General features: G+C 48.7%; 2 protein-coding genes and 1 long non-coding RNA gene across 8 annotated transcripts; 2 read left to right on the top strand and 1 right to left on the bottom strand.

Moving 5' to 3' along the window:
• Window positions 1-26,332: 26,332 nt before the first annotated feature.
• BLCAP (BLCAP apoptosis inducing factor) lies at window positions 26,333-37,091 on the top strand. Of its 4 annotated transcripts, none has more exons than XR_007129955.1 (3): window positions 26,333-26,347; window positions 26,588-26,754; window positions 35,122-35,298. XR_007129955.1 is itself a non-coding variant. In XM_047744608.1 (2 exons), the coding sequence occupies exon 2, from the start codon at window positions 35,298-35,300 to the stop codon at window positions 35,559-35,561; it is 264 nt and encodes an 87-aa protein (XP_047600564.1). In that variant the 5' UTR covers window positions 26,405-26,754; window positions 35,122-35,297; the 3' UTR covers window positions 35,562-37,091. The 4 variants fall into 4 exon arrangements, 2 of the variants coding, with proteins under 2 accessions (XP_047600564.1, XP_047600565.1); XR_007129954.1 differs by having other exon boundaries at window positions 26,335-26,473; XM_047744608.1 differs by lacking the exon at window positions 26,333-26,347 and having other exon boundaries at window positions 26,405-26,754; window positions 35,122-37,091.
• NNAT (neuronatin) lies at window positions 30,848-33,499 on the bottom strand. 3 transcript variants are annotated; one of them, XM_047744607.1, is made up of 3 exons: window positions 33,108-33,496; window positions 32,097-32,172; window positions 30,848-31,870 (listed from the first exon to the last, which is right to left on the bottom strand). In XM_047744607.1, the coding sequence occupies exons 1-3, from the start codon at window positions 33,318-33,320 to the stop codon at window positions 31,641-31,643; spliced, it is 519 nt and encodes a 172-aa protein (XP_047600563.1). In that variant the 5' UTR covers window positions 33,321-33,496; the 3' UTR covers window positions 30,848-31,640. The 3 variants fall into 3 exon arrangements, with proteins under 3 accessions (XP_047600563.1, XP_047600560.1, XP_047600562.1); XM_047744604.1 differs by having other exon boundaries at window positions 31,632-31,870; window positions 32,092-32,172; window positions 33,108-33,495; XM_047744606.1 differs by lacking the exon at window positions 32,097-32,172 and having other exon boundaries at window positions 31,632-31,870; window positions 33,108-33,499.
• Window positions 37,092-42,717: 5,626 nt separating the features above from the next.
• LOC125108586 (uncharacterized) lies at window positions 42,718-58,260 on the top strand. Its single transcript, XR_007129956.1, has 3 exons — window positions 42,718-49,359; window positions 50,117-50,189; window positions 55,533-58,260. It is a non-coding gene; the product is annotated as an uncharacterized LOC125108586 (long non-coding RNA).
• Window positions 58,261-70,097: the final 11,837 nt, after the last annotated feature.

Here is a 70,097-nt window from a genome sequence, read left to right as displayed (position 1 = left end):
TGGGCTGGGTCGTTTGGCCGCTGCTGCAGGGGTTGGGTGGGGGTTGGGTGGGAGCTGGCTGGTCAGGCCCCCCGGGCAGAGCCAGGGGCTGAGAGTCCTCCCTTCCCTCCATACCCTCAGGGAGCACCTCGTCCTGATTCTCCTCTGGCACTGAGTTCCTGCCGAAGAAGTGGCTGTCCGCGAAGGTGCTTGTTGCTAGGTTGTCTTTTTTTTTTTTTTTAAGATTTTTTATTTATTTATTGGGCAGACAGAGATCACAAGTAGGCAGAGAGAGAGGAGGAAGCAGGCTCCCCGCCGAGCAGAGAGCCCGATGCGGGGATCGATCCCAGGACCCCGGGATCATGACCTGAGCCAAAGGCAGAGGCCTTAACCCACTGAGCCACCCAGGAGCCCTTGTTGCTAGGTTGTCTTAACTGTTAATGAAAGAGTTGACTGTTAAGTAGGATGTGATCACCGTTGACTGGAGCGTTTACTGTCAACGAGGGTGGTTGTTAAGTAGCATGGTTGACATTTACTGGAGTGTTGGCTGTTAACTGGAGGGTTCATTTTTAACTAGGGTGTTCAACATCAACGCAGGGGTTTGTTAATGGGGTGTCTGCTCTGGCCCCAGCTTTGGTGCCTGCCTTTACACAGTCCTCTCTCCTCCTCACCAGGCTGGGACTTCTCAGTACTGGTGCAGGGACAGGCTGGCCCTCAAGGTGCCCTGCCCTCACCTTGAACTAGTTCCAGCCAATTCCCTGGTCCTAATCTTTTTTTTTTTGAAAGAGAAAGGGAGAGCACAAGTGGGGGGCAGGAGCAGAGGCAGAGGGAGAAGATGACTCTTCACGGAGCAGAGAGCCCGATGTGGGGCTCAATCCCAGGACCCCGAGACCATGACCTGAGCTGAAATCAGACATTTAACCAACTGGGCCACCCAGGCGCCTCTCCCTGGTCCTAGTCTTACTTGACAACCAAGATGGAAAAGAGAACATTCCCTGGAAAGACCCACATTTTTAAAAAGCAACAACTGAAATACACATACAGCCAAATGGCTGACTTAATAATAGTAGAAGGATGAGTGGGTGGAAAACTGTTTCTCAGCCCTGGATTTCTACAGAATGGACAGGCTGTGAGATGGAGTGGTGGGACTCCTATGTCATTTCGGGCTTTGGAGGCATACCTGTGGATCTCAGGATACCAGGAGGTATCATTTCTCTGTCCTGTCCCTTCAGTTTGGAATATTCTGTTGGGTAATGCCCAGAGAACAAGAGCCCCGTGCTAATATTCCAGGATTCCTAAGAGGCCCTGACCCAGGTGGCCAGAGGGAGTCTGAGTTCTGACCTCTGAATAGTCACTCAGTTGCTGGGCAACACTCCTCAGGTCATTGCCTTCACTGGGCCTCAGGTATATAGTGGGGTTTGACCCAGCAGATGTCTGGAGGGTCCAGCCGAATTCATCTTATGGACCCATTTCACAGACACAGAATCGGAGGCCCAGGAAGGTGGCTTTGTCCTCGGTGTGCATTCAGCCTCCTCTTGACCCACCCAGCTCTACTCACCATCCTTGTTCCCCTCAGTCAGACACCTCCCCAGAGTCCCCCGGCCCCCATGCCCCAGAACAATGGTGATGGTGGGATGGATTCTGCAGTCCCTAGCCCTCTCCCTCAGTCAGGAAGTCAGCTACCAAGACTGGGGGCTGGAGAGAATGCTAAGGCTACCCCATCAGGCTGCTGCCCAGGCCCGCAGCCCCTCTGCCACCCTAGCCTGCTGGGTTTATGCCAGATATACCCACACATTTGCAAACACACTCTGGAACTCTTGGAGCAAAGACCAAACCCTGCCAGTTTCCCCACTTCAGCTCACTGCCCCTTTCCTCAGCTCATCAACCGCACCAGCCTCCTCACAGAGCCTCTTGGGATCCACATTTCTCCAGCCCCAGGGCCTTGGCACCTGCTGCTCCTGGCTTGAACACACCCCCTTCTTTGCCCACCCTCTTCTTTGCCTCTTCACTGATGCTTACTCAGTTCAAATGCCAATTCTCTGGGAAGCCCTCCCTGAGCCCTGGTCCAGCTCAGCTCTGTTTTTATGCTCTCCTTGGAAGCACTGGGTAGGGTTGAGATGACTAGCTCTGTGAGCCTGTGCTGTTTTCCTCTGTCATCTCCATTAGACTGGGAGCGCCTTGAGACTGTGTCAGTCTGGGCCTCCTTCACACCCCCAGGCATGAGGTAGAGCATGGGGGACGCTTCATGGGCACTTAAGCAATGAATGACTGGGTAAAGGAAGGAAGGAATGATAGTCAAGTATTCCTTACACACACCCAGAAAGAGAAGGAAGGAAATGTGCAAACATACATGCCTGACTTGGAATTGGGAGACCTGAAATCAAATCCTGCTTGCTCCTTTCTGACTCGGTGACACAAAAGTGACTTCGCCGCTCTGAGCCTCAGTTTCCCCATTTGTAAGACTGGAATAAATAAATAACCCTCAAAGTGAGGAGGGGCATGAAACAGACCAGTGAATGGGAAGTGCCCCCGGGGTTGGTCTCATCACCGGGGGTGCTGCACATTCCACAAACATGGACACTTGGCCCCATCCCAGCCTCCTTCCCAGGCCAGAGGCAGAGCTCACATCTGGCACCCCAGCTGGTGCCTCTTGGCCAGGCAGAGGCAACAGCTATGGCTGTCAGTCCTCACAGTTGGCCACTCTGGACCAAAAGCTTGATGGTCACGTCCTTATTTAACTCTCTCAACAGCACCAGGAGCGAACAGGTACCTCTACTCAACCCATTTTATAGAGAAAAAGACTGAGACTCAGAGAACTGGCCTAGGGTGCCTGGGAGAAGGGAGAGGGTCCTGTGTGAGCCCCTTCTCTGCAAGCCCCCTCCCATACTTCCTTTATAGCTCCTCTCTCCTTCCTCTCTTTCTCCTTCTCTCCCCCTCCTTTCCTTCATTTACCTTCCTCCCTGTCCAAGCAGACCTCTTAGCGTTTTCTCTCTCCCCTTATCCTGTAGCCATGGCCCCTGCTGCTGCCAGCTCCCCGCACCTCCTGCCACCCTTCCTGTCCCCCCACCAGGCACCATCTTCCCTTCCTCCCAGAAGAGATCATGGGGAGCTGGGGCTGGGCCTCAGCTTGTCCTGGGCTCTGCCCACCTCTGCCATTCACAAGCTGTGTGATGCTGGGCAAATTGTGCCTCATTTTCCCCTTCTGCAAAGTGGGGGTGATCATACCACCTAAGGTTGTTGTAGGGAATAAGTGAGCCAATACCTGTGGAGATTTTCCCCCAATGATGCCCAGCCCAGATCCCTTTAATTTGGTCTGTGTGTCATGGGTTTGTTGCTAATAAGGAGACCATTTCAGAGGCTTGACTTCAGACAGCCCTCCCGAAGGGCCTGGGAGGATCTGTCTTCCTGGAGCAGCCCACAGCCAGTGACTGACAGGTGCAGGGGTGGGAATGCCCAGTTCAGTGGCTCCCAAGAAAGACAGACTCTGGACCACTTTTTACAATCCAGGGGTCCCCCAGGGGACCAGGATGTTCCCTTACCGGTCCCTTTACCTGGGTACACCCTCTGGCACAGGTGTCTTTATCCCCAGGCCAGCTTCTGGGGCCACTGGCCTCAGCACCAAGGCAAGCTCTTTCACGCAGGCCTGGCTCGGATTTAAGACACGATCCATATTACCTGCTATCATCTTAGTTGCTGGCAACTGGAAACAAATATCTTCGTCTCCCTAGGTCTTAATTTCCTCACCTATAAAAGAGGCACAACGATAAATCTACATAAATCTCTATATAAATCTTCAGTCTCTATCTGAGTGAAGAAATGGACATGTCTCACCTTAGCAGAGGCGTGGTCTGGGCTGCAAGTTCTGCCCACCTCCCAGCTGCCTTCCCATCCCCTCAGCTAGGAATCCCTGCCTCAGCTCCGCCATGCTTCCCCGGTCTGGAGGAGGTTTGAAAAGCAGCTCTGCTTCCTCCCATCAGACGCCAGACATTATGTCGAGATCAGCCATTGGCCACAGTGGGAATATTTACACCATGGAAACTGACAAATGCTACAAATCAGGCTTTTATTGGAGAGCTGGTTTATTGGCATGCAACGGACTCCGTCCCTTCAACAGCCCCCCAACTCAGCCCCAGTGCTATCTGGATACATAAAACATTTTGGTTTTTTCCAAGTTAAAAAAGGAAAATCACCTTGCTTCCTGCATGTCCTCACTTCCAACCATGCAGGACACAATTCTTTTCTGGGGGGTAGATGCTTCATTGGAAGACGAAATAGAAAGGTTTCATATCCATTTCTTAGCATCTCAAGTCCCAACAGACGTTTCCCATAGGAAGGCCCATCTTGACTTTCCTCTTAAAGATTTCTTATCTTGCGGAATCTTAGATAGGTTGACTCCTTGACACCTTAAGTTCTAGAAACTTTAGATTCTGGACTCTTAGGTCTTAGGTCTTAGTCTTGGAGGATCCCAATTAAGGGAGTCACAGCTTTTCGGGGAGATCTGATTCTAGAATTAGCAGGTTAGCAAATATTCTACCCTGATGCAGTCAACCCCCCCCCCAACCACACACACAACTATCCCCAGTGAATCCTTCAGAGACACTCCACACTGGAGACATCCGTTGCTCAATGAATCCAGGGATGGGACAATCTCTGCTTTTTCAGCTGAGCAGAATATCAAGTATTTCTTGTCACTTTAGGGGCTATGGTATAGTAAAATATGGAATTTCACTCAAGGTGGCAAGAGGCCCACGCCCACATCCCCACGAGAAATACCCGGAAGGCAAAACCATTTTACATTCTCACAGTATACGCAAAACCCCAAACCGTTGGCTCTCTCTCCCTCACTCCCCGCCCACCCCTGCTTCAGTCCAAGTTTTAAAGAGCCTTCAATCATAGAATATTAAAATCACAGGAATCCGGGGTTGGAAGGCCCCTCACAGACAGACCCTGTCAAAAATGCTAACGTCTTGGGGCGCCTGGGTGGCTCAGTGGGTTAAAGCCTCTGCCTTCGGCTCAGGTCATGATCCCAGGGTCCTGGCTCTCTGCTCAGCAGGGAGCCTGCTTCCTCCTCTCTCTCTCTGCCTGCCTCTCTGCCTACTTGTGATCTCTGTCCGTCAAATAAATAAATAAACAAAATCTTTAAAAAAAATGCTGACGTCTCCCTTACGGAAGCCCCCGAAAGAGCTCATCTGGCCTCTGTGTGAATTCCTTCAGGGGCGAGGAACTCACCATCTGACAAGACAACCCACGTCCCTTCTGATCACCTTTAATTCTACCCTTGGAACAAGTTTTACTTTCTCGTGTCTCTCTGATCATTAACAAACATCTCAGAAGGCCTCCCCTGCAGGAGCTGGGACACAGAGGAAATCAGGCCCCACCTGGTTGGGATGTCCTGAAGTGCCAACATTGAGACAGAAATAATGATCTGGACCCTCAGAGAAAGCCTAGTCACTCTAATGAGGCTGATGACCCCTTTGACCCCCCCCCAATTCTGCATGTAATTTCTAAGCCTTCATGGACCCCTAAAGACCCCATAATCCAGTCCAAGTCTCTTATAGTATAGAGGAGAAAATGGCAGCCCAGAGATGGAAGAGACTTCCCAAGGTCAAGGTCACACAGTGTCTAAGAGGCAGAGTCAGGATCTTCTGCCTTGGATCTAACAGAGCCCACCCTCCCTGCCACCGCCCCCCCACGCCCACACCAGGCCCTTCTTCCCAGCCAAGCTGAGACCAGCCCAAGTCTTCAATCTGAAGCAGAGCACCCCCCCAACTCCCCCCTCCCCCCATCCCTGGGGTCTGGAGGGTAAGGTATTTGATTGGCCTGGCAGCTCCAACCATTCTGAGCCACAGGAGGCCCGGGTGCGTACCCAGGCCACAGGAGGGGGCGGACAGCTGGGCAGGGTGATGGGTGGTTTTAATATTTAAACACAGTTTGCTGCCGCACAGCCAAAGGCAAAAGCGGCTGTCTCCTTTTTCTTCTCCTTCCTCTCCTTCCTTCCTTCCCCTTTTTTAAATCTTTAATGTCTCCCGCCAGCCGCCAGTGGGGGAGGTGTTGTTCAAGTGTCATATTTCAAAGGGTTGCCACAGCTGGAGGGATATTCAGAGCATTTCGAGCCAATCCATTGTGTATAAATATATAGATATATATATATATAGGTTTCATTATCCCCTTCAGGGCTGCCAGAGAATATATTCTTTTAATATGTATAATATATTTGAGCTGCTACATGACTCGCAGAGGGGGAGGGCGGGAGGGTGGCCCACAATTGACATTTCAGAGGCATTTCCAGAGACAGAGAAACAGCTGACTTTGGGAAAGGGGAGGGGTCTGTTCAGCTGAGATTGGCCTCTAGGGTCCCATCGCCAGGAGGGCAGGGGGTCTAAAACGTCATCCCTACCTCGTGCCTGGACCCAGCACTGATTTCTATTGGGTCCTTTGAGATGGTTCATTTGATCCTTTTGGGTACCCAGAGCTTTCCTTTGTTAGGTGGTGCTCTGCACTAACAAAGGATGTGGGGGCAGTGTTTCCAGGATCTGCTGCAGCCACACAAGTTCACGGCTACATGCCAGCTGTGTGACCTTGGACAAGCTGCTTAAACTCTCTGAACCTCAATGTCTCTCTCCATCTGTAAAAGGAAACGAGGGGTGGCCTGCCTTGCCGGGTGAAAGCAGATCATGTATGTGAATATAGATAAAGTGCCAAGTGGGTGCCATTTGAGAGCCACGAGTGGGAAAGGTCCAGAATGAACGGGGCTGCCCACAGCTGGCAGACTCGGCTAGGAGTGAGCCCAGGGCCTGAGTGGCCTCTGGGGACTCAGCTTTCGCTGTCTTCACCTCTGCAGGTGCATGGTCCAAAGACTCTAGCCTCTGCCTCCCGTTTGGCTTGCCAGTTCCCAGGAGGCAAAACCATGTCTTCCTTGGTAGGGGGGACTATTTAAAAAAAAAGGTCAAAATAAAAAGGTGGTTTTTTCTTCCCTGGCATTCCTGGGCATCTCTGACCCTCCACAGCCTCTGGTCATTTGTCTCTTAGAGGCTCCCTCCTGACTCTCCTGCCACTGCCTCCTCCCTCCCCTGGGTCTGGCCACCTGGGAAAGGAAGACAGAAGTCACCAGAGTCCCAGTTGGAACAGGAGCTCTGAGCCCTGAGGCAGAGACTCCCACAAATGGACCCAGACCAGCAAAACTAGCCCCACCTGGGAGATTTTGCGTAGATTTGGGGCCTAGGAATCCTACTTCCCAGTGCTCCAGGGTGATGCTGAGGCCAAGCAGTTTAGGAACCTCAAGTTCAGAACCACAAGTCACCCTCCAAAGGCCGGGGACTCTGTTCTGGGACCCTTGGTTCCTGCCAGCAGCGCTGAAACTCTGTGACCCTCTCAGCCTGCTTTCCACCCACCTTTCCCCTTCCATCCGCCTGATTTTTAAGGCATCCTCCTGGGTTCTTCCCCGTCCCCTACCCCTCATCTGACAGAAGACCCAGCAATCCTACTTTAAAATAATCTTGAATCCACCACCTTCTCAGCAGCCAACCCCATCTGAACCACCAGCGTTTCTCCCCTGGATTATTACAAGTTTCCTCTCTGGTCTCTGACTCCTACTCCTGCCCTGCCCCAGCCCACTCTCCACCCAGCAACCAGAAGGATCTTTTAAGAATATGAATCTGATCATTTTCCTTGCCCTATTTCACCCTTTCCACTTGCCTCGCCTTTGCATGGCTGGCTCTGTCTCATCTTTCAGCTCCTGGTTTAAATGCTGCCTCATTAGAGACCCTCCCCTGATGGCTCCAGCTAACAGCAGGCTCCCTCCTCAGTTCTGTCTGTGCCCTTTCTTGGTTTCCTGCACAGCGTTTATCACAATTTGTAACTGTTTGTTTGTTGTTTACTCGTTTGACAGTCTGTCTCCCCCCTCTGGATGGCGAGGTCCCAGGGAGCAGGGCCTCGTTTTTCTGCTTGTCGTTCTATCCCTGGGACCCAGCATCAAGCCTGGTGCACACTGGGGGTGCTCAGGATAAATTTCTGGAAGAACAGGAGGGCGATATTTGATTGACCCAATTCGTCATGGTGAGTCAGGCTGTGGAGGTAATGAAAATGCACCCTCTCGGGTCAGATGACCATCCCGTTATCCAGCGAGCGGTGTCCAGGAATGAGCGGCAGTCTCCTCCGGCCATGGCTGTGGCAGTGGCTGTGTCTGGACCGTGCATGGGACGGAGTCCCCAGGACGCAGGCCCAGCTACTTCTTAAGCCTCCAGCCTGAGCGATGATGAAGCAGAAAGAACGGGAGAGACCTGGAAGTGCTAGGTCCCTACATACCCATTTTGCTGATGAGTCAACAGGACTTTGGCCCCTCCCTCACACTGGTCAACTTCCAGAAGCCTCAAGTGCCCCCTGTCTTGCCCTCCAGACCTCACCCCTGGGGTCGCAGTCTTCCCAACACCTAATGAAAGTCCCTGCGGGGACTGAGAGGTCGAGGTCACCCCCTTGGCTTGGAGCAAGCTTGAGCAGCCCAGTTAGAGGACGGCTCTCACACCTTATTTCCCAAATAGCCCCTCTGTTCCTCACACTGAATCTGGAGGGGGCTGTGGTGTGCTGGGATTTGGGACTGGTGTTCAGGAGATCTGAGTAGCTTTCCTCCCTTTTTCGGTGCCTCAGTTTCCCTCTCTGAACAACCGTTAGGGTCTTGAGGATCCCGGAGTCACAGACCCGGCGGAGCGTGGGTCTCTGGGTCGCCGCATGCCTTCTGCCCACAGCAACTGAGCGGTCGCGTCTGCTCTTCTCGGCGGAGCGCTGGCGCCCCCTGCTGGAGCGAGGCGGGAGGGCAGCCGCCGGTGCCGTCTGTCCTGGGGGGGTTAGCCGCGCCAGGGGCCCGGGACTGCAGCTGGCCAGAGGGTCAGAGGCACACAGAAGGGGGCACAAATACCCGCCGGCCTCAGACGTTCCAGGCGCGCCCCAAAACATGGACACTACCACTTGGGACCTTCCGATGGTCTCAGGAACCCAGACTAGCGAGGCTGGTGGAGAGGTGTGGAAAGAGAGCGTGGACACGTAGGTGGGCGGTGTCCATCCACGTGTCCTGGAGGTCCCTCGCGATGAAAGGGAGTGGGGGAGAGCCCACATAAACACCCCACGAGCCAAAGACACCCAATGATCCAGCGGTGGGAAAAGTGCCACCTGCAAATGGCAGACCGAGTCCCAAGGGAGAGGAGGCAAGGTCAAGACTCCCTGTCTGCGTCTCAGCATTACAGGAAGCGCTTAGGGAGATTCTGGGCGCAGAGTTGGAAACCCCTGGCACGACCATGTCAGGATGTCCCCGCTCCTGTGGCCATTTCTCCTCTGCAGGGTTCAGAGAGTGTCAGGAGCCTCGGAGAAACACAGCAGCAGTTGCTGCTGGGAAGGAGGACCTAGAAAGCCAGCTGCTCTCTGGCTTGGAGCCCTTCCATTTGGCAATCAGGCTCACTGGCTTTTTATTCATTCATTCAGTGGAGACTTTCTGAGCACCTACCTGGTACCGTAAGCTCGCTGGACCCCTGCGGATCCATTGGGGAACCAAGCCCCTGCCCTCACCTAGCTTAGTGGGGAAGAAGGACCCCAAAGGAAAGGCCCATGGGAACGATGATACCAGTTGGTAATCCAGCAATCCCACTGCTAGGTATACTTCAGAGACAGGAAAGCAGATGTCCATATGTCCACACAAAGACTTGCACGTGAAAGTTCACAGCAGCCTTAGTCCTGAGAGGTGAAAACTGGAAGAACAGGGACATCCATGCCCGGCACACTGCTCAGTGTTAAAACCAAGTGAACGACTGACACCTGCAGCAATGTGCGTGAATCTCAGAAACACCATGCTGAGCAAAAGCAATCAAATGCGAAAGAGTCCATGGCAAATCAGTCCTCGTATGAGAAATTCTAGAAAAGGAACAGCTAGGTCACGGTAACCAAAAGCAGATGGGTGAGCGAAACTTTGGGGGTGATAGAAATGTTGATTTGGTGGTGGGTACCAGGATATAGGTATTTGTTGAAATTCACTTTCAATGAGTATGTTTTGTTGTATGTAATTTATACCTCAATGAATTTGATTTCCAAAAAGATACAATGCCAAGAGCTCCAAAGCCAGTAAGATGAAGAGGGAAAGGGGTAGGTTTAGGATAATGTGGTTAGAGATGCCTCTCTGTGGGGGTGATAGTGGAGCCGAGACAAATGAAACCACAGCTCCAGGTGAGGTTGAGGAGGTAGGATAACCTGGGCACTTGTTGTTTTTCTGTCTCCCTCTGGCTTCCCACAAAAGCAGACCCTGAGGCAAAGATTTGGGTGGGGGTGGCTTCTTTGGGAGGTGGCCTCAAGAAGCACACTTTGAGAGAAGGGGAGCAAGTCAGGCAAGGGAAGGAAGCCAACACAGGGTTGCAGATGGGGGTCCACGCCATGGGCAGCGGGGGCTCAGTCCAGCTGCGGGCCGTCTGGGACAATGATTGAGGGCATGAACTCCTTGGCCTGTCTGGCTGCCCTGTGTGGGTTGAGCGACCCTGGCCAGAGAATGTTCCAGGGAAGACATGCCCAGAAAGACAACATTGCTACAAGCTGGGGGCCACCTCCAAGGGGGGCTGAGCACGGAGGATGGGCAGGATCCCAATGGTACCAGCCCATAGGATCTGACTAGGAACTTGGAGAAGGAAACTTTCTGCCATAGAGAGTTCTGCAAATTTTGTTTCATTGCAGTAAGAATCTGGATCTTTTAGAAGGAGGTGCAGCCTGGTCCCTTTAAACTCCAAACCAGATCTTCTCCTAACTCCTGACCTCTTCTATCCCCTTATCCACTCAGACCCCCAGGCCTGTGGCTTCTTTGGGCCCCACTCTCCTGCGTTCCCACTTCCCACTCAACAAGAGATCCAGATGGCCCATCAGAGTGAGCCTTCATGGAGCTCGCCAGGTCCCTCCCTTGCTCTATCCTTGTTGGGGCCTCTGCCATTCTTGGTAGGATTCTGCCCCAGATCTACCTGTATTTCTTATTTATTTAATATTTTTCTTTGCGTTGACGTCCCATGATTTTGAGTTTGATTTACCTATTTTTATCTGCAAACTATGAAAATCATATACTATTTCAAAATCCTTGTGAAATCATGAGCTTGATGTCCCACTTCAAATCAGCCAGGCAGCCCCCCAACCCCTCCAGGGACACTGATGTCACACTAAAGGCAATGCCACCAGTCAGAACCTTAGCTGGGTATTAGAAATCTGCCATAGCTAGGACTCTGCCTTCATCTCCAGACTCACATCCTACCCCCCTAAACACACACACACACACACGCACGCACGCACATGCACACCAACACAGCAGTGCTTACCTGCTTCCAAATTTTATCTATGCTGTTCCCTCTGCCTGACATTTTCTTCCCATATCCTTATATCCCCGATACACTCCTATTCATCCTTCAAAAGCCAACTCAAATGGTACTTGCCATCTAGATTTTGTCCCCTCTCTGAGCTCCCAGAATTAAATTCTCCCTTCTCTGGCTTCGCACACCCCTCTGCTCACCTACCTGTAAAAATGAGGCCCATCTGGTGACGCAGATGCCTCCGGACACCTCTCTCCCTACTTGGCTGGGAGTGATTGCTCTGACAAGCAGAGCCGGGTGTGGGGCTTCTTTTTTTTTTTTTTTTAAAGATTTTTTATTTACTTATTTGTCAGAGAGAGAGAGCGAGCACAGGCAAACAGAGCGGCAGGCAGAGGCAGAGGGAGAAGTAGGCTCCCCACAGAACAAGGAGCCCGATGTGGGACTCGATCCCAGGACTCTGGGATCATGACCTGAGCCGAAGGCAGCGGCTTAACCAACTGAGCCACCCAGGCGTCCCAGGTGTGGGGCTTCTTCATCAAGCCTCTAACAAACCCTTACTGAGTCTCTTCTTTTTTTTTTTTTAAGATTTTTTTTTATTTATTTATTTGACAGAGAGAGATCATAAGTAGGCAGAGAGACAGGCAGAGAGAGAGAGGAGGAAGCAGGCTGCTTGCCAAGCAGAGAGCCCGATGTGGGGCTCGATCCCAGGATCCTGAGATCATGACCTGAGCCGAAGGCAGCGGCTCAACCCACTGAGCCACCCAGGTGCCCCTACTGAGTCTCTTCTAAATGCCATGCACAGCTAAATGTATGGCACATATAGCCATGAGTAAGGCAGACCCAACCCCTCTCTCCTCAATCCTATAGCCTGCTGGGGAAGACAGACCCTGCAGACATAAACAAACAAATGAGTATATAATATCCAAATTGTGGTAAGTGCTACTGAGAAAGCATCCTCGGTGCTTCAGAAGGGAACAACGGGGAAACCATTTGGATGGGGTAAGAAGAGAAGGCCTCGGTGAGGAAGTGACTTTTGAACTGAGTCCTGAAGGATGGGAAGGAGCCAGCCAGAAGAAAGCCTGGGACAGTGCTGGGAGCAAAGGAAACAGTCCAAGCCGTTGCCCTGAAGTGGGAAAGTAGGGTGTTCTTCAAAGAAAACGGAGGCCAGTGTGGCCGCAGAAGCGTGGCTAGGGGGAGGATGGGTTGGGGTGAGGGCGCAGGGGGAGAGTTCACAGGATTGGCCGTGGTCAATACAGTGCAGGGGTGTAGCAGAAGCTGATAGTGCTTGCCATCAGACCCTCACCTGCTCAGGACTTCCTGTGCCTCTGGGCCTGCGGGAGTCACCTGTCCTCTTCCCATGTCTCTGTGCCTGTGGGAGTCACCTGTCCGTGGCCCCGAGCTTGCCTGGATGTGGGGGACAAGCCAGGAGAGTGAAGGCCCAGGGGTGTCCCTTGGTCCCTGAGGGTCAGAATGTTAGAGTCTACATTCCATCTTCCACCGCAGCCGGGACCAGCGTACAGAAGACCTCCCCCTCAGGGTTGTGCAAATGTAGAGTCAGCTCCTGAGAGGGAGGGCCTGCTTCAATATTTCTATCACCACCTTGTGGAGAGGTGACTTACATGCCATAAAGTTCACCCCCCATCAACTGTACAATTCAGTGGTTTTTAATATATTCACAAAATTGCGCAACCATCGAAATTACGTCTCCTCGGATTCCAGAATGTTTTCATCACCCCCCAAAGAAACCCTGTACCCCTTAGTCATTCCTTATCTCACCTCTCCCACCCACCCCCAGCACCCAACAACCTCTCATTTACTTTCTGTCTCCAGGGAGAGATGAGCTGCGGTGAGCACGAGAGGGCAGCCCTGCTTCTCGGAAACTTTTCGGAGGCTGCAAAGGGCCAGATAGACCTTCAGTAAAGGAAAATGAGGCTGGGGCAGGTGAATGGGGTTCAGATGCCAGACCCAAGTATGTGGACTTGATCTGTGGGCTTAGAGCAGGGCAGGGTCAGGGTCAGGGTCAGGGGTAAGTTTGGAGGTGGGGAGGGCAGGAAGGAGGTTGGTATTGGCACTGGGCTGGGGCCCTGGGTGTATAATGAGCAGAGCAGGGGGCTTAGACATTTGGGAACAAATTGGAGGGAAATTGGGACTGACCACACAGGAATTACTTTGAGTTGGATTCCTTAAGATGTCAAACTTCTGGACCACTGAGATTTTTTTTTAATATGTTCGTGTACTACTTATCATTCTAATTCATTTAATATTTTTTGTTATTCAAATTAATTATGACTACATACCCACCAGAATGGTCAAAGTATAGAAAGTTGACCATATCAAATTTTAGGAAAGATGAGGAACAACAGGAATCCTCCTACCTAGCAGGTGGAACTATCAAATGATGCCAGTTTGGAAAACATTTTGGCAGTTTCTAATAAAGTTAAACCACGTGATGCAGCCACTTCTGTTCTAGGTAGTCACCCAAGGGAAACAGAAAAAATGTCCATGAAATGACTTGTACAGAAATGTTCATAGCAGCTTTCTCTGTAATAGCCCCACACCGGAAAGAATTCAAACGTCCATCGACAAGCCGACTTGATAAACAGTGGTGCGTTTATATAGTGAAATACTGCTCAGCAATGAAAAGGTATGAACTGTTGCCACATTTCGTCACATGCATGAATCTCAAAAACATTATTGCAAACAAAAAATGTCACACAAGAGATAACATTTGATGGAATTCCATTCATTAAAGTTCTAGAACCGGCAAAAGGAATCTATGGTCACAAGAATCAGACTAGTGGTTACCTCCTGGAGGAGATGGGTATAGATGGAGTAGGCAGAGAGGGCATGGGAAAAGCTTTCTGGGGTGAACACTTTCCATTTCTTGGATTGGCTGGTGACCATTTGAATGTGTACAATTAAGATTTGTTCATTTATGTCCCAGTAATAAATAATCGTGAAAATACAGCAATGTCACCTGATTTAATTATTTAATGATTTTATGTGGAGATAATTATAGATTGAACATGCAGCTGTAAGAAATAAAGCAGAGAAATCCCACGGTCCCTTTACCCAGTTTTGGCCCCAAACTATAGTAAACTACAGTAAAATATCACAACCAAGATATTGACATGGATACAATCCATGGGATCTTTTCAGATTTCCTAAGTTTTGCTTTACTCTTGTGTGTGGGGGGGGGCGGGGGGCGGGGAGGGCTTTGCAAGTTTATCACACATGTGGGTTAATGTACCTGTATCCACCACCACAGTCAAGATGCAGAACAGTTGCATCATTATAAGAATCACTTGCGTTATTCTTTTAAAAACCTACCCACGATGGGATGCTGGGTGGCTCAGTTGGTTAAGCATCTGCCTTCTGCTCAGGTCATGATTCTAGCATCCTGGGATCAAGCCCCACATCGGGCTCCTTGCTCAGCGGGAAGCTTGCTTCTCCCTCTGCCTCTGCTGCTCCCCGTGCTTGTATGCTCTCTGACAAATAAATAAATAAAATCTTTAAAATTTAAATAAAATAAAATAATAAAATAAAATAAAAACATACCCACTCTCACCCCTCCATCCTCCCACCTCACCCTTAATTCCTGGCAACCAACGGTCTGTTCTCAATGTCTATAGTTTTGCCATTTCAAACACTTTATATACATGAAATTATATAATATATAGCCTTTAGGGATTGGCTTTTTCACTTGGCTAAATTCTGCCGAGATTCATCCAAGTTGCACATATCCAGTTAGTTCTTTTTTATTGCCAAATCGTATTCTATGGTTTGGGATTCCATTTGTTTAACAGTAACCCATTGAAGGATGTCTGGATTATTTCCAGTTTGGGGCTCTTACTAATAAAGCTGTTATGTATAGATTTTTCAATGAGTGTAAATTTCCATTTCTCTGGGGTAAATAACGCAAGAGTGCAATTGTTGGATATATGGTAAGTGCACGCCTGGTGTTTTATTTTGTTTTGTTTTGTTTTAACTGCCAAACATGGGGGTCCCTGGCTGGCTCAGTCAGGAGAGCACGTGACTCTTGATCTCAGGGTTGTGAGTTCAAGCCCCATACTTGGTGTAAAGATTAGTCAAAAAAAAAAAAATCTTAAAAAAAAAAAAAAAAACCCTACCAAACACATTTAACAGAGTGGTTGTACCGTTATACTTTCCCACCAGCAATGTATGAGTGACCCAGTTTCTCCACATCCTCACCCGTATTTGGTGTTGTCACTATTTTTTTATTTTAGGCTTTCAGACAGGTGTATAGTGCATTTTCCATTGTGGCTTTATTTGCATTTCCCTAATGGCTAATGATTTTGAATGTCTTTGCTTGTGCTTCTTTGCCATTTGTATATCCTCTTTGCTGAAATGTCAGTTCATGTCTTTTGTCTAGTTTCTCTCTCTTTTTTTAAGATTATTTATTTGAGAGAGAGAAATCAGAATGAGCAGAAGAGAACACGAGTTGGGGGAAGGTCAGAAGTAGAGAGAGAAGCAGACACCCCACTGAGCACGGAGCCCTATTGGGGGCGGAGGCAGGGCTCGATCCCAGGACCCTGGGATCATGACCTGAGCCCAAGGCAGATGCTTAACTGACTTGAACCACCCAGGTACCCTACCTTTTGTCTAGTTTCTAAGTGAATTTTTTTTTTTAACTTTTGAGTTTGGAGAGTTCTTTATATGTTCTAGACACTAGTCTCTTAAGTTATTTCCCTCAATCTATACTTTGTCTTTTTATCCTTTCACATAGTCTTTCATGGAAAAAATTCATGATGAGGTCAAACTGATGAGGTCAGTTTTTCCTTTTATGAATCGTGCTTTTGCTGCCAAACCCAAGAACTCTGCCTAGCTTCAGACCTTGAAGTGTTCCTTTTCCTTTCCTTTCCCTCCCTCCCTTCCTTCCTCTTCCTTCCTCTTTCTTTCTTTCTCTCTTTCTTTCTTTTTTGCTAAAAGTTTTATACTTTCACATTGAATATTTAAGTCTGTGATCCGTTTTGAGTTATGTGAGATTTCAGTTGAAGTTCTTTTTTCCTTCCTTCCTTCCTTCCATTGCCCATGGAGGCTGAATGGTTCCACACTGTGTATTGAAAAGGTTATCTTTACTTCACTGAATTGCCTTTACATCTTCATCAAAAATCAGTTGGGCATTTTTGTGAAGTTCAGAAGAGTGACACAAACCCCCTCTCCAGTAGGGTTGGGCAGTGAATAGTAATTCCTTATCAAAATGATGCCATTAATTTTGTACAACAAATTTTTGTTTCTGGAAGCCATCTAAAGCAATCTCCAGAATCTTCTTCCACGGAGTGTGTCAAGTTATTTATCAGTGTCTGCACAGCGATGGGAGAAGGGTTCTTATCCACTCACAGCTGCCTCCCAGCTTAGGAAAATACTCACAGTGATCTTTTAATTCAATTTTTGTGTCTCTTCATCGGGTGCAAAATACTTCTAGTGAGTTCTTCAGCTGAGTTTATGACCAGGCTATGGAGACCCCAAAAAAGATTCTCAGCATTTGTCTTAGAGTTGACAGACTGTGGGATTGGTGATCTCCCTCCTAGGGAACAGGGGCTTGTGTGGGATCCCAGAGGTCACGGGGCAGCTGCTGCTTCCCCAGTGCTTACTGCATATGTCACGCACTGTGCCCATCGCTGTGTCACACAAACACACTCAGGGGTCACAACAACGCTGGGAGGGAAGTACTATGATTATACCTGGAGACCAGGGAACCTAAGGCTCCAAGAGGTACAGTGACTTGCCCAAGTTCACATTGAATGCCTAGAGGGACCCTAGAGATGTCCTTGAAGCAGCTGAGGTCTGCTGGGACAGCTCCATGAGGGTCGATTCTGGCTCAGGGGGTTTGAAGGCTCCAGCTTCCCTCTCCGAGCCATGGCTGAAGGCTGGGCCACCAAGCACTCCAGGCCTTGGAACCACTCCAACCTCCTGGGCCTGGCCGCAGGATCCATGCCCATGCCCATGTCTGTAGCCCCCATGGAGGGAGGGAGGCGTAGAGGCAGGGAAGCTCCCACTAGATGTGTGTGGGAAGATGCGAATCATCAAAGAGGACATCACAGCCCCTGACCTTGTCTCCCTTCATTCTGCAGAACTTCTCTGCACCACCTAGAATGCCCTTTCACCCACTTCTGACGACCATAGGCAGAGTAAAAGTAGGGTGTGGGGGCCCATGGGATGTCATTAACCATTTGTCTGCCTGAAAAATTATCTTCTTCCAGACTGATAATCCTTGAGATCCCCTCCCCCTGCTCCCCCCACCACCCTATCTCCAGCCGCATTAATAGGATGTGACAGAGGAAAGAGGAGGAGAAGGTGATCGTGGAATTAGCGTAGGGCTCAGGGAATATGGGGGAGGTGGCATTCCGATAGGGACCTTTCTGTTGCAGGTGAGATGCCCCTCAGATTTGGTGGATGCTGCGGGTACCAGCACAGCCCTTTGAACTGTTTGTCTTTGGGCCTGGAGATTCCTTTACGGGATGCCATGAACTGCCAAGCAGGTTGCAGACTGCACAGCAGCACTCAGCCGAGGACAGACTGACATCCAGCCCTTGCCTCCCTGCCTGTGGAGCCCAATCCACCCAGTGGAAGCAGTGATTTTTCTGATTCACACAAAGACATGATAGGGGCTAGAGGTTAGTCTGTTAATTAAAAAAAAAAAAAGTCTTAAAATATTACGTGCAAAGCTTAAGTTTTTATTTTAACTTAAAACATATAAATGCAGGGCACCTGGGTGGCTCAGTGGGTTAAGCCTCTGCCTTCAGCTCAGGTCATGGTCTCAGAGTCCTGGGATCGAGCCCCGCATCAGACTCTCTGCTCAGTGGGAGCCTGCTTCCCCCCCTCTGCCTACCTCTTTGCCTACTTGTGATCTCTCTCTGTCAAATAAACAAAATATTATTTAAAAAAACATATAAATGCATATTTGCTCTCTAATCTTTTGCTATAGTTCCAAGACCTTTCCTCTGAGGAGTCCACCGATGGGAATTCCAGTTCGTTATCTACATGGAGAATTTCCGATTTTGGTGTCTTGAAAGGGAAATGGCCTCTTAAGACTTTTGGGAAGGGACCTGCAGACAGAATTCTTGTGGATTTCTCTCTCACAGGTGTCCTGTTCATATCTAATTAGAAAGCAGTATTTTTACAATTTGCCATGACTGGGGCTTTGCAGACTCCTGCCTAGAACCCAAAGCTTCAGCAAAGGGGCTTTTGTCCATGGACAGCTGCAAGTTATTGTTGCTGAAGGGGGTACACGTGGAGGAACTCCCATGCCACCCCCTTACTGTGCTGTCCCTCCTCCACCAGCTTTTTTAAGCTAGCATTTCTCAAGCATTTACTATGTGCCAGCTTGATGCTCAATATTTTTCATGCATCTTCTGCCACACTAAGAGGTCAGATGTATCAGCCCCATTTTACAGAAGAGGACACTGAGGCATCAGGAGAAGAAATGCTTTGCCTTGCTTTCTGATCACATAACTTCTTTTGAAAAGGAGAGTGAGTTTATTTATTTGAGAGAGAGAGCATGTACAAGAGGGCGAGAGCATGGAGAAGGGGATGGGCCAAGGGAGAGGGAGCAGCAGACTCCCCATCATGGATTCTTACCTTATTTATAGAGAAATAATGCATTATTGTCATTATATGTGCTGGTATTTTATTGTCACAGAGGCAGGATGTGACCTTAGGTCTGTCTGATCCAGAGCCTACGTCCCTAACCACTCTTCTGTGCTCCATGCTGCTTGCTAGCTGTTACCTTGAGCAAATTGCTTCAACTCTCTAAAACACAGCTTTACTACTGGAAGGATCTAAGTGACATGTGATGCATGACCAAGATTCTAAAGGAAAAGTCTACACTGTTCCCCCTCAGCTGAGTCCTAGGACAACCCCCATTTACTGCCAGGACCTTGGCGCCATTCTGCTTAATCAATCAAGTTCAAGTTGCACCAACCTTTTGTATGGTCCTCAGCTAGAGGCTTGGTACACAGATGAGTGAGACCCAGTCCCTGCCAGACTGAGTCCCAGAGAAAAACAACATGTAGCCTGAACGAGAAATAAACTTTTGGGGTCATCAGCCACGGAGGCTTTGGACCGGTTTCTCCCTGTAGCATGTCCTGCCTACAACCCCCATCCTTTGTTCTGGAAGTACAACAGGAACCAAGGCGGACTTAGTCCCTGCTGTCATGGAGCTCAGTAGACTTGGGAAGACAGATGCTGACCAAATGAGTAATTCTTTAGTCACAATCCCATTAAGGGCTACAAAGGAGAAGCACTTGGTCCTGGGACAGCTGTTGGATACCCGACTTCATCTGGAAAACTAGGAAGAGCTCCTGAGGAAGCAACAGTAAAACTAAGACCTTAAGAAGGAGTCTGAATGGGCCTGGTGAAGAAAGGCAAGATGATCCAGCAGAAGGAACAGCATATGCAAAGGCCCTGGGGTAAGGGCAGGGGGCGGTCTCCTGGTTTTCTGCATTTTCCAAGCTTGCTTCTTCAAATGCCTCTCAGTTCTCTGAGCCCGGAGATCTTACTGATACATTTCCTTTTTACTTTAATTCACTAAAATTCTACTGCTCTCCACCAAAGGAATATACACTTTGTACTTTAGGCAGGAGTTTTGGGCTACAGTCTACACTGTGCTTGGTCACGTCAACCCAGGTGTCTTAAGACCAACTCCCACCTCAATGGACTCATTGGCCAGAAATGAGTCCTGTGCTAAAATATATGTGGGCCCATCTGGTTTCTCCCAGGAAGTTAAGAGTGTCCTTTTGTGCAGCTAAGGAGTGAACAGCAATCTGATTTCCATGTTTTGTTTTGTTTTGTTTTGTTGTTGAGTCTTCAGAACAAGGCACTGACACTAATCTACACAATGCCAGGATAGTAGAGCCCAGCAGAGTTTCCCAGTAACACTCAGGTATCGATTACTCCTCCCACCCCCATGTCAGGAGTAATCTCCTGAGCCAAAAAGAAGGAATAAAGAATCTCTACCCTCTAGGGTAGATTTGAACTCAAGGTAGTCTCCCCAAGTCTTCTCTCCCTCAGTCTTACTCATTTCAGTAAATGAATCTATGTTTAAAGCCGAAATCCTAGGAATCATCCTCAGTTCTTTTCCTTACCCCTTCACAATTAAATCAACAGGTGCTGAGAGTCGTGTCTCCAAAATACATCACAAAGTAGCCCTCCTCCCTACAGCACCACTGCCTCCACCCTGGGCCAAGTCACTACCACCCAGACACTTACCCTAGTCCCCCACTGTTTCCCCTCTTCCCCAACTTGCTCAACAGTCCATTTACTTTAGCAGCTAGAGTGAGTGATCTTTTAAAGATGCAAATCTTCTGCTTGAAGCCCCCAAGGGCTCTCGCATTGTTTTAGGATAATTTGAGCTCCTCTCTTTGGCCTTTAAGACCTTTTGTGATATGACCATGACCCAGGTCACTCCCCTCTCACTCTCAGAGATCCAGCCATATTGACCTGTTTCTGGTCTGTAGAATAGCCTTGACCTCTCACCTCCAGGCTGTCTCAGGTTCTATTCTCTTTACCTCTAATCCAGTCACCCTTATTCATGATCCAGAAAACTCCATCTTCATCCTCAGGGTTCAAGTTAAATGTTCTCACCTCAGGAAGACCTCCTCGGCCACTCCAAGACTAATGCAGCCCCTTGTTTATGCTTCTCCTCAGTCATACAGTGACATGCTAATAATCTGTGTTCTACGTCTGACTCCTTTGTCATTGGACTGTGAGCTCATCAAAATCAGGGACTCTCTTGCTCACCATGGTATCCCTAGAGCCTAGAGTGAAGCCTGGCTCATACTAGGTACTCAGTAAGTGTTTGCTGTAGGGAGGAATGAATGAATGAATGAATGAATGAATGAAATGGCAGGTGGGACTTTGTAACCCTTCACAGCTAGTCTGTGGCAGGATCCCATGATCTTCTGGGATGAAATTGGTCTCTTGAGAAAGTAAAGGTCTTTAGGTCCTAAATTCTCCAAGGGATGCTAGGGAGACATTTTATAGCTTTCCAAGCACCAGAGATTAAGCCTCATTTATTCTGCCTAAAATAGTTATGGACTATAATTATATTCTATAGAGGTAGGAATATGAATTTTTCATGTTTTCTCAGTATTCATCCACGAGCCTGACACAGAGGGGTTAAAAATACAGCCTTTGTGTCCCTGTGGCCTCTGTCACCTGTAACTGTGTAGCCTTAGGCAATTGATTTCATTTCCCTGAATCTTCTTTTCCTTATCTTTAAAATAAAGATAACACAGTGTTCTTTATAAAATTACACGGAATATTAACTAAGTTCGTGTAAAACTCAGTTTCTGGCACACAGGAAGAGCTTCATTATACCCTTATTGTTCCTATCATCAATGGGTTAATAGCAAGAACATTGGGCATTTACCCATAATTACCACTAGATGTCGCCACAGACCTGGCTAAAATAGCAACATCGGTTTCCCAAGTGTAGGAGCCCTAAGTCTGGAGCGAAAAGAACTTGGAGTTGGAGAAACTGAGGACAAAACCAGCAGGGACCACTTAAAGTCATGAAAGCAGGTCCAGAATTTGAATCCACTGGTCCTGCCCCCTTAAGGATGGCAAACTTCCCAGCAAGCTTCTCACAGCTCACCCCACCCCTGAGATGGCCAGTGTTATCCACTTGAATAGGAAACCATAAGTTTTAATTAAGTGACAGGCAGCGTTGTAAGTGTTTTACAACATGAACTCATTGATTGGCAGAAACAAGCATAAGGGGTAGATTATGATGTTTTCCTCATTTTATGGGTGGGAAGTGTGAGGCACAGGGAGGGTAAGTAAGTTGCTCAAGGACACACAGCTAGAAAATGCAGCAGGATTAAAACCCTGGCATTCTGCTGCAGTCTGGGCCATCCCAGAGCTTACTTCTTTGGTCAACTTGGAGATAATGTGTCTTATTATATTTTTAATCTTTTGATACCACATAGCTTCTTTGATGATTTAACAAATCACTGTTGTTCCATTACAGGTTACCTTTCCTGAACTGAAGTCTTGATAAAGAAATAACATTGATTTTGGAAAAAAGTAATTGTTAAATGGAGTGATGATGTAGGAAAGTAGTTACTGTGGTTTTACAAAACATTACTCTATAAAACGTAACTTTTGCTGATTCTTTATCATTTAACCCCCAAGTTTGCCATCCGGTGCCAACAGAATTCCACGGACCTGGCTCCCAGGTCAATCAGAGGCTTGGAGGATGAATGAGAAAGGAAGGAGCTTGGCCATGTCTTTCATCCATTTACTCAGTCCTTCACCCGCTCATTCAGTCCATAGTGCCTGCCTCCTCCTCCCTGTCAGGCTCTGTACCAGGCTCTGAAGCTAAGAAATGACCCCACACCCCCATTCACCCTGCCCTCAAAGAGCTCAGAGTCTAGTGAGAGTTGACAGACAAGAAGTACGCACACAATGGCACTGCTTTATTGCCCACCTCCCTAGACTCTACAGATGGCATTTGTCTATTCCCGCCTCTATCCTCCATTCCTAACATGGTGCCCAGCACATATTAGGTACTCGATAAATGTTTGCTGAATGAATATAGTCTTCATTGAGAAGGCAGCATTTGATCTGGGGCTTTGACAATTAGAGAGCTCTTGAAAGGTGAAAACAGAGGAGAGGGTACACTCTCTCCAACAGGAAGAATGACAGAGTCATTTTTAGGAAGATCATCTTGGCATCTGTGTGGAGGACGATGGCTTTGGGTGAGGTGAGGGGCAGGTAGACAAGTGAGAGGCTGGTTCAGGGTCCAGGGGTGAGTGGTTGGTGGTCTGGACCAAGGCTTTGGAGGCAGAGACAGAAGAGCCCTGATGGAGGACCCAGAAAGGATGGAAAAGGCTTGGGGAGTGTGAAGCAGGACAGAGCAGGGGTCATGGGTGACTTCGGGTGTCTGGTGGAGTAGGGCCAGTTGGAGAGGCGTTGGTAGGAAGTTGAGGTCTGCTGAGAAAATTTTAGGGCAGAAAGACCTTCCATGTCCCTCAAGTCAGAGCCCCGTTTTGTTGTCATTTCTACCACCTGGAACTGAGCCTGGAGGGTAGAGCAGTCTTGTGGGTACAGAGGAAGCAAGACAGCTGGGCAGGGGCAAGCCACATGTGAGAAGTCCTGCCTCGCCTTCTCCAGTTTTCTGGAGTCCCAAGGGGAAGTGGGTTGGCCAAAGAGGCCTTGTCAATGCCCAGACCTAGCATGAAGGTTACTGGAAAGCAGAGTCTCTCTAAAAAGTACCTTCTGATTCTTGCTCAGCAGCACAAATCACATAGTATGGATTGGCAGGACAACTTTCACTATTATAGTTTAATTTTCTTGGGGTATAACATACATAAAGTACATAAAGTTCCCTAATCTTAAGGCATAGCTTGATGAATTTGTGCCAATGTAATCACCAAGCAGATTAAGATATAGATCTCTTCCCGTCTCCCAGAAAATTCCCTCTCACTCCTTTCCCATCTCTAGTCCCCTCCTACCAATCCAGGTAACTACTATTCTGATTTCTATCACCACAGATCAGTGTTGCCTACCCTTGAACTTTATATATGAATGGGATCATACAACATGGACAAATTTTTTTCTGGATTATTTTAGTCCACATACTGTATGTGACATTAATTCATTTATCACGTGTGTCAATATATTGTACTTTTGTATCTATAACATAGTATTCTGTTGGATGAACGTGCCATCATTTATCAGTTCTCCCGGGGTTTGTTTTTTTTTTTTTAAAGATTTTTATTTATTTATTTACTTGAGAGAGAGGGAAAGCACAGAGGGAGAGGGGGAACCAAACCCTCTGAGCAGGGAGCCCAATGTGGGGCTCAATCCCAGGACCTCGGGATCATGACCTGAGCCAAAGGCAAAAACTTAACTGACTGAGCCCTCAGGCACCCCTATTAGTTCTCCTGTTAATGGACACTGAGCTATTTCCAGTTTAAGCAATAAACAAATCTGCTATGAAAATTCTTGCAAGAATCTTTCTTGTAGACATAGGCACTCATTTCTCTTGGAATGAATACCTAGGAGTTAAAATTCTAGATCACAGCTTAGGTATATGTTCAGATTTAGTAGAAACTGTAGGTTTTCAGGAATGGCTGTACCAAGTCCCCCTCTCACCAGCTATATGTAAGAATTTCAATTGCTTCACGCCCTTGCCTCCACTATGAGACTCTTCTTTTCTTCCAGTGTTAGATATTGGGTATGTCTGGAATGGATACATTGATCCCCCAGCCCACAAGCAGCAAGACAGAGGCCACATCCAGCCTGTTTCTTAGCTGGGGGAGGAACAGACATCTTGACATGACAGTGACTCTAGGAACTGAGATGGCCATCTTATGACCATGAGCATGAAACCATCATAAGGACAGCAGAGCAGAGACGAAATCAACCTGGGAGATAAAAATGTCTTTGATGACACTGCCAAGCCACTCAATTAATCTGCCATTGGGTGGCAGCCTACTTATTTTTTAAGCCAGTTGATTTGGGTTTTTTTTGGGTTCTGTGGACTTACAACATAAAGGATACAGTCCGTAAGCCCCACCTTGTAACCCAACCAAATGGTACCACTTCTGTCCTCTACAGCAGTCAGCCCCACTAAGCACTTTCTCCTTCTTGAAACCTTCTCTCTGGGATCCCGTGCACACCTGGTCCTCCTCCTATCCCTCTGTTGTTTCTCAGCCTCCTTTCTTGGCTCCTCCTCCTCATCTGTGTTTTTGAAAAATCTACCTCCCCTCCCTTGGAATCTCATCCAGCACCATGATTTCATCCATCACCTGTGTGCCAATGCTACCCAGATATGAATCCCCGGCCCAGACCTCTCTTCTGAGCTTGTCTCATACAGAAATGCCTATTGAACCTCTCCACCTAGACTTTGCCCAAGCATTTCAAAAACTTGCCTTCTCAAGGCCAAACTCTGTATCTTCCCCCTCAACTGATCCCTCTTCAAGCTTCACCACTTTAGTGAAGGACTCTTGACTCCTTCATACTCAAGACAAAAACCTAGATGCTCTTGCCATTTCCTTAGCACACATCCACTCTTTCATCCTTTATTTCTCCACCTCTCCAAACCACTACCCTGAGTCATCATCACTTCGTAGCTAGAAAGCTCCAAAAACCTTCTAACTGGTCCCCCCACATCTGCTTCCAAGTGTCCTCCAAGCCATGCAACCAGGGTAGCCTTTTGTAAAACAAATTTGTTATCATTCCTCTGACAAAAATGGCTTATTACTCTCAAGATAAAATCCAAATTCATTTGGTAGTTCTACCTGCACTACTCCTTTCTCACCCCTTCCCCCTACCCTGCTCCTTCCCACCTCATCTGGGACAAATGGTTCTTTTGCCTATAACATTTCCCCTCTCACTCTAGCCCTGCACAACTCCTAACCGTCCTTAGTTTCTCAGTCTAAATGCCAGCTTCTCAGGGCGTATCCACCCTCACCCCTTACCCCATGTTAGGACCTCATTCATTTTTCAGAATCCTCTTTACGTTCCCCCACTACACTTCCCACGCCGCATAATTGATTGTTGATTTGATTAATATTATTAACACAGTCATTGTTTGCTGACTGTCTTTCCCCCCGCCCCCCGCCCGCCCCTACACTTGCCCACACTGCGCTGGCAGAGCCTTGAGCTTACAGCAGGGTCTACAGCTCTCCACTCCACCTTCCACTCAACCCTCTTGCTTTTGGCACTGCACTTACAGATAGTAAGCGCTCAAGGAATGCGCTTAATTAGCTAATAAACGAATCCTGACTCATTCAACCCTCATAACAACTCTGTGAGGTAAGCATTTCATCTCACCTAGGGAAGCTGAGATTCGCGGTGGGCAAGATGCCCAACGTGTATGGGGAAAGGGGAGGAGTCAGGTCCTGACCCAAGTCAGGTCCTAATTTCTGAACCCGATTTTCCCGCTCCTGAACTTTGGCCCCTTGGTGAAAGGGCCAGGGATAGGGCGGACTTTGAGCCACGAGAAGGTTTGCCCCGGATGACACGGGTGACCTAAGCAGGGAAGCAGAACCCAGAGCTCACTTACGAAGACTAAGGTACGCCCCCTCGGGCTCTCACTGAGTAAGGATCACAATCTGCTGCATATGCATGAGGGGACCATGAGGCCCTGATTCGGGACTACCCGAGATGCGCCTGATTAAAAATTCTTTGGACTTAAAGACGTGAGAGCCCTCTCAGTTCCTCACACGTACATAGAAAGTTTTCAAAGGCTCATGTGAGGTGAATCTTGGGGGGATATCGGACGAAGATGACCTCAATTTGGGGTTTATGATCAGGCGTCTTATGGAGGCAGCCCAATGCCAGGAGGGGTCCTCGGACTGCTCCACTCGAGGACGAAGGGGGCGTCTCCCCGGCTTCCTGCGGCGTCGGTGGCGAGCTGAGGTGGAGGCAGGCTGCGGCAGCGAAGGCGACAGTGGCGGCGGCGCCATGGCAGGGCTCGCAGGTACCGTGGCGTCGGCCCCCTGGGGACGGGATGAGAGGCCCTCAGTGCGGCGGCGCCGCCATGTTGTCCCTTCGGGGTCACCTTAAGGCGTCTCCCCGTCCTTTTCTGGGGTTTTCCTTCCGCGCACCCAGGGGGCCACCCCTGTCCGGTGTCACGTGATTGCCCTGTGTGGCCCTAACCTGGGCCTCGGGGGTCCTTTCCCGGCCCGAGGCCGAGTGACCGGACCCCTGGGTCTCGGTCTGGCCTCCAAGGTCAGTGCTCGCCTGTCTATTCCCGGGACGGGACAGGCAGAGTCGGGGAGCGCGGGGCTGAGGGGCGCGACTACCGCCTCTTCGTCCCAGGGGCCCATGGCAGGGGGCCCAGCTTCTGAGAGTCCTGTTATTCTGTCCCCGGCCCTTCAGTCTTTTTTTTTTTTTTTTTTTTTTTAATCAGAAGGGGCGTGGGTGAGAGGGGCGTAAAGGGGTCTCCAGCCCCAGGCACCCGCTTTGGTGTCTAAGGTGATGGGGTAATAGGTTGGCGCTCGGCTTTGAGTCGCGCGCGGGTGCTTCTTACCTATCTCATAACTTTACATCAAGTCTGGACACCATTTCCTTTCCTCCAGTATATATGGGGAGTGGCCCTCAAGGGCAGCTGAAGGAACGGAATGCCTGGCACACCAATGGCCTGAAAGAATGGGGGATGGGGAACAGTTCTTTTTGCTTACCCCTTCCACACCTTCTGTAAATACCTTCCAGGCCTCCGTGTCCCTTTTCCACGCTAAATGTTGGGCAACGCTAAATGTTGGGACAGACTGGGATCTGTCCTAGGGAGCGAATGATCTTTCTGTTCATAGGTTCGGATCGTGTTTTATCCCTTTCAGGGAGCTGGTGTGTTGGGAACAGCTTCTGTTTGCCCTGCCTGACATGGTCCAGCCATCCCCTCAGCCTTCTGGACAGCAACACCAAAGCCAGGACTAAAAAAAAAAAAAAAAAAAAGTTCCAGCTTAAGTGCTAATGCCAAGTGTTAGATCTTGTTAATTTGTTTATTTTAAATCAGAGACTAATTAATGTCAAACAAATCTTTAAAAGATTCAGAGCCCTGGTCAGTTTCCAGTGACCAGATCAATTCCGGATCTGTAATTGGTCTTGTTAGAATCGCTGCCCAAAACAGTTTAACCTTTTATCTGTAATATGTTGTTTCAAAGAGGAATCTGGAAGTCTGGGTTTGGCTGTCTTTTTTGTTGTTCTCTTTGAAACATATGCATTCCATTCCAAGCCTGTCACTGTGTGCTATACCAAGGACCATGTGTTGCCTGCCTCTTTGACTTCCTGTTCTGGGAATGCTCAGGAATCTGGACCCTGCTGGGGTGTGGGCCCTGTGGGAGGGAGAGTGGGTGGAGGGGAGGGTGAACAGTATCTTTCCCAGAGAAGATGGTGACATGACTCTGGGGCATACTGAGGAAGTCAGAGGTCACCAGGGAAAAAGAGACTGTGGTTAGACTAATGTTTTGTGTGTTGTGTGCGCGTTTGTGCACGTTTAAATCTCTGGGGGTAAAACTAACTGCAAATTCAGAATCTCACTTTAGGGTGCTGGCTCCTGAGTAGATACAAGTTTGAAAATAGATCCGAAGCAAATGGCTCACAGCAAACCTGCTCCCTCATCCAGCGCAGGTGTAACAAGCTGTTGCTGTCCCACAGCTAAAGCTTAAGAAGCTTGTCCCCCACCCCTTCCTTCAGTCACAATCCAGATACTCCAGAGGTAGAGATAGCAGTGTCACATAGACCCCACAACTCTGAAAGTCATGGTACCTAACCCTACCCGCCCCCCAGCTTACCTGGTTAGGTTGATGCTGACATCCTTCTTGGTGTATTCGTGCCAAGAGTCTTGCCTTTCCAAAGCCATTCCAATCCCCTCACAAATCATCTGCTGTATCCTTGGTCTTACAGGGACAGAGACTTTTAGGGGTGGTGGAGATAGTTTAGGGGAAAGGGAGGCCTGTGGACTAAGGACCCTGCAATGAAACTGTAGTCGTTTTTAACTTCTTCCATTGCTCTCTATCAGAATAAAATGCTTTATTGGTACTGCTTCTGGAAAAATTTTTATAAACAAGGTGTGTTTGGACCAGACTTCTAGGCACCACACAGGAACAGAAAGTGGACACATCCCTTCTGCCTTCTCCAGTGGGTTGTTTGCTGCCAGAACATGAGGGTTTGGGGATGAAGGATGAAAGTGGGAGAGTGGACATTGCACACTCAAGCCCACCCACGTGGATACAGGCCACCAGGACAGCGCTTGCCTGGAAGTCTGTCATCTCACCATGCCACTCTGATGGATGGATGGAAAAGCCCCACAAGTGGGCTTTGCCAAGATTATCTGGAAAGCGTGGGGCTGCCAGCAGCTTCCAGCCTTTCAAAGGGGGTACAGGAGGCTAAGGGGAGCATGCTCTGTCCAGAACAGCCAGACCCTTCCATGCCTGTCTGAACCCAGCTACCTTCTAACTGGGCTGAGGTTAGAGCATGTGGGACAGTGGGGCTGTGGGCATACCTCTTGAAGGCTCTGAGGTGAGGCAGTCTTCATTGAGAACACATGTTGAAATATTCACGGTTCTGTGGGCTTAGTGTGGAAAACCACAGCAACTCCCAGTCTTGAGGCCTGCCAAGATACAACTTCAGAAGGGAGGTGTGGGCACTGCCTGCTGATGAGTCAGCCTGGGGCAAGAGGAGATCCACCCCACCTGCAGGCTACAGTAGAAGCTGGAGTCACCCAGCCTAAGGGAGATGGGAGTCTCTGATTACACAACCCCACCCCAGTCCCCATGGGTCCTGATTGCCACTTTGAAGGCAGAATGTTGCTAGATTCTTGGAATTTACCTGGATCTTAGCAGCCTTGGTACAAAGGGGAGCTGATGTTGAGGGGTAGGATGCGACCTGGCCAGTTTCCCTGGGCTGATTGATGACAAAGGCCAGTACCAAAACTGAGGTCTGTACCCTCTACTCCCATAATTCTCTGATGCTGTACTAAAGTTACAGGTGCCTCTAGAGGTGCTGGCAGTGGGGTTTAGAAAGGGGTTGCTTAGAGGAGGGGAGATATTATCAGGCTCAAGGGGCGAGGTGCTTAGTGCTCCAGAAGTGTTTGTGACAACTGTGACTAAGGGATTTGAGGAAGTGGCAGAGAGGGAGATTTACGGCTCCAAATCCTCCCTTGGTGTTGACCCAGGAACAGGTGTGTAGTGACAGGGACACATTAAGCCAGAGACGAGGCTGAACAGGCGGCAGGGCCATTTGGTGAGGCAGTCAGCTGACCATGTGAAAGGAGTCCTGACTCACTCAAGAGTGAAAGAGGAGAGAAAGAAGCCAGGAGCCAAACAGCCAGGCCACCAGCTCATCTACCCTGACATGGCAGGAGAGAGCCCAGGGCCAGGGACCTGGTAAGTCCCAAGAATATGGAAGCTAATGCCAGAAGTGGAGAACCCACTAATGGGGAGAGCTAGAGAGTTTCCTGGGTGTTGGTTAGGAAACCTGGAGAGTAGCACAGCAGAGTAGAATGTCCTTATAGTGGTCCCCGTAGGGGTTATAGGGCCTGGAGGGATAAGGTGGGCCAAGGAGGCACCACACCACACCTCTTATCTGATACTCATTGTCCAAGCCAGTGCCTACCCTGCCCAGTGCTCACTTCCTTCAGGTTCCTGGATGGAGATAATACTTTATGTTCTGAAGTCCTGATCACCCCCTTGGTCTCTAGTACCCCATCTTGAGGGCTAGTCCCACCTTTCTTGCCTCCCATCTTTCCCAGTAGTTACCTGCCAAGGCCCATTATTCCAGGACAAGTGAATGCATCCACCCCTCTGGGGAAGGTAAGTGGTCCTTTATTCTGAGACCACAATTAAGGATGTAGACCCTTCTCTTTGGTGGTGGTGGGGGGGTGTTCCTTTATCTCAGAACAGTGTTAAGTGAAGATGGAGCTGGGTTTGCGAGGGTCCCATATTTCCCCTTTGTTGCCTCCCCCACCCTCCCTCTCTCAAGTAGTGTGCCACCCCCCCCCCCCCCCCAGTGGTACATCAGTTCAGTCTTAAGGAGTATGTGTTGAAGCCATAAAAGAAGTCACAAGAGACAACTTTTTGGTGCACTTCCACCACCCCGCAGGGTCCTGGGACACTGTGCGAGATGGGGGAGGTACTGGTTTTTTATTTTTTTGTAGAGGTGGTCCCTGTCCTCCAGGAGCTTACAATCTAGCTGGGGAGACACAACTAATGCACACTTATACAATCAGTACAGTTAGCGATTACCACAATATTGACCACAACTGCGTGAGACCAGGGAAAGCAAGATCAGTGAGGGGCTGGGGGCTCAGAGAAGGTGTTTTAGTAAAGATGGGACTCATTTACTGGTTGAATAGGTCCAAATTGAGTGACACGTTTCTTTTGGGGTGGGCTTAGGAGGCAGTGAGTGGGGGAAGGGAATTGAGGGAGCAAAGGCAGCAAGGCTGGAATGCACATGTTGTAGGCAAGGGACATTGAGAGGGCCCCCCTCCATTTCTTAATCCTCCTCCCTCACTCTTGCCCTCAAGTCCCGCCACACAGGCACGCAGCTGGTGCCTTGTCTGCTGCATCGAGATTCAGGGCTTCGGCTGGTGATGCTGGAATGTCCATTCTGCTGGCTGGTGTAGTTGTCTGGATCTCTGTGGTGGGCCTGTTAGCACGGCCATGGCTGCGGGGCTGGGATGGCGCTGTCCCGACTTGGTCCAGATCAGAATGCATTGCCTGTGCCCAGATCTTGGGGGTAAGCTCCCCCCCCACCCCCCCTCCTCCCTCTACCCCACCCAGCAGTCAGAGGGGTGCAAAGGGGCTTGGAAGGGATCTGGTATTGTCGTCATTGTCGGTGCTGCTTCTCCAGGAGCCTACCAGCCCCTCACTGACCTTGGCAAATGCTCCTCTGGCGAGAGAGCACAGGGGACCCCCCATTCCTGCGCGGCACTGGCTCCCATGCTGGCCGAGAAGCACAGGAGCACCTGGTGACAAGGCCGCCCAGGGCTGGGGGCTGGGGCCTCAGTTGGGGGCTCGCTGCCGGCGCTCTCCCAGCACCTGCCGCCCGGTCCTCGACACCGTGTATGCCAGCTTCTGCAGGGAGTACCTGAACACCTGCAGCAAGAGACCCGGGATCTGCCCTTAGAGGCAGGCACCCGCAGCCGGTCTGCAGCGCTGCCGTGCCCGCCCCCACCCCACCCCCTGCCCCGCCCGCCCGTCGGACTTAGAGGCAGGCGCGGGCGCAGCTTGTCCACGAGTCAGGGCAGCTGGAGCTTTTCCAACTGTGCTGAAGGCTGCATGGCAGCAAGCTGATTGGACCCACAACTTAGGTATACCTCACTTCTTGCAATGGGCTGTGTCCCTGGAGGATTTCGAAAAGCGAATCCTACCCAGTAAATGCAGCATTCCAGGAACACCTTAAAGGAAATATGCGATTCCTTTGGCAAAGGATTCCCTTAGCAGGGAATTCTTCCTGCAAGGGGTGCTTTTAGGGTAAATGATTTTATGGGTAAAGTGCTTTCTTCTGATTTATTTTTACAAAGCACTTTGCCTCTGTTTGATTTTTTATTTTAATAAAACGAATTGTCCTTTTTTGGAAGCGCTTTTTTTCCTCTCCCATTTTTCCTGCAAAGAACCTTTTCTAATTGTTTGCTTCAAAGCGCTTTTTATCCGATTCATTTTTTTTCCTTTAGCTCCTTTGTCTGATTTTTTTTCTGCAGTGCGCTTTTTATCTAATGCATTTATTTCTGCCAAGTGCTTTTGCCTGATTTATTTTTCCTGCAATGCGCATTTTCTCTAATTCATTTTTTCCCGCGAATTACTTTTCTCCAATTCGTTGTGGGTTTTTATGAAGAGCTTTTTTTGGGGGGCCTGAGAAGTGCCTTTTTCTAACTTATTTTTGGTTCCACCTTCGCAAGCGCTATATATATTTTTTTAAAGAAATTTCCCCGCAATGCGCAATTTTTTAAGGCGGAAAATTTTGCTACGCGAGCGTAAAGTCTCTTCGCAAAACCAAGTGCCCCGCCTCCCTCCTGGGGTCGAGTCTGTGTGTAGCGGGTTTTTCTTACCGCGTTGGTCGCTAAGAGCCTCGGCGATCGTCAGCGGCTGGCGCCCGCCGCGCCCCAACTCTTTGTTCCCGGCCGGGCGCGGGCGCACTGGGAAGGGTCTGCGCGAGGAGGAGGGCGCAGGGAACGCGCGGGGGCACGCGGTGCCAACCGCGGCACTCTGGCAAGCAGGGATCGCGGCAATAAGGATAGGATGGGTCCGGGAGGCGGCAATTGCAACGTGGGCCTGCCGGTTAAGGGGGCGCGCATCGGGACCCCTCTCCCACCTGGAACCTGGGCACACTTACCTGCAGCAGCACGCGGAAAATGTACCAGCCAATGATGAGCAGCTCAGCTGAGGCTGCCGCCACTGCCGCCATGGTTCCGAGAGTGGTCGGTGAGTGGTCGAGAGCAAGCGCGGTTCGCCAAGGTCCACCGATTTCTCGGAGTTCGCTGTTGGGCGCACTGCCGCAGCCGCGGTGGCCGCGCCTTAAGTATCCGCCCGCCACCCAAGTGCGCATGCGCGTCTGGGGTGGGTTCCATTGAGGAGGGGTGGCCGGGGGCGCTCCTCATTCGCCAGGAGAGGAAAAAATAATCCATTTGCTCTTTCCACACCGACCCCCGCCTCCTGAGTTCCATCTTAGCCCCTTTCCAGAAGATTCCGCTGTGCCCGCTTTTAGATTTTAGTGTAAAATGGAGAGGAACTGCAACTCTTGAATAGCGCAAAGGGCTGGAGTAGGGGATGCACGCCTTTTGGCACGGAACTCCTTCTCTGAGCGGTGGCCTGCAATTTCTATCCCAGTGTCCGTGACACACCAGTACCCCACCTTGGGCACGGGTGGAAAACTAGGAGAACCTAACTTGGGGATCATCTGCCCCACAGAGCGGAAAAAAAAAAAAAAAAAAAAAAAAAAGAGGTGCCCCTTCCCAGAGCTTTGGCTTCAGAGGCCCGTGGTCGGTACTCATTCTGGTATTTGATGTGCTGTAAGCCCGTGTCCTTTGCTTCCCGAGAGTCCCTGAACACGGAACTTTCTCTGATTCTTTGCGTCCAGCTTCTTACGGTTACTACCACGGTGACTATTGAAAGGAATAGAGCCAGAGCACTGAGCTCAAGGCGCACAAGCAGTAGTCCCTGGGTCTACCCTGTGGGAGGGATGCGGGAGGGATTGGCGCCTTTGTGTGCGCGGAAGGGGTGGGATGAGCTTTCCGAAAAGTGGTGGGAAAATGCTCCGGGATCATTTCTGCCAGAGAGGTCTTTTCAATCTCTCTCTTATGCTCCCCTCCCCCCCAGGCCCTGGTAGGACTTCACACAGCCAGCGAGGTTCTTTGTACCCGTTTTGCTGGGCAGCTGGAGGTCGGAATGGGGTTTTGCTACCGCCACCAGAGGGTTGTGGCCACCGCAGGTCCATTTCCAGGCACAGCGGGGAAGACCCAGACACGGGTTTCGAGCTCAGCCTCAACGCCCTGGGGGCCCACCACTGGAGAGCGCCTCTCCAGCAAGCTACCTAGCACAGGGGGCAAATGGCATTTGCCCCTCTGTGGATAGAAAATTAATTTTGATTAAAAGCTCACAGAGGTCAGGTTCTATACAGTGCCAGCAGCAGATGGAAAGTGTAAGTGATCCAAGCGAGGTCAGTTTGGATGAAGTAGCGTGGTGATTTTTTTTTCCTACATTGACTTTCGAAGAAGTTGGCTGGTTTTGGCAAAATGATGCCAGGCTGCCGTCTTAAAATATTTGGTAGTGTCGCACCCACACCCCCACCCCTGCCCTGCGGCCTCACAGGGCATGCAAGGATCCATTACCCGCAAGCTCCGGCTGGCAGTGAGGTGCTTTAACTCTCTCCCGAGCACCTGCTGTGACAGACTAGATACAGAACCGAACCTTGTTCTTATTTTGTGGGGGCACAGCATGGAGCCCATGGCCATCCGGTGGCAACCACAGGGCGGTATTGTGAGGTCTGGGGCCCTTGAGGACAGGCTGCAGCCCCAGGAGGCGATACATGATCTCTGCTGGGCAGGGCCCAGGCAAAGCCAGTCCACTGTGCCGGACCTGCCCGAAGAGCCCTCTGGCCCACCTCCCTGACAGGCCCGGGGGAGATACTCTAGGAGCTTCCTGAGATGGTGATGTGGAGCGGAGTAGACGTCCATGGGTGGGCAGGGAGGAAAGGGCATTCACATTTGCTGTTGTTAACCATGATCCATTTTCCCAAATAAGTCTACATTCTGTTCCTGTTTTTTTTTTTTTTTTTTTTTTTTTTTTTGGTGTCTGTCTGTCTGTCTGTTTTTTGTCTGTTTGTTTGTTGTGTTGACTTTTCTCTTCAGGATCCCTGCTGCCTTGGTGATCCCGGGCTGACAGCCAGAGAGCACAGCGGCTCAGCTCCTGGAGAGTGAGGGTTGAAGAAAGCGGAGGGCAGCTGCCTGCGCCCGCTGGCTCCCATTAGGTCGGTTCCTGCAGCGGTGCCCGGTGGCCTTGGCGAAGGCCCTGCCCAGCAGAGATCATGTATTGCCTCCAGTGGCTGCTGCCCGTCCTCCTCATCCCCAAGCCCCTCAACCCCGCCCTGTGGTTCAGCCACTCCATGTTCATGGGCTTCTACCTGCTCAGCTTCCTCCTGGAGCGGAAGCCTTGCACGATCTGTGCCTTGGTTTTCCTGGCAGCCCTGTTCCTCATCTGCTATAGCTGCTGGGGAAACTGTTTCCTGTACCACTGTGCTGATTCCCCGCTTCCGGAATCGGCGCATGACCCTGGCGTTGTGGGCACCTAACAGCCTGCCCGGTTAGCTTTCCAAGGAAGCAGAAGATGGGAGGGGAGGCATTGACATAGGTCATAAAGCATTGGAGTTTCAAATCCCGCAGCCCCGCGGGTGCCACATTCCTGACGGCGCCTTTCTTGGCCTGTGATGTTTTATCCTTATAATGTGAATAATGGCACTGACCGGTGCTTTTATTGTAGAGTCCTGTAGTTGTGGGTGGTCTTGTGATTGTGTGTGTTCTGTCCCCATCTCGGTTCCCCCCCCACCCCCCAGGCTGGCAGGATGGTCACCCCCATCGCCTCATTCCTGCGAGGAGTCTGTGCCCATCCTGGTCCACCATCCCAGCATGACCTGGGCAGATAAAATGCCAGTCTCGTCACCTCTGTGACCCCCTCCTTTTCAGGGTCTCTTCCCTTCCCAGAATGTTACCATCCCCTCAGTCCCTGTCCTAGTTTCCCTTTAGTTCTCTTCTATCCCTTTCCTTTTTGGGGGAGCACCTGTCCAAGACAGGGCTCATTTTTGCACTTATCTCGAATTTAAAGAGATTGCTGACGCCCGAGAGCCTCGCTTTTTCATCCTTCTTTCCCCAGTCAGCAGCCCAGACAAAAACATGTCTTGACTGTTTGTTGTTCACAAATCTCCAGTATTTTCTCCACTTCATTTTTAAGAAAGAAGTAACAGAGACCTGTTGCTCTTTCACTTGGGTGTCTGGGCTCATGCTTACCAGCCCAGCCTCACTTTCTTTGCCCTTCCTCCTGCCTTTCTCAATTGTCCCAAGGAGGGGGGCCTCACTGTGTCTCCCGTGCATGCTCTGCAGGATTGAGGTGTGGCGTGTCCCTGTAGATCTAGCAGTCCCCAGCCGAGTGAATGGAAGAGTACTTGTGTGTTTCATAACAGCCATAATCCCTGTAATAGGTGTTTGGATATTTTTTGGCGTGCCGTGAGTGCGTGTGTACGTGTGTGTGTGCGCGTGTATATACAAATACATGTGTATATTCCTTTTAAAGAAGCTTTATCGAGCGTGTTCTGACTTGGAGGTTTAGCAGTAGCTAGCTATGATAGGTGCCGCTACAGTTTTTATTTAGCATGGGGACTGCAGGGCGACCAGCGCACTGGACTCCGAGATGGTTCAGACAAGACAGAGGGGAGCAGTGGCCATCGTCCTTGTGCCAGGAGCTCCTTCAGTCCTGCGCATATAGACTGTACCTTATGAAGAATACACAGGAAGACTTTGTGACTGTCACTTGCTTTTTGCTTTTTCTGCGCTTCAGTAACAAGTGTTGGCAAACGAGACTTTCTCCTGGCCCCTGCCCACTGGGGACTAGCATGGTTGTCCATCCAGTCTCAATCATCCATCTTTCTCTTGCCTGAGCGGGAAGGGCGGTGGGCCAGGCAGAGGACAGAACTGGAGGCAGTCCATCTAGGGAATGGGACTGTGAGGCCACACTTGGGGAACATGTGGACTGCTATTCCGGAGCTTTTATTTTTGGTGTGTTCGTTGCACAGCTGTTTGAAATGTTTAATAAAGCTTTATAAACTTTACTTTGTGGTTTCATGTGGCTGCAGTCCATTTGGGTCGTGGTGTTGGATTTCTGCGTTGGTGGGGGGCAGGGGGTAGCTTGGAGGGGCTGAGTCTTTGGCGCCAGAGTACCTTAGCCCGAAAATTTGATCTGCTCTCTAGAGAGCAGATGGTGGGGTTGGGGGAAGGGAGGAGGGGGCAGGCCAGGCAGTGAACAGGAGGGAGTCTGAAAGTTTTTAGAGATGAGACATTCGTGTTTCTCAGCTCCCATGGCCTCTCGCCTGAAACTGTTTCCCTCCATAGGAGATTTGAGTAACCGATCCCTTGACAAACAACTTAGGACAGCTGGAGCTCTAATCATCAAGGATTTTTATGGTGCTGCTTTTGAAGTAAAAATAAAGTGAAACTCCTATGGCATTTCAAGTGGAAAAATAAATAAGGCTGGCCTCCAACCAGGGAGCTTAAGGTGATGGCTAGAAGTGCAAGAGTGTGGCAGGTCCCTGTTGTTGATGGGCACATGCTCCTGTGGCTGTGACCTTTGAGACAAAGCGGGTGGCTTGCCAGGGACCTGGGCTGGGTGTCCACCTCTCAGTCTCTTTTCCTTCTAGAAAACCTAACTGGAGCACTGATGTCCAAAGCACAGCGCTGTGTAAGGGTTTCTGGAGGTAACCGTTGCAAAAGGGCTTTGGTAATTTCAGAGGAGGTCACATGTCTTTTCTAGACTTTTAATTTATTGCTGTAAAGTTTTGTGCTATTTTCTCTTGCCCCTTTTAAAATCTCAACATTGTCAGTTTGTCCCTTTTTTCATTCCTAGCATTGCTTGTCCATGCTTTCTCTTTTCTTGACCAAAACTTGCCAAAGATTTATCCATTTTAAAGGTACTTTCAAAGAACTGAACTTGTATTGATTATATCTGCTGAGTATTTTCTGCCTGATCCTTTTGTGCCTTTACCTCTGAATTCTTCTTTTCTGGGTTTCTGGATTTATTTCATGGTTCAGCAAAGTCTTGACAAGAAGAAGAGTACTGCATGTGGGAAGGAGGGTTTATTCAGCAAACACAGCCCCTGTATGAGGCTTGCTGGGGATTTCAGGGGCAAGACCCAGGCCTGACCCTCCAGGAGCGCATGATTCTAGCCTAGTGGGGAAGACTTAAGAAAATAGACAATTGCAAATTCCAAAAACAAAACAAGCAAACAAAAAAGGCTTTTGTGGCCCCACTCTCCCGTGGAGGCACCTGGATGATAAATGAAGCCAAGATTGTTGTTTATTTTGCTCTCCCTCAGAAAGCAGCTTTCTGTCGTAGGTCAGGCCTGCTTAAGAGTTACAAACAGGCCTCCCTCTGAAAGATGTGTGGCCCTTGCCAGCAGGGAGCCAGTAGCCCCCTCTGCCCCACCCCCAAGGTGACTGCCAAATCAGCATTCCATCTAACGTATGTGCTGCTTTCCACCTTGGCGTGCACCCTGCCTCCTCTTCCTGAAATGCCTTTCAGGAAAATGAAAAGTAGATACCTCTTCTGGAAAAGAGCAGGGGCATCAGGCCTTAAGAAATCATGCTCTGCCATCCCTCTGGTTGCTCTGGCTCCCAGTATGAGACGGGTGCTCACGAGGTACCTGCTAACCATGGGACCCCATGAGGCCTTGGGCTGGGCTTCTGTCAGAACTGGTCTGTACCCTGCTCTGGACCTTGGTTTCCTTATAGGTAAAATGTGGTCTTGGGAGCAAACAGTTCCTAGCCCTAAATACTGGGAATCCTTCTTCCTAGGATCTTAAGGTACTCCTGGATACACTTGAGAAAGATGACTGAGCTCCGGGAAGGGGGCAGTGCCCTTGCAGGACAGCCTGTGTATGCTTTCTCCTTTAGTTAGTATACCATGTGAACCCAGATACGCCTCTGTCAGGAAGCCTTCCTGAACTTTGTCCCTTCCTCTTCAAAGCAACTGGGTTCTCCCACCTCTCAGGGGGACCTACACTGTTAGTCAGGGGTGCACTTACCAGAATCTGTGTAGGACTAGGCCTGGGGCCACACAGGGTGAATATCCCTGCCTTCAGGGAGTCATCTAGGCTGATGGGAAAGGGCATGACATGGGGCCGATAATCCCACCGAGACGTATAAAACTATAAATTGTGGCAGATGCTGTAGTAGGAGTCTAAAAGGGGAACTGATGCAGGCCGGAGGGGACTGATGTTCAGGCTGAGACCTGAGGACAAATTTGAAGGTTTGAACAGTGAAATAATGCATGAGATGCTTTTTCTCAGCATCTCATCAAGCAATCTCTGTTCTTGCAGATACGGAAATGGGACTGAAAGTAAAATGAAGGGGCACCAGTATGTGGCTGTCCTAGAATCAGAGCTCAGATGGCTTTTGGCAACAGAGGTTAGGCTGTCCAAGCTTCAAAGACTATACTGGGAGATACTGAGGGACCTAAGGCTGACCTGCTGCTGGCGGGCCCCCACACAGTCCTGAGAACTCTTCAGCTTCCAGCTGACTAGAACCATCACAGATGAGGATCCGGCGGGAATAGGGGATAACCCAATCCAATCTGGATTCTTTTAGCAAGGGTCAGGACAGCTAGCATTCGAGCAGTGAAAGAGACAGGGCTGTCCAGAAGGCCATAGCCCTGTCCAGCTCCTTGGGAACAGGGAGAAAGAGATCTCAGGTGTGCTGGTGGGTTGGGGAGGTGAGGACAGGAACTAGGGAGGGAGGAGGATGGAGAAAAGTGATAGAAGGAAAGCTGCCTCCCATTGAACCGCTGCAGGAAAGGAGGCCAGAGAAGGGTTGTCACCTGTGTCCAATCCCCCACATCCAGTGCAAAACTTGCCCCTCACCCCCAACCCATCCCATGATGGGTAAAAGGGTCACACTCTGGAAAAGGGAAGAACTAAGAAGTGCTCTCCTCAGCAAGTGGTGGAAGGTGATCCTGACTCCAGAGGGGCTGGTCCAGCCTCCGCCCAGCACACTGCCTCCCCACTGTCTTCCCAAAAGCCAGAAGAGGGGCAGTTTAGTCTGCCAAGCTTCAGACAGAGAAGGCAGTATCTTGAGAAAAACTTTGATTATAGAGTGGGCTTGGAGAAGAGAGAAACCTGGCCAAGCAACAGCTGAAGGCTTCCTACGGAAGCCCTTGGTCTCCTTTGGGATGCTGGGACTCAAACTGTGGGAGTAGACTTGGGGAACGGCGTAGGACCAACAAACCTTGAGAGGTGAGGCTTTGGGGAGCCCCAGGTCCTATGCCCCCACCTTTGTGACCACACCTCCCAGATCCTGTTTCCTCACCTGTAGAATGCACATCATAACATCTACTGTAGCCTGACTCAAGAGGTAGTCTTCACAAATATTCCCTCTCTTCTGGCCTCTACCTCCCATCCTTACTGGGCTCAAGCCTCTTAAGGATGTGATCTGATCATCCAGCTCTCCTGCTCAGTCGTTCATGCCAGGAGCATTGGCCAGGCCCTGTGCCAAGCTCCGAGAAGCTGATGCAGAGCAAGACCACACTGTCCTTGAGCTCAGCTCAGCGGGAGGGCGGCACCCCTGCAGATCACTGCAGGGCCATGTCTGGCCTCTCACCTCGTTTCCTGGGCAGCTGGGAGTCTACACTTGGAGTCTACACCACTTCTTCCAAAGCTAAACCCTCAGCCAGTTCCCTGCCCCACACTGGTGGTTGCAGCTCTCTAAGGGGCCCCGATCCCCACCCATCTCATTTCCCATGTGACTTTGCTGTCCTCCGTTCACTCTTTCTCAAGCCATGCGTATGCCAAGGAGGGGACAGGACTAGAAGTCTTGAACATTTCCAAAGCCATCAGTGAACTTCACCCTTGTTATTTCAGTACCCTTGTTACTTCTTAGAGATACAGAGTGAAAGAAAGTGTGTTACAATAAGCAAGTGTTTAATTAAAGGACTTTCTGCATTAAAGAATAAACCTCAAATCTGTTGGGTGCAGAGTCTTAGAGTCAGGGCACACTCGGGAAGGTCTCTGAGGGAGGAAGACAGACAAAGCCGCTCAGTGGCTCCCTGTTGCCTGTGCTCCCAACTCCTCAGCTTGGCCACCAACGCCCTGTATAACTATTGAGGGTGGGTACTTGGGCTTTGTCCCTTGACCAGGCACAGGCCTAACCAGACCTGGCAGGGAGCCTGCTGATTCGCTGGCTAGAGGGGTGGCTGGAGGGATGACCCCAATCAGTCAACCTCTTGGACTTTCTAAGGATTTAGGGGGCCCAGTCCTTCTACAAGTTAAGAAAATTCAGTTTGCCTCCTGGTCTCTTCTCAGCAACTCTGAAGTGACAATATTTTCCAGCCTCCAAACTAATATTTCACACACAGATGTCACAGAGACTACTATTTCTCAGATATGCAAGAAGAACCTTGTAAATGGTTCCACAGCCTGGCATCCTCCTTCTGGAAACAGGTGACTATGAGTCACCTGTCTTCCCTGAGCCTCAGTTTCCCCATTTGTAAAATGAGGCATTTCGATAACCTCAAGTTCCTTTCCAGCTCTAGCATCACCCTCAGATGCCCTGGTGCCTAGGGCATCATTAGACAGGGGACGTGGTGACTCTGGGATCTGGGTCAAGTCCATGTCTTGGAGCATGGAAGAATCATGGTGATGGCTGCAACCCCCAGAAGATGAGCTTGGCAGAACGGGCTAGGAGATTGCTCCACCGCTGGTGACGTGTCCTGGCAGAGTCTGTGCAGGTAGGTTGATGCAGGTGAGGGGCAGGGTTGGGCTGTCCGTTCTCTTGTGATCCCTAAGTAATGGTTGTCTGCAGGATCAGAAGCCTTCAGGACTGGTGGGTGCCAGCGAGATTCAGCCATTCATACTGGCAAAGCAGGTGAACCATCTTTTCACACACTGTCCTGCCGGGGCTTCCAGAAAGTTTTCTGCTCCCATTCCTTGAAGTCCTCTCTGTATTTCATTGTCTATGCCTGGAATTATACCTTCCCATAGCCTTCCAGCTCCCCGTCCAGGTGGCATGTTCTGTGAGAAGACTGTGGCTCTGATACCGTAACCAGCCAGGAATGGCTTAGCTCAGAGGCAGAACCATGAGAGAAAGACTTGTCCAAAAGTGGGGCTCTATTGAAAGAAAAATATTAATCCATCTCCAATGTCACCTAAGAGCACACACCCAAGTTCAAATTCCATTTTAAAAGGTCAGAAAGGAGATACAAGCCCATTAAAAAATCAAGGAAGAAAGGAATTGGATAATTAACGAGTGTCTGAATGGGGAACCCCAAAAGCAACAAAGTGACATCAAGGAGGCAAAGACCAACCAATCACTACATCAAAACCAAATATTTCCAGAATCGAACAATATCACAAAGAGAACCAGAAAGCAACGGGTAAACGACCTGCAGATCCCTAATGGGTAAAAGAACACAAGCAAAACCTTACTGGTAAAAATGCAACAGGAAAGTATATAACTCACCTAAACTGACTTTACAGAAGAAGAAATAGAAGAACTGACAAAATTTTTTGAAAAAATATTCAATCCACTAATAACTGAAGATTAACAATAAAAAACATAAGGAGGGGCACCTGAGTGGCTTGGTTGGTTAAGCCTCCAACTCTTGGTTTTAGCTTAGGTTATGATCTCAGGGTCATGGAGTTGATCCCTGCATCAAGCTCTGCTGGGCACGGAGCTGGCCTAAGCTTCTCTCTCTCTCTCCTCCTCCCTTGCTCACGTCCTCCCTCTCTCTCTCTCTCTCAAAAGAATAACAATAATAAGGAAATATGAGTTTCCCCCCAGCAAATCAAGGGGGAAGGTTTAAGAACACCCGGTGCTGACGAGAACACAGTAGAACATGTAGAACACAGTAGAACACAGTAGCACTATTTTTCAGTGCTAAGGGGATTGTGAATTGGTGTAACCTATTTGAAAAGTAGGACAATAGTCAAAGAGAAGGAGAGAGGTGAACGTTTCAAGAAAGGGCAAGTAGCCTATGTATTTATACAACATGTATTGTCTTCTTTGTCTTCTGTTGTCTTCAGGCATGGTGCTAGGTGTTAAAATATGAAGATAAATAAGATATGGCATATCTTGGGCATATGGTCAAAGAGTTAAGACACACAGATACTAAAATGATGTGTAGTAAGAAGGCCAGAGATGTGCTTGAGACGTGGGCAAAGCAGGGAGCAGCTGGGATGGGTGGTACATATGTGAGGCTTTCTGGGAGGATCTGGGGGGCTCCTAGAAGAGCCGCCCAGATGAACAGGAGTTAGTCAGAGGGCAGAGCAAAAGTAAGCATCATGGACGAGCTCATGGACAGTTCAGGGTCACCAGAGCATGAGAGTAAGGAACAGGGGATGGAGAAGGTGGGACCAGATCGCACAGTGCCATGTCTGTCTAACTGAAGACTTGGTTCTTTTTCCTCTTGACAAGAGTGGGCCTCTGAAGCATTTTGAGCAGGCGGGTGCCATGGTCAGATTTCTGTTTTAGGGTGGTTACTCTGATTGCTTGGAGACATTTGGAGGGGCAAAGGCTAATGAGGGGATGATCGCCTTGGTCCAAGTCAGAGGGCAAGGCCTGAATTAGGTCTGGGCCAAGAGGATGGAGAGAAGGTAGAATTAGAGAAACCTGCTGACTGACTGGTGGCTGAGTTAAAGAAGGAGAGTCAAGGATGCCTTCCCTGTTTCTGTCTTGAGTGACTGCATGGATGGGAGAATACCCCAGAGAAAGGACAGACTTAGGGGCTGGAGGAGGGCTGTCGAGCTCAGTTTTGGACAGGTTGAGTGAAAGGTGTGCGTCCCGGTGGAGGTGGCCTACAAGGGGCTAGGTGGAAGGTTTGGATCCAGCAGATTTAACAGAAAATTTGGTTTATAACTGATTGTGACTGTAGCCGTGGGCTTTGGTGAGCTGGGCCTTGGAGAAATGGCAGCTAAGAAGAGAAAGGGATCCAGGCGGAGAACCTATCCCCCAGGTAAGGGGTGGGCAGAGAGAAAGATGAGCCCACGAAGGCAAGAAGTCAGAAAGAGGTGGAAGAAGCACCTGAAGCCTGTGTTGGCAAGCCAACTCAGGGATGTGGAGTATTTCCAGGAGGGAACACTCAACAGAAAACAGAGAAAAGCCAGTTAGATAAAGACTGAGAGCTCACTGCATGGAATGACTACGGGCCCCTAGATCCTCACAGGGGCAGTTTCCTGTGAGAAACGGGGCAGAAGCCCCGCAAGGGGAGCGGAATAAAATGAAAGAGGAAGGAAAAGCCGACTGCATGGCCCCGTGTCCAGAGAAGTCTGGGATACTGGGAAGAAGTGCTCGAGTTACGATTTGGGTTAAGGAGAATCTCGGAGCTGGGCCGAGAGGAAATAAGGATAGATACGACAGAAGAGAGGTCGAAAGGGCTGTCGCCTAATGAGCTTCTGTCTGTAGAAATCAGAGGTGAGATCTAAGGACAAGGTCAGTAGGGAAGAAAAAGGTCCAGTGATGACCTTGACTAGAGCTGCTGTCAAGTAGGAGGATATATATGCCAGCTGGGAGCCCACAGAGGAAGTGTGGGCATGTCCTGGGGGGACAGATGGAGAACTCGGGATGAGGTGGAAGGAGAAGGTGCAGAGTTCACAGGGCAGGGCCAGACACTGAGCCGTGACTGACACTTTAGGAATGGATGCAGGCAGAGGACCTGCCAAGGAGACTGAGCAGGAGGGGCTGAAGGAGAAGACCAGAAAAGCAGTGGTCCCAGAAGCCCAGGGAGCTGAGAGTTCCCACAGGTCAGGGTGGCTACTGGTGGACCAGATGCACAGAGGTCAGGGGAGATGAGGGCATCCCCCAGACCTGGTCTTGGGCACCTTTGCCGCAGCAACTTTGGGGGAGGGACCAGGAGCCCGCCAGCTGGGGGATGATCTGGAGTCTGGCTGAGAAAGCGAGAGGAAGGAGGGGAACCTGGGGGGGTGGGCAGCAGGGCTCAGGAAGGTGCTGTGTCTTACCCGCTGTCATTTGGACAGAAGAGGGCTATGGGAGCCGAGTTTGAAGGGCAGCAACGAGTTTGAAGGGCATGCAAGGGGCCCCAGAGCGGCGGGATTAAGTGTAGATGGGAAGGGATTAGCCGTGTTGGTGGAAAGGGGCAAAATTAAATCATGTACATTTTACAAGGTAAGCTGATCTCCATGTTCTTCTGGAGGCTTTTGCTCTGCTCTCTGGGTAACGACTACAGCTCTAATTAGCAGTGGTTTCATCCTGCCTGTGTCTGGGGCCATGTCTTCCTCGGTTTTTGTACCTTTCGGCACCTAGCAACAGGCAGCGAGCTAGGTAGAGGCAGACTCATTATTTTCCGCTTGAAATCAAACGTCTGAAATTGAGGTTCAGAATTCTGTTTCATCACAGAGATTTTGTGACAATTCCCAGGGAATCCATGAACAAGGAAATGCAGTTCAAGGTTGAGGCTGTCATGGATGTGAGACTGTCTGTGTCCCAGTAAATGCAAGCTGTACTCCTCTGTGGGCACAGCTCTTTACAGTTTACATGGTGGATCATTACATTTGTCTCCTTTGGTCATCGCAACCCTATCCTCCCACCTCTGGTGAGGCACACAGCTACCATTAGCCCCATGTCACTTAGGAAATTGAGACCAAGAGAGGCAGGCTGGAAGGAGAGAGTGATGGGCAGTGAAGTGAATGGAGACTGGGCACAATCCTGAATGCTACATGCACAGCCCACCAGCACGCAGTGGTTGTATCTCCTAGACATGGAGTCATTCTCTTTCCTTCATATTTGAACGGGAGTCAAAAATCAAACAGAGCTCTGGTCTAACCGGCTGAGCTCTGGCCTAGTGCCACCGCTGACAACACCTGGCTTTTGTGTACAGGAGCAGACCAGGTCCCACCATAGCCATATAAACTAGAGAACAGGACATTTCCCTACATGTAACAAGGGGAGTGAGGAGGAATGAGGGACTCCAGAAAGCCCAAACCCCGAGACATCCATTACGTGAAGTAACCAGCCCAGAGACAGAGAGAGAGATCTGATAGAAAGCCGTGGTCCAGGGGAGAGACAGAGGGGCCTGAACTGGACCAGTGAAGACAGACAGAAATAGATCAGAAACTTGTAGTAGCTAAAACCCAGAAATAATTGGTGTAGGATTCACTCTTAGGTAAAAGACGGCAAAGATGAGGGTGACTCCCGTGTGTCTGGGTGGGCCCTGGGTAGGTGGGGGGGGGAAGGCCCCTGTGTATGAGGAACACAGCATGGAGAGCCAGTGTGAGGGGCAGGACAGTGGACTCAGATACAGCCAAGGGGTCAGGGTCACAGCCAAGTAGAGCCCAGCAGGCACTTGGATCCGGGGTCTGGAGCTTAGGAAGAGATTGGACTGGAAGTACTGGCCCAGGCACATGGCTATTCAGAGAGTAATGGGAAGCCTGAGAATGAGTGAGATCATCAGAGACAGAATGGGACAGGGCCCAGGGCAGAATCATGAGGTACAGTGACCTGTGAGGAATCAGTCAAGGTGTGAGCAGGTGACAAAGGAAAAGAGAAGGAAGGACCTCAGAGATGTGGACAAACAACTACGAGGGGGGTTGCCAGGGCAACCAAGGTAGTGAGGCATTCCAGGGAGAAAGTAATCAACATTGTCAAACACAGCAGAGAATTCCAAAAAAGACGGACTTTTTTTTTCCTTTGATCTCATTATTAGTAAGTTTTTGTTGACCTTAATAAAAGCATTTTGGGGGAGTAATAGGGCATAAACTGAACTAATGTTCAGATGTGAGGGGGAGGTGATTCTGTCACTAAGAGCCCTTTGAGGAGTCTGGAAGGGAGACTTGGAGAGGTGAAGGATTAGGGGCAGAGAGTTTGAGCGTGGGAAAGATATGAGCAAGTTTATAGGCAGACATCAGCTCCCAGATGCAACAAGCATTGTTGAGTGACACAATTTTTTCATTCTACATGTTCTAATTTAATGCCTATTATGTGCCTGGCAGAGTGCCTAGCAGTGTGGATATTTGGTAAATGAATTAGAATCCCTGTTCCCATGGAAGTTGTGCGGTAGGAGAGGAAAAAGACAGGAATGAAATAATGGGCACACATCGATATGCAACATGAATGGGCACTCTGAAGGAGAGGAACTAAGTGTTGGAGGGTGTCCAACAAGGGGACCTGTCCTAGGCTGACTCCAGGAGCCTTCCCTGTGGAGGCGACACTTGAACCAAGTTGTTCAGAAGGGAAAGGAGTTAAGTGGACAGAGTAAACTGGGGAAAAGCATTCTGGGCAGAGGGAACAGCCTGTGCAAAAGGAGAAGAGGTGAGACCAGAAAGCCAGGCAGTGCTGGTTGAGCAGGCTTTTGGAAGCCAGGACTGAGACCTGCTCTGGTATGTCACTGTCATCTGAGACTGGCTATGCTATGGAGAAATCAGAAGGAGCACAAGGAGACTTAGGGAGACCAGTTAAGAAGTGTTTGGGTCATGGTAGACAGAATTTAGACAGTCAACATAATCTGGTTAGTCTTGGTGCTGATGGAATGAAGTAGGGCAGGGAGAGGAGGAGGGATTCAGAATGACCCCTGCATTTCTGGCTTGCCATACAGATGAGGTGGCAGTGCCATTCTCAGAATTGGAAAGTCCTAAAAAGGGACAGGGTCTGTGAGGCCGACCCCAACTCTGGTAGTACACAGCTAAGACATCCAAGTGGAGATGGGAAGGAAGTGGCTGAATACATATATCCAGAGCATAGAGTGAGAAATTACAGAGATGGGCTCAGAGCTCCTGAGGGATCCCAAATGTGAATTAAAGCAGTGTCAGGTTTCTGGAACATTCTGAGGCTATGAAAGGTGGCTGAGGAAGAAGAGGCCTGAAATGGTGCCCAAGAAGCACCAACACTTGGGAGCTGTAAAAGGAAAGAAGAATCCTCCTAGGGCACTGAAGAGAAAGGACCAGGGAGGCCTTTCAAACCAGAAGGATGACGTGGTCAGCAGAGAGGTCAGGTGTGGGGGGGTGGCTGATCTGTGGGCCCCTCTCATGTCCAACTGCCCAGTTGCCACGGTGGCCCTGATGATCAGCACCCACCAGGGCCCATGCTCTGAGACCTTTTGGGGACTTTGACCAAGACTCTTAAGGAAGAGGGAACAAATTCTAAGGCCTTTTCATTTTAATCTTAAAGGAGAGCAATGCTGGTGTATGAATATTCTGAGCGAAGCAAGCCTGAGTGATGAAGCGATTAAGGGCAGAGACAATTAGCGTGAAATGAGCTCCCGAAGGGGCCGGGATCAAGTCCAGTGGTGGATAAATTCATTGGGGGCCGTAATGTGTATTGGACCAAATGGGGCAAAATGAAATTATTTACCTTTTAGAGAGTGACTTGATCTCCATGTTCTTTTGGGAGCTTTAATCTGACCTGTGTACTGACTATAGTGCTAATTAAGTCAGTTTTATCCTGTCTTGTGGCTGGGATTGTGTCTTCGTTTTCTTGTTTCTCAGCACCTAACGACAGGCAATAAGCAATTTGGGTGCAAATCTGGTATTTTCTGCTTTGGGATCAAATATCTGAAGTCAACACTCAAACTCTCTGACCAAAGAGAATATGTGACAATTCTCCAGAAGTTACAATGCAGGAAAGAACTGGGGCATGAAGTCATGAGGTTTGGGTGAGTGGAGGGAAAGCGGAGGTACCAGCTCCCCTCATCCTTTTAAGCTCTGTGCCATTTGTGTATATTCGCATTCCTCATCCCAACTGAACCTCACATCCCCCCACAAGATAAAGCATGACCCAATTTCAGAGAGGAGGAAACAGACGCCAGAGGAGGAAGTGCCTTACTGACACAGAGCACAAGTGGCGGGAGCTAGATTCAGAACTCAGTGCAGCTAGTGTAACAGTCCTTCCCACGACCAGGCTGAGCCAGAGAGAAAGAGGGAGAGAGGGGGTCCAGGAGCCAGAGGTAGAGATGCTCTGCGGGCACGTGCAGAGGGGTGGACGCGCAGTCCAACTCCAGACCTACCGGATATTAAAGCATCAAATCCAACCGCAGTGATGAAATCTACAGTGTGAGAACAAGAGCGAGGAGCGTTCTTGTTTAAACTTCCCCACCGCATGAATGATATGTACATTCTCTATTTGCATCTCAAGCTTCCGTATTCTTAAAAACTTAAGTCTTTAATCCATCTGAAATGTATTTTTGCGTATGGTGTGACACAGAGATCTGATCTGATCTTTTTCCAGATGGATAACCAGCTTGCTAAGCACCATTTATTGTCCCAACACCATCTTTTCTCCCAGTTCCCTATGTCTAGACTCTATTCAGATCTGTTGATCTGTTCGTCTACTTCTGGGCCAATACCAGACTTGAATGAGCAGAGCTTTCTCTTACTGCCTGATAAGGTGAGTACCCCTCCCTCCCTGGCCTTTTGTTCTTTTTTAAAAATTACCTCTGTCATATTGCACATTTACTTTTTCATATACCTTTTAGAATCAGCTTATCAAAGTTCCATGAAAAATATCTTATTGGAATTTTGAGTGGGATTGCACTGAAGGGAAAAAGGAACACCTCTAGGTTACCAGTTCTCATCTGTGAACATGGCATCTGTCTCCATTTAATCAAGGCCTTATCTCTTGGGTTTGATTTTTAATGCCTTTTAAATAAAGTTCAGTCACTTTTGCCATAAAGGTTTTTCACATTTTTTAACAGGTTTATTCCTGAGTACCTTATCAATTTTGTTGCTTCTGCAAGTGGAAAAAGTTTTCCTTTTTCTCCTTTGGCTTTCCAAATTTTAGTCAATTTTCTAATCACTATGCTTCATTCACAGACACACTCAGAGTAAATGTGCTTTGTCCCTGGGCACATAAATGAGAACACAGCACACATGTAAAACAGAGCTCATTGGCTAGAAACAAATTAGAATTTTTGAATTAAATTCGAATTATGTAAGAAATACATGAATACATGTTCCTTTAAATAAAATTAGAGCGTACAGATAAAGTCTCTGCTGGACTCCCCTCCCCCATCTCTTCCTCAGGCCCCTCCCCTCCTCTAGAGGTAGGTGCTGCTCTTAGGCTTTTTGCTGTTTATTTAAAATGTTTTCTGATGCTCATTGAAACACATCTTCTGTTCTCTTTCCGTGTGCGTTTGTTTGCACAGACATGGTGTGTACACACCGGAGGTATAGCTTGTTGAAGCTGGCGACTGGAGGCCATAACCGATTATACCACGTGTGAGTTCCTTGTTGCCTATTAATTGACTGCTAGAATGTTTCCAGTGCCATTCCATTAAGACAAACCTCCCAGCGCATCCTTGTACATTGCCCGTTTTGTGCATGTACAGGTGTTTCTCTGGGACAGATACTTAAAAATGAAATTGATGGGTCATAGAGTATATACATCTTAACTTCTAATAGAGCAGAGTGTCTTACTAATGTAATCTCCTGCCAGCAGCACAGGAGCCTCCATTTCCCCAGACCATTTCCAAGTTTTACATTTTTAACCAGTCTGATGAGTGAAAAATAGTATTTTGTTTTAGTCTGAATCTTTGTGAACTATATACAAGGCTGAAGTCTTCATGTGTTTACTGTCCATTTATATTTCCTCCTCTGGATTGCTTGTCTATATCCTTTGCCTATTTTTTTTAAGTTGGTTTTTTTTTTTTTGTCTTTTTGCTATTGATTTTTCAGAGTTCTTTATGTACTTTGAATACTAATACTTTGTTGTGTATATTGCAAATGTTTTCTACATTGTGATTCTTGTCATTTAATTATATGGTATCTTTTGTCCTAGAAAAATTTTAAATTTGATACAATCAAATTTATCAGTCTTTTATGTCTTTTTTACTCCTTATTTATGAAAACCTTTGCTATTTGAAGGTCATAAGCCTTTTCTATATTTTCTTCTCTAAAATTTATAGTTTATATATACATATATATTTAAGCCTTTATGCTATATACAAGAAATAAATTCCATGCGCATGAATCTTAGGCTCTGACTTTAAACCCCCCATCCCCAAATAGATAGGTAATTGTCCCAACACCATTTATGTAATAATATATCATTTCTCCGCTGATTTAAAATTGCTACCTTCACCAGACTCTAAATTCCAGTGCGGGTCTATGTCAGAGCTCTTGCTGGTCCACTGATCTATTTGTCTACTCCCGAGCTTGATAATATGCTTTGCCAAGTGGCGGGACAAATCCCACTCTCTTTGTTGTTTTTGCAAAATTGCCTTCGTCATCCTTGCATATTGGTCCTGCCACATGAATTTTAAAACCAGCCTGCCAAATTTCAGGAAAAATTGAATTGGGATTACTTGGAGTTTCTGGATAAGTTAGAAGAAAATTGGCATCTGTGGCACACTGGGTCTTCCTCCCAGCACACGAGGCCTGCACGCACCTCTCTCGGCTCTGGTCATCTCTTACGTCTTCCGGGGAAGTTTTACATTTTCCTCCAGCCAAAGTCTCGCATCGTTCTTGATAGATTGATTCCTGGATTTCGTTTAGGTTTGGTGGTCCCCTGAGAATGGGATCGCCTCTTCCTTTATTTGGCACCCGTTTCTCCTTATTCCAATTCAACCTGTCTCCTAATCACTGTGCTTGGTTTGCAGACACACACACGAAGTAATCGTTCTTCCTCCCTGGGCACAAGCATGTGAGCAGAGCCAAACACAGGGCTGGCGTAACAGGCCGCAAACAAATGAGAATCTTTTCAAATTATACTTTAATTAAACACACAAAGCATGAATACATTCTCCTTTTTATGAGTAGAATATGAATACAGCCAAAGTTTTCCTTGGCCACCCTCCGAAACCCTAGCTTCCTACCCCCTCCACAACTTTATGCATCTCCTTTCATAGAAATATATAGTACTCATGTAGATATTTTGAATGAATCATCTCACTTTATAAGGATTTTACTGGAAGCTGCATTTTCTCGCTCAATCGTATATTTTTAGGATATACTCAAACTGATGTAAATGGCTCTTGCCAGTTCCTTTTAATAGCTGTATTGTACTCATTCCTCTGATGATACCACATTCTCTCTCCTCTAAGATCCAGGCACAAATGCGGTGGCCTCCTTTTCTTTCCTCCATCATAAGAAGCGCTGCAGAAAACAGCCTTGCACATGCCGGCTCTGTAATTTTTCTCTAGGATTGAGAATGGACTTTGGGGTCTCAAGGTGTCCACATTTGTAGTTTTAACAGACACTACCGATGTGTCCTCCTTAATTTCTGTACCATATCAACTTGCAGTAAGAGGATAGGAGAGGACTCAAATCCCCACACCATAAGCAGCTGTTTTAAATATTTGCCAATCTGATGGGCAAAAAATGGAAGCATTTTTTTTTTTAATATTTCTGTATACCTGTTTGCAAGTGAGATTTTCCTGGGCACTTGCTGTTTGTATTTCCCTTTTCTGAATTATCTGTTTGTTTTTGCTCATTAAAAAAATTAGATGGTTTGTCTTTATCTTATTGATTTGTGGAATTTCCTAATCTAATCTGGATAGTGATCTCTTGTATATACACAGCAAATATTTTCTTCCAGCTCCTCTGTGGCCTTTAACTCTTTGTAGGCTCCTTTAGACAGAAGTTATTAATTTTGACCTAATCAAATGTGTCAGTCTTTTCCTTTATTCCTTTTACATATATATCACACTTGTGCCTTTCTCACTCCTACATTTAAATATATTGTGTATTCTTTCCTTTTTTAAAAATTTTATTTATTTATTTATTTATTTATTTGACAGAGAGAGAGAGAGAGAGAGAGAGATCACAAGTAGGCAGAGAGGCAGGCAGAGAGAGAGGGGGAAGCAGGCTCCCTGCTGAGCAGAGAGCTCAATGTGGGGCTCAATCCCAGGACTCTGGGATCATGACCTGAGCTGAAGGCAGAGGCTTTAACCCACTGAGTCACCCAGGTGCCCCATGTATTCTTTTCTAATAAATTTGCCTTTATGTGGGTCTTTCATGCATCTGCAATACAGTTTTATGGTTGAAATGAGGTATGATCTAACCTCTCCCCAATGTACAACTGACTGTTGCCACGCAGGTGACTGACCACTCACCCTTTCTCCGATGATCGAAGTAAAGCTTCCTCACTCCCCGAGTCACAGTGTCTAGGTCGGTGTGAGGCCCCTATTCTGTTCCACTGGTCTATACCTTCCTGTCCATACCAGACTATTTTATCTGCTAGAGCTTTATGCCACCTTTTGATATCTTTTAAGTAAAATGCCCCATTTCCTGTGCTTCCTTTTCAATTATCTACATGAACTATTACTGCATGTTAACTCCCCCACATGAATTTTTAAAATTGCTGTCATGTTCTGTGAATTTTGAGATTAATTTGGGGAAAATTGACATCAATACAATACTGAGCCTTTTCATCTGTGAGTACATTTATTCTGATCGCCTTGTGTTTCTTCAGTTACATACTTTTCTCGATCAGGAAACTACCCATTTCCTAATGGGTTTATTCCTGTATTTTTATTGCTGTGAGGGAGTTCTCTCTGCACTCCCTTTTTTGGTTTGCTTTGGCTTGCTACATTTTTTAAAAATCTACTTCCTAATCACTGTACTTCATTCACAGACACACACAAAGTAAACGTTCTTTCTCCCTGGACACAAACATGCGGGCACTGCCAAACACACAGAGCTAGCATAATTGGCTGAAAATGAATGGGAATTTTTTTCAAATTAAAGTTTAATGACACAAGCGGAACATGAATACATTCTCCTTTTTAAAAAATAGAACATTGCAGATGATGCCGAAGTCCCTTTTGGCCACCCACTGCCATCCCATTACCTCCCTCCTCTCCAGAGGTAACCACTCTAATGGGTTCACTGTGCACTTTGCTAGACTTTCTGGAAACTTCTAAATTCACAGATAGGTACCCACAGGAAATATATGTTAGAGTTGTCTCAAATAATGAGAATTCTGTCTTCTCCTTTCCAGTTTTCATTGATATTCAATTTTTGTCTTGACCTGGATTTTATTATGGTTACAGAATAAAATGCCAGTATTATCACCTGTCACAATGTGAAAGGAAAGATGTAGAAGTCAGGAGACAGCCCTGTGTGGGGCGGGGGCCTGACAGGGGTGATGAGGGGAGGCAAGGGCTTCTGTGGGCATGCAGTAGAACAAAGAGTGAAAGGGCAAGCGGATTTCTTAAAAATTGAAAAGATAACCAGTGGAGGTACTTCAAAACTGTGTTGGAAGAAAGCAGGGATGGAAGGGAGTATTTTCCAAGTGTCGTAAAGCCTACTCTGCCACATGGGACATCACTGACGCTCATGAACTCTAAGTAGGGGGTAGCAGATGCTGTTCAGGGAAATAGGGTCTTATAGGGAAACATCTTCAGGCAGCTTTGAGGAAGCACTTTGTTCTCTGATTAAGGAGATGATCCTGGAGAGCATTCTTGGTCCTGCCCCTTCCTTTCTACCTAGGGGATATTAGGTGAAAATGTGGTGCATGGAGGGGCACCTGGGTGGCTCGGTCACTTAAGCATACAACTCTTGATTTCGGTTCAGGTCATGATTTCAGGGTTGTGAGACTGAGGCCCACATCAGGCTCTGTGCTGGGTGGGGAGCCTGCTTGAGATTCTCTCTGTCTCCCCCTCCTCTCTCTCTCTCTTTTCCTCCCTCCTCACCCTCTCAAAAGAAGAAAAGAAAGAAAGAAAGAAGAAAGAAAGAAAGAAAGAAAGAAAGAAAGAAAGAAAGAAAGAAAGAAAGAAAGGAAGGAAGAAATAAATTATGATGTGTGGCGCTCTGGCAGTCATCTTGTGACCAGGAGGGGAAGGCTTGGAGATGCAGGTCTCTGCTGACTCAGAGCCTGGTTACCTGGAACCACTGACTTCTGTCTGGTCTTCTCATTCTCTAAAATAAATAAATGTTCTTACTCTCTAAGCCACTTGTAGGTGTTTTGTTAGATGCTGGTGAAAGCATCCTTCCTAATACAAGAGATCTAAGAGCTCTTTAGAGATGGGGAAATGACCTCAAGGAGCAGATCACATATTCTAGGGTGGGAGTTTAGGGGTGGGGAGAAGGTAGAGAAAGCTGCTCTTCATCAAAGTCCTGCCATTCTCTTGGATTTTTTTTTAAACTATGTGTCTGTATTACAGGGAAAGAAATAGAAAATGGTTGTTGTGGGGTGTTTTGTTTTGTTTTTAGCAATTCTGGTGTGTGTTAAAATGTAACCAGTGGTTCTCTCTGGTTACCTTGGGTATGAAGCAACTTTCTAAGATGTCCTCAAATTATTTCTGTAGTTAAAAAAAATGTCCAAGACCCAGGTTTTTAAGATACAGTGCATGAGAGAGGTGAATTTTGAGGCAGGGAAAGGAAGGAGTCCAGAGGTGAAATCCTAGACAAAGACCTCTTGCCTGGCTTCGAGAGGACTGCCACGGGCTCAGGGCACATATGGCACAGGAGAGCATTGACATGTGAGGCCAGCCGGCACATGCAGGGAATCCTGCCAAGGAGTTTGAGCTTTTATCCAAAGGGTAATGAGGAACCAGGGACACGCTGAAGCAGGGAGACAGGTGTGAGCCCCTTCTCATGTCCTCCTTTCTTTTGTGCCAGGGAGGAAAGCTCAACTCAAACCTGTTCAGGCAGAGGGAGAACTCAGTTGGCTTCTATAACCAAACCATGGACCAGGCTGGGCCTCTAGGTCCCCTGGAGCCAGGGACTGGGCCATCAGACCCTCCGTCTCGTCTCCAGGCTGCCCCATCACATGGCCTGCCAACCTCCTTCTCTCGGGTCTGCTGCTTCCACATGCTCTGCAAGTCTCCCTTCCTTCAGGTCCTGACCAAAAAGAGACCCAGGTGGAAGTGCAGAAGTTTGGTTCGAAGGTCTCACTCGAGGGCGCCTGGCTGGCTCAGTGGGTTAAGCGTCTGCCTTCAGCCCAGATCAGGATCCCAGGGTCGTGGGATCGAGCCCCACATGGAGCTCCCTGCTCAGCGGGGAGCCTGCTTTCCCCTCTCCTCATATTCCTCCCCACATGCTCTATCTCGCTCTCTCACTCTCTCTCTCAAATGGATGAATTAAATCTTTATTAAAAAAAAAAAAATGACTCACTTGGGTCAGTGCTTCTAGCTGCCCGCTCTTTTGTCCAGTTGCTCTGTCCTCAGTGCCCTTGTCTGTGGACACCCACATTCATAATAACAGCACCCGCCTTATCAGCACCAGAGCATTGGGAGGGTCGAAGAAGATGATGCCTGTGAAGGGCTTAGCCGGGGCCTGGCGTGGAATGAATGCTCCATAAATGTTAGGAGCTATCTCTGCTCCCAAGTTAAACAATCTGGAACAGGTTCTGATTGGCCCAGCCTAAGTTAGGGGCTCAGTCACCCCTGGCTAATCAGTGATGGCCAATAAGGTGAATCCCATTCCAAACAGAGAGGTTGGAGTGCAGAGTGACTAACCAGGAGAGAGGGTGCTGGTCTAGGGAAAGAAACCAACAGATGTATCCTGTCAATCCTTCTGGTGTCTGCAGAAAAGGGTTTGACTCGGGCCCCGTAAGCCTGGAGGGAGGGAGGATACCTAAGAGGAGGCCACCACAGTTGTCCCTGAGAAGTGTTGCAGGCCTGAGCTAAAGTGTGGCTGGAGAGCAGGTGGATTCAAGAGAGGTTGTGGAGGTAGAACTAGGGAGCCTGGTGCCAAAGGAACACGAGCAGTGGGAGAGAACAAGAGGTTGAAGGGCACCCCTGGCTGCTGACCCAGAAACTGCCACAGACAGAGCCTGGCCAGAGTATAGCTTTATTTCTCCAGGACTCAAGTTCCTTCTACCACCCCGCCCCTTTCTGATCAGCAGCAAAAACTTACTCTTAGTTCAAGGTAAATGCAATCACTTCTGGACTTGACCTAAGTCTCTCTTAAGCAAATTCTTGATCTACTTCCAGCTTTTCTGCTTCCCACTACTCCTTCCCTTCTCCCTGAGAGTGGTCTTTGTTCTGGGATCCCCTATTTTGCCCTGGTACTGGGGTGTGCATCTGATCCTGGAAGACCAGGATCTCTCCGCGGCCATCCACTGAGCCAAGACAGCCCCGCTGAGTCCTTGTCCCAACCAGAAAGCAGTCCCCCACTTCCCTGTACCCTCACCATCCTCACCTTGCTATAGGGATACACAGGACCCAGGGGGACACCCCCAGACCCATCTGTCAGGGCCTAACCCCAAAGCTCTCAACTTCTCCAGCCCAAGCTTTGGGGGACTGGGGAGGTTGGTCTTCTGGGCAACACCATAAAGAGCCAGGCAACAAGTCTTTCTACTCTTTTACTGCTTTGGGGAGATCTAGTATCTACCATTAGTGATGTGTCCATATGACTCTCCTCACGAGCTAGCAAAACTTTTATTTCCCTTCAGGCAGAAAGACAGCTTCCACATTCTTCCCTACTTGCTGTTCGTGACATCAGTGTCAACTTCTGAGCCCCTCGGGTTCTTTTCTCTTTACAAAAAGATAACCAAATGCCCTGTCTCTGCTGTAGGTTTCAAGAGACTATTTGAAACCCTTGACTGTCTTACCACATTCCTACTATAGCAACCCCTGTCCCCCACCAAAACTCCAACTGTAGCAAGAGAAAGTGACCATGGCCACCATCATTTCCTGCCTTCCCTATATATACACACTATTCCTCACGTCAAGAGATGGAGTCCACTTTTGCTGCCTATGAACCTGGGCTGGCTTTAGTGACTTTTTGACCAATAGAATGTAGCAGAAGGGATGTTCTGAGACTTGGGAGACCAGGTCATCAGAAGCTGTGTAGCTTCCACAAAGGACTCTTGAAATACTTGGTCTTGAGACACTCCCTCTTGCCACCCACCTGCCACGCTACGAGAAGCCCAACCCGGGTGGTGAATCCACATGAGGGCACCCAGTCCATAGCCCAGGTCAGCCGTGTGAGGGAGACTTCCTGCACAGTGAGCCCCCCTGAGCCTCGAGGACTCTAGTCTGGCTACCATCCAACTGCAGCCACAGGGAGACTTGAAGCAAGAACCACCCAACTGAGTCCTGTCAACCCCCAGAGCCATGAGAAATAATAAATTGTATTTTTTAAGCCACTAGAGTTTGGGGTCATTTGTCATGCAAAACAGTGACAGGCAACGAAATGGGAGGTAAGCATGTTGAAGAGTTATGTAACAGATGATCCTACTACACAGCACTTAAACAGACCATTATACAGTATGGTAAATGCAGTAATGGAACATAGCTTTGCACAGAGCTTTCCAGCGGAGGTGACAACTGGCCTGACTTCCTAAAGACGAGCAGGATGAGCAAGGTAGAAGGGACAGGAAGGACATTCCCAGCAAGGGAAACAGCACAAGCAAAGCCCTGCAAGTAAGAAGTACCAAGGGTGAGCTTGCAGGCATCTAGCTGGGCATCTGGTATTCCTGGGCTATGAGAGCAGGAGGGGACGGGAAGAGTGAGACAGGAAGTGGAAAGAGATCAGGTCCTGCTAGGCCTTGGGTGCCCCACATCAAGGAATTTGGACATCATCCTGCAGTCCGTAGGTACAATTGCGTGTCTTTACACCAGTGACAATTTCAGATTTGTGGTTTGGGACAATCACTGTGGTAGCCAGCGTGAAGCCTGGATTTAGAGAGTGACGGTCTCTAGGTAGAGAGATGAATTAGACTGTGGTCATGGTCAAGGTAAGATAAGATGAGCCTGGAACCATGGCAGTGGGGGAGCGGGGGGTGGATGGAGCCCAGAAACCTTTAGAAAATAAAGTCAGAAATGCAGGATGATTGTTGGCTATAGGGGTGAGAGCAAGGGTAGAGTGAAGGGGGTGACTCCCGTGTGTCCTAGGTGGCGATGGTAGAGAGGTTCTTGGAATGGGGAACATGGTTTGGGGGCCAGTTTGAGTGGGGCAACAATGCGTTCAGTCTCAGGTAGAGCTGAGGGGCTGGGGACACAGCCAGGTGGGGCCCATCGGGCAGCTGGATCCCAAAATCAGAGGCTCAAGAAGAAATTCAACTGGAGGGGCCAACCCAGGGACAGTGGGTAATGGGAAACTCAGGAACTCATGAGATTGCCAGGGAAAGAGTGTAGGGAGAGAATAAGTGAGGGCCCATGGCAGAATTGTGAGCTACAGTGATATTTGAGGGGCCCCAGAGGTGTAGGCAGGCAATAAAGGAGAAAGAGACCTGGGAGCTGTGACAGCTAGGAGAGGTGTTGCCATGGCACCCAAGGTAGTAAAGAGTTTCAGAGAGAAACTAATCAACCTGCTATATGGCCCAAGTCTCAGAAAAACAAGAAGCAAAATCCTTTGAATTTAGCAGTCGGAAGCTATTGTGAACCTTGGCAGGAAGAGTGAGGGTAATAGCTAGTTTACAGGGGCAATGGAGGGAATGGGTAGAGGATATGCAGACCTGACCCCTGCCCTTAGAGAAGCCTGGATGGCTAGGGCAGGAGTTGGGTGGCAACGAGAAGACTGTGGGTGATCACAGGAGGATTTTTCAAAACAAGAGACCCTAGAATTTTTTATCTTAAAAGAAGACACCAGCAAAGAGGGAGAGGGTGAAAAGAGGAACAATCTGTGAGCTGGGATCCATCCTCTGAGCCCAGCTGAAAGGAAACAAGTGGGTATGATTGGAGATGTCTCAAGAGAAGAGGGCAAACCTGGAAAGACTCCCTTGTGTGCCCTTTCCAATCTTGAAAACTTGGAGGGAAGGTGGTCTACACTGGCCAGTTCCACAGGGTGATCAAGACTGATAAGAAAGGGAAAATTTGCACTGAAGTAGCTAGGAGGTCACTTGTGATATATAGATAGCTAGGAGGTCACTGATGGGAATATTCTCCACGGGCCCCTCAAGCCTTTCTCTTTCCCCATCCTATTCTGTGCTCGGGGAGGCTGACCTCTACACCCTCTAGGCTCCTTGCTCTCTCTGGTTTCTCACTGACTTTGACCAGTGGAGGAACCAGTGGGGAGAGTGGAGGGAGGGAGGAGGAAGTTTGCCCTGACTAACTTCCTATGGACTTTGGGTTGGCAGTGACTGCTTTCCTTTACTTAATGGCCACAGGTAGGGTCCCTTTCTTAAAGTCACACTTTCTCTACGTGTTCTAAAAATGCACACCCTCTTCCTATCTCTTCAGGCCTAGAAGTGGTGATGGTTTCCAACTGTTTCTCATCCATGAGTCCTTTATCATTGCTAGAAACCTGAGCCCTGCCAGTCTGTGAATAGTCCTCGCACTCCATTGGTTTCGGTCAAATCCTTTTGAGCGCATCACTCTCTTTTCTACCAGGACCCTGAATGAACTGGTGAATCTGATATGTCTAAAAGCTGGGACACACATGTAGAAGAGTGCACAATGTTAAGTAAGGACAGAGCTAGTCTCGGCCCGCATATGCTGGCAATCCATCAAGGGAACCAGATACTAATCGGGTAAACAAAGATCTCCGTAATTTCAAACTCTGATAGGTGCCATGGAGAAATCTTTCTAGATCAGAGAAGTAACATTTGATCTGAGGAATGGAAGTTCATTAGGAAGGGGGAGAGTGTTGCTCATAAGGAAACAGTGTGCACAAACTCCATGGTGGGTGGGTGGTACATTCCAGAAACCAGAAGGCCATCATGGCTGTGGCGCTTATTGGTAAGAATGATTTTGAAACAAGCAACAGAAAAACTCAACTCAAAAGCATTTAAACAATAAAAGATTTATTGCCACGCATAATGAGAAGCTCCAAAGAAGGCAGCTCTACTGAAATCAAGGACCCAGTTTCTGTCCGTCTCCCAGTACATGCACTTCTGTTCCCATGGTCACAAGATGGCTGCTGCCACTCCAGGCATTGTAGTCATCATACTGATGTCCACAGATGGATGAAAGAAAGGGGTTCTTCCTTAATAATTCTTTTTAAAGACTAAGAAACTGGGATGCCTGGGTGGCTCAGTGGTTTAAAGCCTCTGCCTTCGGCTCAGGTCATGATCCCAGGGTCCTAGGATCAAGCCCCACATCGGGCTCTCTGCTCGGCAGGGATCCTGCTTCCTCCCCTCTCTCTCTGCCTGCCTCTCTGCCCACTTGTAATCTCTGTCAAATAAATAAATAAAACCTTAAAAAAAAAAAGACTAAGAAACTTTTCCCAGAAGACCCCATCACCACCTCTCATTGGTCTGCTTTGCAACAAATACTCACTCATAAACCAATCACTGTCAAGAGAAGTAGACCTGGCCAGTGTGACTGACATAGGTCAATCAATGTCACATGGAGAGTGGCTTCTGTTAGCAAGAACCAAGGAGAAGGAGTTGAGGGGAGGAGGGCATTTTGTGTAATGAGGCTGGAGAAATCAGAGTTGACCTTCTTTAAGACCACTGAATGGTGTTAATGGGAGGTGTAAAAAAAGATGTGTCTTCTGGAACAGCCACTTGGGCAGTTTGGTGGGAGTTGGGTGACTGGAGGGAAGAGTAGATTTGGAGAGACCAATTGTAACTGCAACGAGAGATAGTGGCTTGGACTACGCTATTGCTGCTATGGATGGAGGCACTAAGCCTCAAGATAGGGTGAAAAGGATATTCTGGGGTGACTGTCAAGTGTATCCCACCAGAGCGGTGGTATCAGCTCCTCAAAATAGGAAACACCAGATGAGGACAAATTTGGCAAAGAAAGATTAAGCATTTTAATAAAAAAATATAATCAAGAAGAAAAACAGACCGGGGTTTCATTTGGGTCATGTTGCTGAGATATCAGCCATTGGTGGATGGTTGGCTATCGGGTTCTGGAGCTTGGAGTGGAGTTCAGGACTGCAAATGGAAGAGCGGTCATTAAGGAGAAAGACAGGAATGCAGCTCAAAGGTGACTTGGCCTGGACTATCAGTTTGGGAAATCATCCCCGGGGGCCAGGTAAAGCTTTAGGGATGCAGGAGATCGAGGAGAAAGGTGCACAGTGAAAGAGAAGTTAGAGACACATGGACATGGGAAGGGGAGTCTGAAAAAGAGGGGAAGACAAAAAAAGAGGGGATCTCGGAAGCCCACAAGTCAAGGTGGCCACTGGTGGGCCAGATGCACAGAGATCAGGGGAGATGAGGGCATCTCCCAGACCTAGTCTTGGGCACCTTTGCCACAGCAACTTCGGGGGAGGGACCAGGAGCCCGCCAGCTGGGGGATGATCTGGAGTCTGGCTGAGAAAGCGGGAGGAAAGAGGGGGAGCTGGGGGGACAGCAGGGCTCAGGAAGGTGCTGTGTCTTACCCGCTGTCATTTGGACAGAAGAGGGCTATGGGAGCCGAGTTTGAAGGGCAGCAACGGGTCATGCAAGGGGCCCCAGAGTGGTGGGATTAAGTGTAGACGGGAAGGGATTAGCCGTGTTGGTGGAAAAGGGCAAAATTAAATCATGTACATTTTACGAAGTAAGATGATCTCCATGTTCTTCTGGAGGCTTTTGCTCTGCCCTCTGGGTAACGACTACAGCTCTAATTAGCAGTAGTTTCATCCTGCCTGTGTCTGGGGCCATGTCTTCCTCGGTTTTTGTACCTTTCGGCACCTAGCAACAGGCAGCGAGCTAGGTAGAGGCAGACTCATTATTTTTCGCTTGAAATCAAATGTCTGAAATGGAAGTTCAGAACATTTTCTTTTCAGCACAAAGACATGGGAACTCTGAAAGAGTGAGATTACAGGTGAAAGGGGCTGTTGGGGGGGTGGGGGGATGGATGTCTAGGGGATTGAAAAGTCACCAGGTGAGCTGGATGGCTGGAGACCAGGAGATATGCTGGGAGGGTGGCACAGGACGAAGGGTTTGGACTCTTCCCAACGCTGGCCCTGCTCTTCCCAGGAGGCACCATGACCCCCTGGCTGGGCCTTGGTCCCCCCTGTTCACACCACCATTCTTTCCAGTGACCTCTATTGCCCAACCTGGCAGACACCCTTCTCGGACTCACTCAGCCTCAGGGCCGCCTCTGACAGAGCTGACCACTCCCTCCTAAAATCTCCTCTCCTTGCCTCCATGACACCATGGTGACACCAGATGGCCCAGTTAACCTCCACCCTCACTGGCCACTCCTCCTCAGCCTCCTCCACCCACCATCTAAGTGCTGAGTTCCCTCAAGACTCATGGGTGAGCGCTTTCCATCTCCCTCTATGTTCTCACCCTGGGAGGTCACTAATGACCAATTTTTTTTTTTTAAGATGTATTTATTTATTTATTTATTTGACAGAGAGAGAGAGAGAGAGATCACAAGTAGGCAGAGAGGCAGGCGGAGAGACGGGGAAGCAGTCTCCCCGCTGAGCAAAGAGCCAGATGCGGGGCTTGATCCCAGGACCCTGAGACCACGACCTGAGCCGAAGGCAGAGGCTTTAACCCACTGAGCCACCCAGATGCCCCACTAATGACCAATTTTTATGCCCTGCCTGCCCTCTCCGGACTGGCATGCCTAACTACCCAGCCAACAACTCTACAAGGATGTCTTTCATGACACCCCCCAAGCTTGCCACAGCCAATCAGAGTGCTCAGTTCTCCCCAGAACCTCTCTCCTCCCTTGTCTTCCTCTTTTTTACAAGGGCCCAACCTTCAATCCAATTTCCCAAACCTGGCCCTTTGAGAGTCATCCTTGACACATCCCCGCCCTCCCCTCCTACCCAGTCCCAGCGAACCTTGGCAGTTCAGTCTCCAGAGTCATCCTCTATCTGACCCTTCCCACACCCACTGCCACCACCTGGTTCCTGCCACCTTCCCTCTTCCATTTTCTCTTGGCAATGGCCTGGCAGTATTCTCCCCTGTCAGCCCTCTGCTTGTCACACAGAAGTAAAAGCAGACTTCTTAAACCCTGAGTAGGATCACGTCAGTATCCTGCACACCCAAAGGCTTCCAGGATTTCCCATGGTCCTTAGAACAAAATCCTATCTCTTTGTCACAGCCCACCAGATCTGCCCTGCAATCTGTCAGTCCCCCTGGTGTGCTCCAACCACTGCCCTCCCACCATGAGCGTATTCCTTCAGTTCCTCAAATGGACCAGCTTGTTCCTCTCTTAGAGCCTTTGCCAACCTTGTTCCTCATCCTAGGAAGGCTCTCGCCTAACTCCCTCCTCTCAGCCTTTTGGGTTTACATATCCCCTCAGAGAGGCCCTCCCCTGCACCCTGTCCAGAACAGGGCCTCTGCCCATCCCTTTCTCAACATTCTGTTCTTTCCCCTTGGAGGCCCTGTCATAATTTCTTTGGAGTTGCCTTTTTTCCTGTATTTTAAAGAGCTCTCCCCTAAAAGAGCCCTTACCCTTAGTCACTCTCCTGGAAGCTCCTTGAAGTCCATTAGAGAAACCCAAGATGAGATGCCCTCTAGGAAGTTCAATGTGGGTGTCAGACACTTAGGTAACTGAGCTGATGTGAAAGAGAGCTGCCCAGGGCTCTAACCCCAACAGATATTGCAGCATAACATCAAACAAAATAACACGTTTTGCTGTTGTTGTTGGTTAAAAACAGACATCTCAGAATAGATTAGAAAGCCCAGACGCAGATCCCTGCAACATTTCCCATTGTGGCTTCTGAGAGCGGAGACATCACAAACCAATGGGGAGTGGAAGGGTTTTATGGAGGAGTTTATTTCATTAAGTGGGACTAGAAAATGATTTTTATCCAGGAAACAAAAAACAATTTTTACCTCCCTTTATACTAACACCAAAATCAATGCCAGGTGATTAAGGCCCACACTTGTTGTGATGAGCACTGGGTATCATATGGAAATGTTGAATCACCCTATCGTACACCTGAAACTATTATCACACTGTAGGTTAACTAACTGGAATTTAAGTAAATAAAAAAAAAAATCAATGCCAGGTGATTTAAAGAGTTAAATGCAGGGTGTGGGGGGGAAGCATACTACCAGCTAGAAAAAAATGGAAATGATTCATTATTCAAATGTGATTAAGGGAGGCCATTGTAGCCTTCACAGCAATAGAGAGAATTAGAATGGAAAATACAAACATAATTGACTATAGGAAATGTAAAGCTTTTCTGTGTTGAAAATTCTCATAAATAAAACATTCACAGAGGCAGTAAGAATTTTCATAATGAAATGTTGGGGCAATAAAAGGCGGTAAGAGTCCATTTATGAAAGATGAAGTTCAGAAGGCAAATTCAGTTGCAAATGTTGAACTTAGTCATAATACAATAAACGTAAATTCAGATGGAGAGCTAGCACTCTGGGCCCATCGAAGGAGTACTGCAGAACAAGAGGCTAGCCGTGCTGGCTTGGTCCTGGCGGTGTGGGACCTCTCGTACACAGCTGGCAGGGCTGTGAAGCGGCAAAACCTTTCTGGAAGTCAATTTGCTTAAGACGTGTGAAGAGCCTCGACAAGGTTCATGCTGTTTGACTTGGGAATTCCACTTATAGGAAGCTGGTCCCAAGAAAATGATCTAAAACAATGCCCCAAGACAGGTGCAGAAAGATGTGTACTAAGGTTTGATTTATAAAAACAAATAAAAGAACGGAGGGGAGGAGTGGAGAAAGAAAATTAAAAAAAAAAAAAGCTCTCAGAATCTCCAGCCCCAGGAGAATGGTTCACCAAATTAGGTTTCATTCATTAAGTATATTATTAGACAGCCATTAAACGTAATAACTACAAAGAATGTTGACTAACATGGCGAAATGCTTAGCATATAATCAGTGTAAAGGGGTGGCACAAAATTACGTATATAATAAAAGTATTTACTGTAAGCAAATGCATTTAAAAAAAAAAGACTACGAAGAAATGCACTCTTCACATGAATTTGCACATAGCACAGCTGTAGGTGCTGGGATTCACGTCAAGACTTTTCTGTGCCTCATTCTTTAGTTACGCTCCAAATTTTCTGTAATGTTCCGGTATCGCTGTGTTATGGGAACATATTTGAAAAGAACACAAGAGAACAAGAATAGTATAATGAACACAATACACAATATCCTTGTATTACTTTCATAGTAGGAAAAGCAAGAAAAAAAACAGGCAGGTCTTAAGGGACTAAAACCCGCATTGGTCAAGTTTTGAAGGTGGGGCGGAGGGATGGGCTGGCAAGGAAAGAAAAACGTCCAGCCTCGGGAAGGCTGCCCCAGCAGGCCCCTTCAAAGGACTGAGCTATGGAGACTTTTGTGCTCCTGGTGACTGATGCTCTTCGTTTGAAATGCCCTTTCTAGAATATGGCAGGTTCTCTTTGGACGTGGATTTGATTCTGAACTCTGCGTTGTGTGGGTTGGTGTGTCTATTCCTGACCGACCATTCTACTGAATCACTGTTGCTTCATCAGGTGCTACCTAGTAGGGCGAATCCAGTCCTTTGACTCCTACTATGCTCCCACCGCTTGTTTTTCTTTCTCAAAATTATCTTGGCAGTTTTTGCCTATCTCCTCTTCCATACGACCTTTCGAATCAGCTTATCAAGTTCCACTTAAAAATCCCGGTGGGACTGTGATTCAGAAGGCATTGAATTTGTCCATGAATTTGGAGAGAATTGACACCTTCAACAATATCGAGTCTTCAGGACCCTAACATTTCAAGGGTGGTTGAGTCAGAGCCTCTGATTAATGAGACTGGGAAGGCAAAGTCGTCATAGAGACGGGTTAAAAACAAGGAGACGGTGTTGTCATGGAAACCAAGAGAGCCAAGCGTTTCAAGAAAGCGAGAGTGATCACCGATATCAAACCCTGCAGAGAATTCCAATAAGCTAGGGATGGAAAAACACCCACCGCAGCTGGTAATTAGGAGGTTATCGGAGCCCTCGGCGAGAGCGGCTTCTGGGGTGAGACAGAGCAGAACCCCTACCGCAGGGCCTGAGGGTGAGAGATAGTCAGCAAAGAAGCCCCTTTTATGGAAGCTTGGATAATTAAGTTTAGATAATTAGAAAAGTTTCGAGAAAGATTGTCTGGAAGCTAGAGACTGAAGTGGTAAGGAGTCAAGAGAAAGTTTCCAACTCAGTTCAACAGATATTTCTCGAGCACGTGCTCTGTGCCAGCTGACCGTCAGGGAGCTGGTGAGAATAAGACAGACGTGTCCCTGCCTGCATCGAGGTGATGGTCTAAGTGCAGAAGCACATGTGAAAAAATCACATGTTAATTACATGGGTAATTAACAAAGATAATCACAAAGGGGAGGTGGATGGGGCTGAGAGCAGCCAGGGGACCGGAGTCTGGGAGGAGAGGATCTGTTAATGCTTCTGAGGGGAGAGCTGAAAGATGAGCCTCCAGCGGGGTAAGAGCATGTAAGACAGAGGGAGCAGCACAGGCCCCCTGGGGCCCTGCCATGGGCATGCGTGGGGCAGAGCCTGTTCTGGAAAGAGGAAAAGAAGACCAGGGAGCCTTGGGCTGATGGATGAAGGGAAAGCAGGGTTGGAAATGAGTTGAAGAGTTGGACAGGCCGGGAAGGTGTGGACTGTCTTCAGAGAATGATGGGGGTGGGTGGGTGGTCTTTGGAGTTGTTTGCAAATGGCAATAGCTTATTCCCATGTGCATTTTAAAGGTGTCTCTCTGGCTGCCAGTGAGGCAAGGATGGCAGGGGTGCGGGAGGGCTGCCCGGAGATGGTTGTTCAGACCAGGGCTATTGGTTTGGCTTGGGCTAGGCTGTCGATGGTGGAGTTGAAGACAATTGAAAGGACCCAGGAGCCATTGGGAGGTCAAGTCTCCAAGGCTGGAGCCTGGACTGTGGATGGGGGTTAGTGCAAGTGAGCTGAGGGGCAAGACCCTGGGTGTTTGGCTGGTGTCCTTCCAAGACATACGGGAGTCTAGTGAAGGACTGGATTTTGGACAAGAAGAGTTGTGTGCTGAGTGTGTTGAGTATGAGGCACCTTTGGGTTCCTGGGTTCTGGAGCTCGGAGGAGAGCTCCAGCTGGAGACGGGCATGAGGGCAGCTTCAGGCACAGGCAGGGCTCAAAGCAGGGCAGTGGGGAGAGTGTCTTGAAGCAGCTCAGGGGATGGGTGATATTAAGGAATAGAGTATGGAGGGAAGAGCAGAGGACAGGGTGTTCTGCATTTGGGGGGGCTGGGGAATGTAGGAAAAAAGAGGCTGAGAAGGAAGGTCCAGAGTGGGGAAGGCAAGAGGGGCGTTCCCCAGGAGCCCAGGGAGAAGAGTTTCCAAAAGGACAGAGTGGCCCCTGGCCGGGGGCAAGGAGATCAAGCATTCAGGGGTGTTGAAGGCTGATCATCTTCCTTGGACTTGGCCTGCGGGGCCCTTTGACAGCTTTTTGCGGGGGGGGGGGGGTAGGTCAGGAATAAGGGTGATCCAGGGCCTGCCTACCTGTGAAGGGAGGAAAGCACATAAAGGGTGCAGAATTTTTCATTTGGTTTTGGTTTTAGTAAAAGAGCAATATTCACATATTAATTTTCCCAGAGGAAGGCACCTGTGGGATATGAGCCGTTGCAGAACAAGGGCAATTAGCTAAATGAGGCCTCAGAGGGAATGAGGCCATGTGGGCGAGAGGGATCCATCTTGGGCAATAACACAGCCAGACTCCCGAGAGAGAATTCAATACTAAGCCTTTTACCGGGTAAACTCTGTGCGAGTAACTTTCTTTCAGGGAATTTGTCTGTGACCTTTGTGACTTAACCGAGTTTCACTCTAACAGGAATTTCATCCTGCCCATGGCTGGGACTCTGGCTTATTCATTTTGGAATCATCCCCAGCCCGGGGCAGCCAACCAGGAGCAGAATAAATATATTCTGTGGCTTAAAATAAAGTGTCAGAAATGGAAGGTCAAAATTCTTAGCCAAAAAGAGTTCGTGATCAATAGAACAATCAGACAAACACATTTTGTAGTGTGTGCTGAATCGTGCAGGGGAGAACGAATGAGGGTTTGGAGAGTTGTGGGGGCGGGGGGGCGGGGTGGAGACAGACCAGGTGGTGGACATCCTAACCGTTCAGGGCCGAAGGGATATGGGGAAAGGAAGTCTGCCCTGGGACACAGAACCAGGACAACCCATCCCAGCCTGGGCTTGGGTCTTTATAGTTTACACAGTGAGGTCATAGCCTTAGACTCATGTGGCCATTACAGACCCCGTGAGGCCGGCAGCCCATTTTCCAGATGTGCAGAAGAGGAAGCTGAGTCCATGTGGGGCCCCAGGTTTGAAAGAACCTGGAGTGTGTTAATAGCCCCCTCCCTGACCTCTGGCTCCAGCGACCCAGCCCCTCTGTGCCCCAGGATGAGCCCCCCAAGAAACTCCTATTCTGAAGTTGACCGCTGCAGTAAACCAAGGCCAGAACCAGAAGTAAAAGTTATGAAAGATGAAAGCAGTGTGTGGGTCTTCCAGAGAAGACATTCGTCAGAGGGCTTCCTGGGGCTTGGGGTGGTCCAGCCCTCCTGGACATCAAAATATAGCTCAAGGGGCACCTGGGTGGCTCAGTCAGCTGGTGGTCTGCCTCCAGCTCAGGTCCTAGGATCAAGCCCCACATCAGGGTCCCTGCTCCCAGTGGGGAGTCTGCTTCTCCTTCTCCCTCTGCCCCTTTACCTGCTTGTGGACTCTCTCTCTGTCAAATAAATTGTTTATATAGATAGATAGATATATACATATAGATAGATAGATAGATAGATAGATAACTCCAAATGAGGCCCCAGTGCCAGGTATGTGTCCAGGCTGCAAGATTCAGACCGGCACATGGTCACAGGCAGGACATGCGAGCTGCTCAGCTATCCTGGGCAGAACCTTGTCTCTTCTGAACCCATCCTCACGTGCTAACAGCCACAGCCATTGTTCCCACAAGCTCGGCACCCCCCGCAGCTTTCCTTAGCTTCCCTGGATCTGCCAGCTCACTCAGCCCCCGGCAGGCCGTGGTGGGCCCCAAGGGCACCCTCAGATATGCCCCAGCCCCCACAAGACCTCCACAGGGTGTCTGCCTGTGTCATCCTTCACATCAGCATCAGGAAAGACTCAAGACTTCTGTTCTGAGATGCCCCAAACTTGCCTGGGACCCCGTCATATTCCTCCTTGGGACTCAGCTTAGTGGCTGGGGCATGATATTCTGCTGGGGACCCAGGCAATGCCAAAGTTCTAGTCGATCCCCTTGGATTTCTCTCCTACTCACAGGTTGAACATTTAGCCCCTTCATGAGGCCCAAGCTTGGAAGGCATTGTGAATTATCTTTTCAATCTACTGTCCTTGTGTAAACAATTTGCCCCTTTCCTTCCCTTTGACTCCAAGCTTTGTGGCATCCAGAATCTTTTCTTTCTCAAGCCCTGACTCTTGCCCTGAAAGGCCACAGCTCTCATT

This window comes from Lutra lutra, chromosome 9 (genome assembly GCF_902655055.1).
Source record: "Lutra lutra chromosome 9, mLutLut1.2, whole genome shotgun sequence".
NCBI lineage: Eukaryota > Metazoa > Chordata > Mammalia > Carnivora > Mustelidae > Lutra > Lutra lutra.
This window is presented reverse-complemented; position numbering and strand designations above follow the sequence as displayed.

Coding starts and splice junctions, on each gene's coding strand:
- NNAT (XM_047744607.1), bottom strand. CDS start 33,320: ATGCGCACTTGGGTGGCGGGCGGATACTTAAGGCGCGGCCACCGCGGC. Junction 32,173..33,107: donor TTTTCCGCGTGCTGCTGCAG/GTAAGTGTGCCC, acceptor ATTTCCTTTAAG/GTGTTCCTGGAATGCTGCAT. Junction 31,871..32,096: donor GACACAGCCCATTGCAAGAA/GTGAGGTATACC, acceptor CTCTTGCTGCAG/GTGTTCAGGTACTCCCTGCA.
- BLCAP (XM_047744608.1), top strand. CDS start 35,298: ATGTATTGCCTCCAGTGGCTGCTGCCCGTCCTCCTCATCCCCAAGCCC.